This window comes from Gymnoscopelus braueri (assembly GCF_963280865.1).
Source record: "Gymnoscopelus braueri genome assembly, chromosome: 10".
In the NCBI taxonomy this organism is placed as follows: domain Eukaryota; kingdom Metazoa; phylum Chordata; class Actinopteri; order Myctophiformes; family Myctophidae; genus Gymnoscopelus; species Gymnoscopelus braueri.
Genome location: NC_137611.1, coordinates 6,130,247 through 6,202,335, shown reverse-complemented (window position 1 = coordinate 6,202,335; position 72,089 = coordinate 6,130,247). Strand labels below are relative to the sequence as shown.

The 72,089-nt window shown below is 41.5% G+C and overlaps 2 protein-coding genes across 5 annotated transcripts; one reads left to right on the top strand and one right to left on the bottom strand.

The window, feature by feature from the left end:
• The first annotated feature begins 29,957 nt into the window (after positions 1–29,957).
• Positions 29,958–52,922, top strand: acot11a (acyl-CoA thioesterase 11a). Of its 4 annotated transcripts, none has more exons than XM_080439212.1 (18): positions 29,958–30,096; positions 33,819–34,022; positions 37,172–37,241; positions 37,817–37,877; positions 38,603–38,707; positions 39,538–39,676; positions 40,266–40,373; positions 40,867–40,958; positions 41,245–41,306; positions 41,826–41,945; positions 42,802–42,940; positions 44,600–44,655; positions 44,888–44,954; positions 46,552–46,635; positions 47,149–47,282; positions 47,617–47,784; positions 50,676–50,802; positions 51,228–52,922. In XM_080439212.1, the coding sequence occupies exons 2-18, from the start codon at positions 33,827–33,829 to the stop codon at positions 51,483–51,485; spliced, it is 1,986 nt and encodes a 661-aa protein (XP_080295338.1). In that variant the 5' UTR covers positions 29,958–30,096; positions 33,819–33,826; the 3' UTR covers positions 51,486–52,922. The 4 variants fall into 4 exon arrangements, with proteins under 4 accessions (XP_080295338.1, XP_080295337.1, XP_080295340.1 ...); XM_080439211.1 differs by having other exon boundaries at positions 41,242–41,306; XM_080439214.1 differs by lacking the exon at positions 40,266–40,373.
• An 837-nt stretch (positions 52,923–53,759) lies between these two features.
• Positions 53,760–66,876, bottom strand: fam151a (family with sequence similarity 151 member A; the record flags this gene model as incomplete). The annotated part of the gene is made up of 11 exons (XM_080438942.1): positions 66,753–66,876; positions 65,910–66,059; positions 61,576–61,738; positions 60,788–60,845; positions 60,020–60,106; positions 58,687–58,763; positions 58,137–58,276; positions 57,542–57,706; positions 56,121–56,236; positions 55,193–55,369; positions 53,760–54,152 (listed from the first exon to the last, which is right to left on the bottom strand). Exons 1-11 carry the CDS (start codon positions 66,859–66,861, stop codon positions 53,760–53,762), a joined length of 1,635 nt encoding a protein of 544 aa, XP_080295068.1. The 5' UTR covers positions 66,862–66,876.
• Positions 66,877–72,089: the final 5,213 nt, after the last annotated feature.

Here is a 72,089-nt window from a genome sequence, read left to right as displayed (position 1 = left end):
TCAAACAAAGGTCATAGCAACACGAAACCACCAAACTTTGGACCATTGGTCTCCTTACGGTTTTCGTAGCGTAATCAATGATTTAGTTCATTACAAATTGCACGTACATGGTCTATTGTTTCTTAAATGTGGAAATAGGTAAGTAGACATTTTATAGATATTACTCTACAAGGCAAAGAGTTTATACCAGGAGTGGGGTTTGAACCCACGAGGACATACATCCATTGCAGCTTAAATGCAACGCCTTAACCACTCGGCCATCCTGGTGGCAAATGCACTTGTTCCCAGGCTTTTTGCTGAACAAAGGAGAAAGCCTCGAATAAGGTCTATGACTAAAGGACAGCGATTGCATTTCTTGACACCAGTTGCCGCCCTGGAGAAGGGCCAAGAATAAGGTGATCACAACTCCATTTGGATGCTTCGAGGACACGTCCACAGCCAGTAGGCCAAGGAAATTGCCCTTACGGTGGTGTTGTAAGAGCTCTGTATGTAGCTATTGCTTCTTTGCTTTGGACACACTTTACAATGTAAGATGTTGATACCAGGAGTGGGATTTGAACCCACGAGGACATCAGTCCATTGCAACTTGAGTGCAACGCCTTAACCACTCGGCCATCCTGGTGTTGTTTTTACTCAAACCCTGATCATAGAACATACTGATATCAAACAAAGGTCATAGCAACACGAAACCACCAAACTTTGGACCATTGGTGTCCTTACGGTTTTCGTAGCGTAATCAATGATTTAGTTCATTACAAATTGCACGTACATGGTCTATTGTTTCTTAAATGTGGAAATAGGTAAGTAGACATTTTATATAGATATTACTCTACAAGGCAAAGAGTTTATACCAGGAGTGGGGTTTGAACCCACGAGGACATACATCCATTGCAGCTTAAATGCAACGCCTTAACCACTCGGCCATCCTGGTGGCAAATGCACTTGTTCCCAGGCTTTTTGCTGAACAAAGGAGAAAGCCTCGAATAAGGTCTATGACTAAAGGACAGCGAGTGCATTTCTTGACACCAGTTTCCGCCCTGGAGAAGAGCCAAGAATAAAGTGATCACAACTCCACTTGGATGCTTCGAGGACACGTCCACAGCCAGTAGGCTAAGGAAATTGCCCTTATGGTGGTGTTGTAAGAGCTCTGTATGTAGTTATTGCTTCTTCGCTTTGGACACACTTTACAATGTAAGATGTTGATACCAGGAGTGGGATTTGAACCCACGAGGACATCAGTCCATTGCAACTTGAGTGCAACGCCTTAACCACTCGGCCATCCTGGTGCTGTTTTTACTCAAACCCTGATCATAGAACATACTGATATCAAACAAAGGTCATAGCAACACGAAACCACCAAACTTTGGACCATTGGTCTCCTTACGGTTTTCGTAGCGTAATCAATGATTTAGTACATTACAAATTGCACGTACATGGTCTATTGTTTCTTAAATGTGGAAATAGGTAAGTAGACATTTTATAGATATTACTCTACAAGGCAAAGAGTTTATACCAGGAGTGGGGTTTGAACCCAAGAGGACATACATCCATTGCAGCTTAAATGCAACGCCTTAACCACTCGGCCATCCTGGTGGCAAATGCACTTGTTCCCAGGCTTTTTCCTGAACAAAGGAGAAAGCCTCGAATAAGGTCTATGACTAAAGGACAGCGAGTGCATTTCTTGACACCAGTTGCCGCCCTGGAGAAGGGCCAAGAATAAGGTGATCACAACTCCACTTGGATGCTTCGAGGACACGTCCACAGCCAGTAGGCCAAGGAAATTGCCCTTACGGTGGTGTTGTAAGAGCTCTGTATGTAGCTATTGCTTCTTCGCTTTGGACACACTTTACAATGTAAGATGTTGATACCAGGAGTGGGATTTGAACCCACGATGACATCTGTCCATTGCAACTTGAGTGCAACGCCTTAACCACTCGGCCATCCTGGTGCTGTTTTTACTCAAACCCTGATCATAGAACATACTGATATCAAACAAAGGTCATAGCAACACGAAACCACCAAACTTTGGACCATTGGTGTCCTTACGGTTTTCGTAGCGTAATCAATGATTTAGTTCATTACAAATTGCACGTACATGGTCTATTGTTTCTTAAATGTGGAAATAGGTAAGTAGACATTTTATAGATATTACTCTACAAGGCAAAGAGTTTATACCAGGAGTGGGGTTTGAACCCACGAGGACATACATCCATTGCAGCTTAAATGCAACGCCTTAACCACTCGGCCATCCTGGTGGCAAATGCACTTGTTCCCAGGCTTTTTGCTGAACAAAGGAGAAAGCCTCGAATAAGGTCTATGACTAAAGGACAGCGATTGCATTTCTTGACACCAGTTGCCGCCCTGGAGAAGGGCCAAGAATAAGGTGATCACAACTCCATTTGGATGCTTCGAGGACACGTCCACAGCCAGTAGGCCAAGGAAATTGCCCTTACGGTGGTGTTGTAAGAGCTCTGTATGTAGCTATTGCTTCTTTGCTTTGGACACACTTTACAATGTAAGATGTTGATACCAGGAGTGGGATTTGAACCCACGAGGACATCAGTCCATTGCAACTTGAGTGCAACGCCTTAAGCACTCGGCCATCCTGGTGTTGTTTTTACTCAAACCCTGATCATAGAACATACTGATATCAAACAAAGGTCATAGCAACACGAAACCACCAAACTTTGGACCATTGGTGTCCTTACGGTTTTCGTAGCGTAATCAATGATTTAGTTCATTACAAATTGCACGTACATGGTCTATTGTTTCTTAAATGTGGAAATAGGTAAGTAGACATTTTATATAGATATTACTCTACAAGGCAAAGAGTTTATACCAGGAGTGGGGTTTGAACCCACAAGGACATACATCCATTGCAGCTTAAATGCAACGCCTTAACCACTCGGCCATCCTGGTGGCAAATGCACTTGTTCCCAGGCTTTTTGCTGAACAAAGGAGAAAGCCTCGAATAAGGTCTATGACTAAAGGACAGCGAGTGCATTTCTTGACACCAGTTTCCGCCCTGGAGAAGGGCCAAGAATAAAGTGATCACAATTCCACTTGGATGCTTCGAGGACACGTCCACAGCCAGTAGGCTAAGGAAATTGCCCTTATGGTGGTGTTGTAAGAGCTCTGTATGTAGTTATTGCTTCTTCGCTTTGGACACACTTTACAATGTAAGATGTTGATACCAGGAGTGGGATTTGAACCCACGAGGACATCAGTCCATTGCAACTTGAGTGCAACGCCTTAACCACTCGGCCATCCTGGTGCTGTTTTTACTCAAACCCTGATCATAGAACATACTGATATCAAACAAAGGTCATAGCAACACGAAACCACCAAACTTTGGACCATTGGTCTCCTTACGGTTTTCGTAGCGTAATCAATGATTTAGTACATTACAAATTGCACGTACATGGTCTATTGTTTCTTAAATGTTGAAATAGGTAAGTAGACATTTTATAGATATTACTCTACAAGGCAAAGAGTTTATACCAGGAGTGGGGTTTGAACCCAAGAGGACATACATCCATTGCAGCTTAAATGCAACGCCTTAACCACTCGGCCATCCTGGTGGCAAATGCACTTGTTCCCAGGCTTTTTGCTGAACAAAGGAGAAAGCCTCGAATAAGGTCTATGACTAAAGGACAGCGAGTGCATTTCTTGACACCAGTTTCCGCCCTGGAGAAGGGCCAAGAATAAGGTGATCACAACTCCACTTGGATGCTTCGAGGACACGTCCACAGCCAGTAGGCCAAGGAAATTGCCCTTATGGTGGTGTTGTAAGAGCTCTGTATGTAGCTATTGCTTCTTCGCTTTGGACACACTTTACAATGTAAGATGTTGATACCAGGAGTGGGATTTGAACCCACGAGGACATCTGTCCATTGCAACTTGAGTGCAACGCCTTAACCACTCGGCCATCCTGGTGCTGTTTTTACTCAAACCCTGATCATAGAACATACTGATATCAAACAAAGGTCATAGCAACACGAAACCACCAAACTTTGGACCATTGGTGTCCTTACGGTTTTCGTAGCGTAATCAATGATTTAGTTCATTACAAATTGCACGTACATGGTCTATTGTTTCTTAAATGTGGAAATAGGTAAGTAGACATTTTATATAGATATTACTCTACAAGGCAAAGAGTTTGTACCAGGAGTGGGGTTTGAACCCACGAGGACATACATCCATTGCAGCTTAAATGCAACGCCTTAACCACTCGGCCATCCTGGTGGCAAATGCACTTGTTCCCAGGCTTTTTCCTGAACAAAGGAGAAAGCCTCGAATAAGGTCTATGACTAAAGGACAGCGAGTGCATTTCTTGACACCAGTTGCCGCCCTGGAGAAGGGCCAAGAATAAGGTGATCACAACTCCACTTGGATGCTTCGAGGACACGTCCACAGCCAGTAGGCCAAGGAAATTGCCCTTATGGTGGTGTTGTAAGAGCTCTGTATGTAGGTATTGCTTCTTCGCTTTGGACACACTTTACAATGTAAGATGTTGATACCAGGAGTGGGATTTGAACCCACGAGGACATCGGTCCATTGCAACTTGAGTGCAACGCCTTAACCACTCGGCCATCCTGGTGCTGTTTTTACTCAAACCCTGATCATAGAACATACTGATATCAAACAAAGGTCATAGCAACACGAAACCACCAAACTTTGGACCATTGGTCTCCTTACGGTTTTCGTAGCGTAATCAATGATTTAGTTCATTACAAATTGCACGTACATGGTCTATTGTTTCTTAAATGTGGAAATAGGTAAGTAGACATTTTATAGATATTACTCTACAAGGCAAAGAGTTTATACCAGGAGTGGGGTTTGAACCCAAGAGGACATAGATCCATTGCAGCTTAAATGCAACGCCTTAACCACTCGGCCATCCTGGTGGCAAATGCACTTGTTCCCAGGCTTTTTGCTGAACAAAGGAGAAAGCCTCGAATAAGGTCTATGACTAAAGGACAGCGAGTGCATTTCTTGACACCAGTTTCCGCCCTGGAGAAGGGCCAAGAATAAGGTGATCACAACTCCACTTGGATGCTTCGAGGACACGTCCACAGCCAGTAGGCCAAGGAAATTGCCCTTATGGTGGTGTTGTAAGAGCTCTGTATGTAGCTATTGCTTCTTCGCTTTGGACACACTTTACAATGTAAGATGTTGATACCAGGAGTGGGATTTGAACCCACGAGGACATCTGTCCATTGCAACTTGAGTGCAACGCCTTAACCACTCGGCCATCCTGGTGCTGTTTTTACTCAAACCCTGATCATAGAACATACTGATATCAAACAAAGGTCATAGCAACACGAAACCAACAAACTTTGGACCATTGGTGTCCTTACGGTTTTCGTAGCGTAATCAATGATTTAGTTCATTACAAATTGCACGTACATGGTCTATTGTTTCTTAAATGTGGAAATAGGTAAGTAGACATTTTATAAAGATATTACTGTACAAGGCAAAGAGTTTATACCAGGAGTGGGGTTTGAACCCACGAGGACATACATCCATTGCAGCTTAAATGCAACGCCTTAACCACTCGGCCATCCTGGTGGCAAATGCACTTGTTCCCAGGCTTTTTCCTGAACAAAGGCGAAAGCCTCGAATAAGGTCTATGACTAAAGGACAGCGAGTGCATTTCTTGACACCAGTTGCCGCCCTGGAGAAGGGCCAAGAATAAGGTGATCACAACTCCACTTGGATGCTTCGAGGACACGTCCACAGCCAGTAGGCCAAGGAAATTGCCCTTATGGTGGTGTTGTAAGAGCTCTGTATGTAGGTATTGCTTCTTCGCTTTGGACACACTTTACAATGTAAGATGTTGATACCAGGAGTGGGATTTGAACCCACGAGGACATCGGTCCATTGCAACTTGAGTGCAACGCCTTAACCACTCGGCCATCCTGGTGCTGTTTTTACTCAAACCCTGATCATAGAACATACTGATATCAAACAAAGGTCATAGCAACACGAAACCACCAAACTTTGGACCATTGGTCTCCTTACGGTTTTCGTAGCGTAATCAATGATTTAGTTCATTACAAATTGCACGTACATGGTCTATTGTTTCTTAAATGTGGAAATAGGTAAGTAGACATTTTATAGATATTACTCTACAAGGCAAAGAGTTTATACCAGGAGTGGGGTTTGAACCCACGAGGACATACATCCATTGCAGCTTAAATGCAACGCCTTAACCACTCGGCCATCCTGGTGGCAAATGCACTTGTTCCCAGGCTTTTTGCTGAACAAAGGAGAAAGCCTCGAATAAGGTCTATGACTAAAGGACAGCGAGTGCATTTCTTGACACCAGTTTCCGCCCTGGAGAAGGGCCAAGAATAAAGTGATCACAATTCCACTTGGATGCTTCGAGGACACGTCCACAGCCAGTAGGCTAAGGAAATTGCCCTTATGGTGGTGTTGTAAGAGCTCTGTATGTAGTTATTGCTTCTTCGCTTTGGACACACTTTACAATGTAAGATGTTGATACCAGGAGTGGGATTTGAACCCACGAGGACATCAGTCCATTGCAACTTGAGTGCAACGCCTTAACCACTCGGCCATCCTGGTGCTGTTTTTACTCAAACCCTGATCATAGAACATACTGATATCAAACAAAGGTCATAGCAACACGAAACCACCAAACTTTGGACCATTGGTCTCCTTACGGTTTTCGTAGCGTAATCAATGATTTAGTACATTACAAATTGCACGTACATGGTCTATTGTTTCTTAAATGTTGAAATAGGTAAGTAGACATTTTATAGATATTACTCTACAAGGCAAAGAGTTTATACCAGGAGTGGGGTTTGAACCCAAGAGGACATACATCCATTGCAGCTTAAATGCAACGCCTTAACCACTCGGCCATCCTGGTGGCAAATGCACTTGTTCCCAGGCTTTTTGCTGAACAAAGGAGAAAGCCTCGAATAAGGTCTATGACTAAAGGACAGCGAGTGCATTTCTTGACACCAGTTTCCGCCCTGGAGAAGGGCCAAGAATAAGGTGATCACAACTCCACTTGGATGCTTCGAGGACACGTCCACAGCCAGTAGGCCAAGGAAATTGCCCTTATGGTGGTGTTGTAAGAGCTCTGTATGTAGCTATTGCTTCTTCGCTTTGGACACACTTTACAATGTAAGATGTTGATACCAGGAGTGGGATTTGAACCCACGAGGACATCTGTCCATTGCAACTTGAGTGCAACGCCTTAACCACTCGGCCATCCTGGTGCTGTTTTTACTCAAACCCTGATCATAGAACATACTGATATCAAACAAAGGTCATAGCAACACGAAACCACCAAACTTTGGACCATTGGTGTCCTTACGGTTTTCGTAGCGTAATCAATGATTTAGTTCATTACAAATTGCACGTACATGGTCTATTGTTTCTTAAATGTGGAAATAGGTAAGTAGACATTTTATATAGATATTACTCTACAAGGCAAAGAGTTTATACCAGGAGTGGGGTTTGAACCCACGAGGACATACATCCATTGCAGCTTAAATGCAACGCCTTAACCACTCGGCCATCCTGGTGGCAAATGCACTTGTTCCCAGGCTTTTTCCTGAACAAAGGAGAAAGCCTCGAATAAGGTCTATGACTAAAGGACAGCGAGTGCATTTCTTGACACCAGTTGCCGCCCTGGAGAAGGGCCAAGAATAAGGTGATCACAACTCCACTTGGATGCTTCGAGGACACGTCCACAGCCAGTAGGCCAAGGAAATTGCCCTTATGGTGGTGTTGTAAGAGCTCTGTATGTAGGTATTGCTTCTTCGCTTTGGACACACTTTACAATGTAAGATGTTGATACCAGGAGTGGGATTTGAACCCACGAGGACATCGGTCCATTGCAACTTGAGTGCAACGCCTTAACCACTCGGCCATCCTGGTGCTGTTTTTACTCAAACCCTGATCATAGAACATACTGATATCAAACAAAGGTCATAGCAACACGAAACCACCAAACTTTGGACCATTGGTCTCCTTACGGTTTTCGTAGCGTAATCAATGATTTAGTTCATTACAAATTGCACGTACATGGTCTATTGTTTCTTAAATGTGGAAATAGGTAAGTAGACATTTTATAGATATTACTCTACAAGGCAAAGAGTTTATACCAGGAGTGGGGTTTGAACCCAAGAGGACATAGATCCATTGCAGCTTAAATGCAACGCCTTAACCACTCGGCCATCCTGGTGGCAAATGCACTTGTTCCCAGGCTTTTTGCTGAACAAAGGAGAAAGCCTCGAATAAGGTCTATGACTAAAGGACAGCGAGTGCATTTCTTGACACCAGTTTCCGCCCTGGAGAAGGGCCAAGAATAAGGTGATCACAACTCCACTTGGATGCTTCGAGGACACGTCCACAGCCAGTAGGCCAAGGAAATTGCCCTTATGGTGGTGTTGTAAGAGCTCTGTATGTAGCTATTGCTTCTTCGCTTTGGACACACTTTACAATGTAAGATGTTGATACCAGGAGTGGGATTTGAACCCACGAGGACATCTGTCCATTGCAACTTGAGTGCAACGCCTTAACCACTCGGCCATCCTGGTGCTGTTTTTACTCAAACCCTGATCATAGAACATACTGATATCAAACAAAGGTCATAGCAACACGAAACCAACAAACTTTGGACCATTGGTGTCCTTACGGTTTTCGTAGCGTAATCAATGATTTAGTTCATTACAAATTGCACGTACATGGTCTATTGTTTCTTAAATGTGGAAATAGGTAAGTAGACATTTTATAAAGATATTACTGTACAAGGCAAAGAGTTTATACCAGGAGTGGGGTTTGAACCCACGAGGACATACATCCATTGCAGCTTAAATGCAACGCCTTAACCACTCGGCCATCCTGGTGGCAAATGCACTTGTTCCCAGGCTTTTTCCTGAACAAAGGCGAAAGCCTCGAATAAGGTCTATGACTAAAGGACAGCGAGTGCATTTCTTGACACCAGTTGCCGCCCTGGAGAAGGGCCAAGAATAAGGTGATCACAACTCCACTTGGATGCTTCGAGGACACGTCCACAGCCAGTAGGCCAAGGAAATTGCCCTTATGGTGGTGTTGTAAGAGCTCTGTATGTAGCTATTGCTTCTTCGCTTTGGACACACTTTACAATGTAAGATGTTGATACCAGGAGTGGGATTTGAACCCACGAGGACATCAGTCCATTGCAACTTGAGTGCAACGCCTTAACCACTCGGCCATCCTGGTGCTGTTTTTACTCAAACCCTGATCATAGAACATACTGATATCAAACAAAGGTCATAGCAACACGAAACCACCAAACTTTGGACCATTGGTCTCCTTACGGTTTTCGTAGCGTAATCAATGATTTAGTTCATTACAAATTGCACGTACATGGTCTATTGTTTCTTAAATGTGGAAATAGGTAAGTAGACATTTTATAGATATTACTCTACAAGGCAAAGAGTTTATACCAGGAGTGGGGTTTGAACCTACAAGGACATACATCCATTGCAGCTTAAATGCAACGCCTTAACCACTCAGCCATCCTGGTGGCAAATGCACTTGTTCCCAGGCTTTTTCCTGAACAAAGGAGAAAGCCTCGAATAAGGTATATGACTAAAGGACAGCGAGTGCATTTCTTGACACCAGTTGCCGCCCTGGAGAAGGGCCAAGAATAAGGTGATCACAACTCCACTTGGATGCTTCGAGGACACGTCCACAGCCAGTAGGCCAAGGAAATTGCCCTTACGGTGGTGTTGTAAGAGCTCTGTATGTAGCTATTGCTTCTTCGCTTTGGACACACTTTACAATGTAAGATGTTGATACCAGGAGTGGGATTTGAACCCACAAGGACATCAGTCCATTGCAACTTGAGTGCAACGCCTTAACCACTCGGCCATCCTGGTGCTGTTTTTACTCAAACCCTGATCATAGAACATACTGATATCAAACAAAGGTCATAGCAACACGAAACCACCAAACTTTGGACCATTGGTGTCCTTACGGTTTTCGTAGCGTAATCAATGATTTAGTTCATTACAAATTGCACGTACATGGTCTATTGTTTCTTAAATGTGGAAATAGGTAAGTAGACATTTTATAGATATTACTCTACAAGGCAAAGAGTTTATACCAGGAGTGGGGTTTGAACCTACGAGGACATACATCCATTGCAGCTTAAATGCAACGCCTTAACCACTCAGCCATCCTGGTGGCAAATGCACTTGTTCCCAGGCTTTTTCCTGAACAAAGGAGAAAGCCTCGAATAAGGTATATGACTAAAGGACAGCGAGTGCATTTCTTGACACCAGTTGCCGCCCTAGAGAAGGGCCAAGAATAAGGTGATCACAACTCCGCTTGGATGCTTCGAGGACACGTCCACAGCCAGTAGGCCAAGGAAATTGCCCTTATGGTGGTGTTGTAAGAGCTCTGTATGTAGCTATTGCTTCTTCGCTTTGGACACACTTTACAATGTAAGCTGTTGATACCAGGAGTGGGATTTGAACCCACGAGGACATCAGTCCATTGCAACTTGAGTGCAACGTCCTTAACCACTCGGCCATCCTGGTGCTGTTTTTACTCAAACCCTGATCATAGAACATACTGATATCAAACAAAGGTCATAGCAACACGAAACCACCAAACTTTGGACCATTGGTCTCCTTACGGTTTTCGTAGCGTAATCAATGATTTAGTTCATTAGAAATTGCACGTACATGGTCTATTGTTTCTTAAATGTGTAAATAGGTAAGTAGACATTTTTTAGATATTACTCTACAAGGCAAAGAGTTTATACCAGGAGTGGGGTTTGAACCCACGAGGACATACATCCATTGCAGCTTAAATGCAACGCCTTAACCACTCGGCCATCCTGGTTGCAAATGCACTTGTTCCCAGGCTTTTTGCTGAACAAAGGAGAAAGCCTCGAATAAGGTCTATGACTAAAGGACAGCGAGTGCATTTCTTGACACCAGTTGCCGCCCTGGAGAAGGGCCAAGAATAAGGTGATCACAACTCCACTTGGATGCTTCGAGGACACGTCCACAGCCAGTAGGCCAAGGAAATTGCCCTTACGGTGGTGTTGTAAGAGCTCTGTATGTAGCTATTGCTTCTTTGGTTTGGACACACTTTACAATGTAAGATGTTGATACCAGGAGTGGGATTTGAACCCACGAGGACATCAGTCCATTGCAACTTGAGTGCAACGCCTTAACCACTCGGCCATCCTGGTGCTGTTTTTACTCAAACCCTGATCATAGAACATACTGATATCAAACAAAGGTCATAGCAACACGAAACCACCAAACTTTGGACCATTGGTGTCCTTACGGTTTTCGTAGCGTAATCAATGATTTAGTTCATTACAAATTGCACGTACATGGTCTATTGTTTCTTAAATGTGGAAATAGGTAAGTAGACATTTTATAGATATTACTCTACAAGGCAAAGAGTTTATACCAGGAGTGGGGTTTGAACCTACGAGGACATACATCCATTGCAGCTTAAATGCAACGCCTTAACCACTCGGCCATCCTGGTGGCAAATGCACTTGTTCCCAGGCTTTTTCCTGAACAAAGGAGAAAGCCTCGAATAAGGTCTATGACTAAAGGACAGCGAGTGCATTTCTTGACACCAGTTGCCGCCCTGGAGAAGGGCCAAGAATAAGGTGATCACAACTCCACTTGGATGCTTCGAGGACACGTCCACAGCCAGTAGGCCAAGGAAATTGCCCTTATGGTGGTGTTGTAAGAGCTCTGTATGTAGCTATTGCTTCTTCGCTTTGGACACACTTTACAATGTAAGCTGTTGATACCAGGAGTGGGATTTGAACCCACGAGGACATCTGTCCATTGCAACTTGAGTGCAACGCCTTAACCACTCGGCCATCCTGGTGCTGTGTTTACTCAAACCCTGTTCATAGAACATACTGATATCAAACAAAGGTCATAGCAACACGAAACCACCAAACTTTGGACCATTGGTGTCCTTACGGTTTTCGTAGCGTAATCAATGATTTAGTTCATTACAAATTGCACGTACATGGTCTATTGTTTCTTAAATGTGGAAATAGGTAAGTAGACATTTTATATAGATATTACTCTACAAGGCAAAGAGTTTATACCAGGAGTGGGGTTTGAACCCACGAGGACATACATCCATTGCAGCTTAAATGCAACGCCTTAACCACTCGGCCATCCTGGTGGCAAAGGCACTTGTTCCCAGGCTTTTTCCTGAACAAAGGAGAAAGCCTCAAATAAGGTCTATGACTAAAGGACAGCGAGTGCATTTCTTGACACCAGTTGCCGCCCTGGAGAAGGGCCAAGAATAAGGTGATCACAACTCCACTTGGATGCTTCGAGGACACGTCCACAGCCAGTAGGCCAAGGAAATTGCCCTTATGGTGGTGTTGTAAGAGCTCTGTATGTAGCTATTGCTTCTTCGCTTTGGACACACTTTACAATGTAAGATGTTGATACCAGGAGTGGGATTTGAACCCACGAGGACATCAGTCCATTGCAACTTGAGTGCAACGCCTTAACCACTCGGCCATCCTGGTGCTGTTTTTACTCAAACCCTGATCATAGAACATACTGATATCAAACAAAGGTCATAGCAACACGAAACCACCAAACTTTGGACCATTGGTGTCCTTACGGTTTTCGTAGCGTAATCAATGATTTAGTTCATTACAAATTGCACGTACATGGTCTATTGTTTCTTAAATGTGGAAATAGGTAAGTAGACATTTTATAGATATTACTCTACAAGGCAAAGAGTTTATACCAGGAGTGGGGTTTGAACCTACGAGGACATACATCCATTGCAGCTAAATGCAACGCCTTAACCACTCAGCCATCCTGGTGGCAAATGCACTTGTTCCCAGGCTTTTTCCTGAACAAAGGAGAAAGCCTCGAATAAGGTATATGACTAAAGGACAGCGAGTGCATTTCTTGACACCAGTTGCCGCCCTGGAGAAGGGCCAAGAATAAGGTGATCACAACTCCACTTGGATGCTTCGAGGACACGTCCACAGCCAGTAGGCCAAGGAAATTGCCCTTACGGTGGTGTTGTAAGAGCTCTGTATGTAGCTATTGCTTCTTCGCTTTGGACACACTTTACAATGTAAGATGTTGATACCAGGAGTGGGATTTGAACCCACGAGGACATCAGTCCATTGCAACTTGAGTGCAACGCCTTAACCACTCGGCCATCCTGGTGCTGTTTTTACTCAAACCCTGATCATAGAACATACTGATATCAAACAAAGGTCATAGCAACACGAAACCACCAAACTTTGGACCATTGGTGTCCTTACGGTTTTCGTAGCGTAATCAATGATTTAGTTCATTACAAATTGCACGTACATGGTCTATTGTTTCTTAAATGTGGAAATAGGTAAGTAGACATTTTATATAGATATTACTCTACAAGGCAAAGAGTTTATACCAGGAGTGGGGTTTGAACCCACGAGGACATACATCCATTGCAGCTTAAATGCAATGCCTTAACCACTCGGCCATCCTGGTGGCAAAGGCACTTGTTCCCAGGCTTTTTCCTGAACAAAGGAGAAAGCCTCGAATAAGGTCTATGACTAAAGGACAGCGAGTGCATTTTCGGGTAGCGGCAGCTGCCGCACTTGACACCAGTTGCCGCCCTGGAGAAGGGCCAAGAATAAGGTGATCACAGCTCCACTTGGATGCTTCGAGGACACGTCCACAGCCAGTAGGCCAAGGAAGTTCATTCTCAAATACGCTTGAAATTGCCCTTACGTTGGCAGAGCTCTGTATTTAGCTATTGCTTCTTCGCTTTGGACACACTTTACAATGTAAGATGTTGATACCAGGAGTGGGATTTGAACCCACGAGGACATCAGTCCATTGCAACTTGAGTGCAACGCCTTAACCACTCGGCCATCCTGGTGCTGTTTTTACTCAAACCCTGATCATAGAACATACTGATTTCAAACAAAGGTCATAGCAACACGAAACCACCAAACTTTGGACCATTGGTCTCCTTACGGTTTTCGTAGCGTAATCAATGATTTAGTTCATTACAAATTGCACGTATATGGTCTATTGTTTCTTAAATGTGGAAATAGGTAAGTAGACATTTTATAGATATTACTCTACAAGGCAAAGAGTTTATACCAGGAGTGGGGTTTGAACCCACGAGGACATAAATCCTTTGCAGCTTAAATGCAACGCCTTAACCACTCGGCCATCCTGGTGGCAGATGCACTTGTTCCCAGGCTTTTTCCTGAACAAAGGAGAAAGCCTCGAATAAGGTCTATGACTAAAGGACAGCGAGTGCATTTTCGGGTAGCGGCAGCTGCCGCACTTGACACCAGTTGCCGCCCTGGGGAAGGGCCAAGAATAAGGTGATCACAGCTCCACTTGGATGCTTCGAGGACACGTCCACAGCCAGTAGGCCAAGGAAGTTCATTCTCAAATACGCTTGAAATTGCCCTTACGTTGGTGTTGTATGAGCTCTGTATGTAGCTACTGCTTCTTCGCTTTGGACACACTGTACAATGTAAGATGTTGATACCAGGAGTGGGATTTGAACCCCCGCGGACATCAGTCCATTGCAACTTGAGTGCAACGCCTTAACCACTCGGCCATCCTGGTGCTGTTTTTACTCAAACCCTGATCATAGAATATACTGATATCAAACAAAGGTCATAGCAAGACGAAACCACCAAACTTTGGACCATTGGTCTCCTTACGGTTTTCGTAGCGTAATCAATGATTTAGTTCATTAGAAATTGCACGTACATGGTCTATTGTTTCTTAAATGTGGAAATAGGTAAGTAGACATTGCTCTACAAGGCAAAGAGTTTATACCAGGAGTGGGGTTTGAACCCACGAGGACATACATCCATTGCAGCTTAAATGCAACGCCTTAACCACTCTGCCATCCTGGTGGCAAATGCACTTGTTCCCTGGCTTTTTCCTGAACAAAGGAGAAAGCCTCGAATAAGGTCTATGACTAAAGGACAGCGAGTGCATTTTCGGGTAGCGGCAGCTGCCGCACTTGACACCAGTTGCCGCCCTGGAGAAGGGCCAAGAATAAGGTGATCACAGCTCCACTTGGATGCTTTGAGGACACGTCCACATTGTTGTTGCAAGTGTGCATACAGCCAGTAGGCCAAGAAAGTTCATTCTCAAATATGCTTGAAATTGCCCTTACGGTGGTGTTGTAAGAGCTCTGTATCTAGCTACTGCTTGATTGATTGATTGATTTACTTTATTTAGTAAGACATGAGAACATCAGTACATGGAAGTACAAATTTACAATACAAGGTCTACTAAACTGGGAGACTCATTAAGCACTGAGCTTGTTTAAGATTAGATCCCCATGCACACAAATCATGATGACATATAAGAGACAGATATGCGCACTACTATACAGAATGTCATACAATCAGCTTACAGGTTACTGGTATGAAGAGTGAAAAAAATAATACAAGAGAAGAAAAATAAATAGGGGGGGGGGGGTCGGTTAAGACTTAGACAGGGGCCATTTTCGAATCGCAGCCTCCTGAAGGTGTATCTTTAGGGCAGTTTTGAAAGTGAGTAGGGTTTTACATTCCTTTAGGTAGGGCATTCCACATTTTTGATGAATAGCATGAGAACGAGTTCATTCCTTTTGTTGAGCCAAATCTGGGTTGAACATGATTTGTGGAGCTGCCTCTGGTGTTATGATCGTGGACTCCATTAACATTTAGGAAGTATTTAGACAAATACAGGGGGATCCCAATGGTGTGGTGTATCTTGAAGACCAGGCCCATAGCAAGTTGCTGTACTCTGTCTTCAACCCTCCTAGCAAAATGAGCAGGGGTTAGATGGGTTTTGTGATTGAGGCCAAGAAGTAGCCTTACTAGTTTGTTTTGGGATGTTTGGAGCCTTGTTTTTAAGGCCTTGGAGGTGTTCTGATACCATGAAGTGCATGCATAATCATAATAACCTTGTATGAGGGCCCCTGCAAGAATCTTCCGAGTATTCTTACTGACTAGATAAGGTTAAAGGTTAACCTTTTTGATTACTCTTTCACTTTCACTTTGGACACACTTTACAATGTAAGATGTTCATACCTGGAGTGGGATTTGAACCCACGAGGACATCAGTCCATTGCATCTTGGCTTAACCACCGCTGACTACCGGTCCACTGGTTATCAAAGTATTGGCTCAGGAATGCGACAAAAACTAAAAGATATCCATGAATTCAAGTCTCCATGGGGTGACTAATCGATAGAAAAATATATATATATTGTTTGGGGTGAGCTATCCCTTTAAGACCTTATGTTCTCAACCATTTCAGGCTGTGACCCCCCTTTGAGCCCATGTGTTGTAGATCTGCTATTCTTTTTTTTTAAATAGTGAAAAATTGTGCAAATCTTTGAATATATATATATTAGGGGTGGGACGATATATCGATATCGCGATATATCGCGATACTTTTTCCTGCGATAACTAATCAATATACTGCCGAAACATATCGATATTAAAAAAAAAGTTTGTGATACGTTGTTTTTCCTACTCTGTATTTCTGTAATGATGATTTTGAACTGTTTGGTGCTATTTTAAGTGTTTATGAATTGAATACAAGGACTATCGTGATATATCGTTGATGAAATTCCATATATAGCAATATATCGTGATATCGCAATATATCGATATTTTCAGATATCGTGATATATCGTTGGTGAAATTTCTTGCAATATATATTGAATATCGTGATATCGCAATATATCGAATATCGTCGAATATCGTGATATTGTTATCGTGGGCCTAATATCGTGATATATATCGTATCGTGAGGTACCCATATCGTCCCACCCCTAATATATATATATATATATGTATATATATATATATATATATACATATATATATATATATATATATATACATATATATATATATATATATATATACATATATATATATATATATATATATACATATATATATATATATATATATATACATTTTTAATTCAAATCTTTGCTTCTGGGGGTCCCTGGAACTAATTATTTTGAGTTGGGGGTATACATAAATACATACAATTGTGGGGGTCCTTGACATGAAAACGTTTTGAGCACACCACTGATATTATAGCAACATGAGTTTTTCAAAGACCTGTTAGGATTTAGAAGACATTTGTAGATGTGTTCCTGGATTGAATGGGTTAAGTGGTCAGACGGGGGCGGGGCGGGAAAGCTTTCAATATCTTTAAGTGGGTCCCTGATCCGGAAAAGGACCACTGCTCTAGTACAAGTGAGTCTGAAGCTTGATGATGCGTTCCAGATGATGCTGTAAGGAGCGTAGCGTCGTGTATAGAAACCCAATATGTGTGACCAGAGCCTGGAGCAGCTGATTAGTTCTTCTGTTTTTGAAACGGATCTGCCATTGACTGATTTGATTGGCTGTCTGGCACGCCGGGTTGACCTTTCGGGCCATGGAACTGTCGTCTTACTTTAGTTTTGAGTGCCTGGTTAAGGCTGTGGATGTACAACTGTTACACAACATTGTTGCAGAATAGCAATAGTGTGTGTGTGTGTGTGTGTGTGTGTGTGTGTGTGTGTGTGTGTGTGTGTGTGTGTGTGTGTGTGCGTGCGTGCGTGCGTGCGTGCGTGCGTGCGTGCGTGCGTGCGTGCGTGCGTGCGTGTACGTGCGCGTGCGTGTAAGTGCGCGTGTGTGCGCGTGTGCACGCGTGTGTGTGTAATCGTGCATCAGACAAAGACCAGTAGAGGTCAAACTGGTGTAGAAATATGTCTTGCCTTTGTCTCGCCTTTTTGTTTATATGGCACACTTGTACACAGTAAACTCCTCAGTGTTTGTTGTATCCACTTTCTGTGGATGTAGCCAAATGGACCTTTACGGGTCCATGTGGTTACATTTGTCCAGGTACTGTAGTTTCAAGATTGTACTTTCTTCTTACATCTTGTATACAGGTACATAAGAGTCAAACTTATGTTAGTTTGGCTTCCTTCAGACAATGCAGCAGCATATGTGATAACAACAGAATAATGATAGAAATCGTAAAAAGATTTAAAGAAAAGAAAGAGAATAAAAAGAGCATCATCAAATGTACATGTGCATTGAAAAAAATGTATCTTGTATACGTCATCAGCATTTCTTCTTCAGTATAGCTGCCACCTAACTTTGTGTAAACAACTTCACAGTACATTCTATATACAGCAGAGTAGGTACAGTAGGTGCAGTTCAAGCATAACAGTGCAAGGTACTTCAGGTACTGTGTAAATATGTAGATTATGTGTTCTCCCCCCTCCCCCTTCTTCTTCTTCCCTTTGTCTTTTTATGGAAATCACAAAAACGAAAGAGCTTGCACAAAAAAAAAAAAAACGAATTTCACCCACTTGTTTTACACCTGTAAACCTGTGATGTAACAGTAAATTTGAGTGTAGAATTGCAACAACTGTAGAAGTTCCAAATGAAGTGCTCGGTAGTATTGGGAGGTATACCACAGATGGATCATCAATACAGTGTGTGGGATTTGATTGTGTTTCATCTTTTTGGGGGGTTTGTAAACACAATGTTTCCTTGTAGTAGAATAACAACAGGCATGGTAGTATATAGCAACCATATACGCCTGGTGGAGGCCATGATGAAGTCAAAACAACACTGCATAAATCAGTGACGGAGCCATGAGCACGCTGTATGGCCGTCTGTTTTCGCAATGCCCCCATAGTGTCACCTTTTGTATCAAGCATCTGGTGGTGGGGGGGGTGTTGCTTTGCGTGCGGTACTGTACTGTACACATCTTCCTTGTAGAATAACAATAGGCTCATTTCTCACAATGGCCCAGTTATAAAGTGTGTTTGTGTTTTCTGTATCATCGCTCATGCAGCAATAAGGGGGGGGGTGGACAGATATTAGTTTGCCCTTAACCCATTAAGACCTGAGGCCGGTTCAAAAAATGTCTTCTAAATCCTAACAGTTTTCAGAAAAACGTATGTTGCTATATCAGTGGTTCTCAAACTTTTTCATGTCAAGGACCCCCAAAATTGTATTGCAGGGGTCTTCAACAGGGGGTCCGGGACCCCGGGTCCTCAGAGTTACTACAGGGGGTCCGCCAAATCCTTGTGTGATAGGATTATTTTTTTTACCTTAACCACTTGAACCCTAGCATCCCTTTTCTGAGGAGAACTTTAGCCAAAAATAGCAGATCTACAAGCTCACAACGCCTCACGCTGCGAGGTGTTGTGGGCTTGTAGATCGGCTATTTTCGGCAAAGAGGGGGAAAAAGAGCAGACAGAGTACAGAGTGAAAGTTTACTAAGTATTGACGGTTTAAGTCGTTAAATGTCTGAAAATACACATTAACATGAATCCAACATCTATGAAAAGCTTTAATCTTTTTGTAATTTTATGTAATATATAGTGGGGGTCCCTGCTTCATCTCTCTCTCAGCTAGGGGGTCCTTGGCCTGAAAAGGTTGAAGACCCCTGTTGTATTGTAATGTATTTGGCCGTTGACACCCCCATCTCAAAATAGTTTGTTCCAGAGACCCCCGAAAGCAAAGATTTGAGTTAAAAATGTTCGCTTAAAAAAAGTATATGAAAATATATGTAACGCCCTGGATTTGGCCCCGGGTCTCCTGCGTGGAAAGCCAACATCTTAACCACCAAGCCAAAGGGAATTCCCTATAGCTCGGGTGAGATATTAGACTTTCAGGCCATCAGGCTGAGGTTGTGAGCCACACATATATATAAAAATATTTGCACATATTTTCACGATTTTTGAAAAATAGTAGATCTACAAGCTCATACCGCGGCATGAAGTGACGCGCCATGAGCTTGTAGATCTGCTATTTTTGAATAGTCAAAGTATAAAATAATGGACCCCACATTGAGAACCAATGTTGCTATAAAAAAAAAATCTAAAATGACACAGATGCTTTCCCGGTTTTAATGGGTTAACCTCATATCCCAGGCGTTGCTTTCAGAGTGGAGAGAGATTGAAGGGCCGCTGGTCACGCCACGCGAGACGTACCTGCCCTCATCAGCAGCCAGGAGAATGCACGAGGGGATGGGGACTGGATCAGAGCTATAGCGGACGTCCCATAGGCGAACACCAGTGATCCTATACCGACTGATGAAGGGGCCCCGATTTGGGGCCTATAGGTAGGCCGCTGAAAGGACAGTCTCTCTGTAGGGGATCATTCATGGCCAACAATAAGAACAAACATCTGTGTAACATGTGTGATAAATTAATGTGCAGTGTGAAGTTGGCCGAAATAGTATTTCTGTGCACATTTTGTTTTCTATATAAGGATACTGTTGTACACTCAAAAGGGTAAATAGTGACACCGTGTGGTCGTAGGAAGTTGACATCTTGATGTGGCTGGGTGTGTCTCTTCAATCTGTTTTGTGCTTTGAAGAGACAAGCTTCTAGTAGTTTAGCTGGAGTGAGACCGTTGACTCGACAACATCTTGACTATTGTGTGTCTTTGAAGGCCTATTTATATACCCTGATGCAACGTGTTGCCAATTCTTGCTTTTATCTCTTTTGTGGAGCTGCCATCTTCACATAACTCGGGTCCTTTGTGAGTGAAGTACTGTGGCCAGTATTTGGAAAAGTAACACCATCAGCTTTCCAGTGAAGGTCAGACTTTACATAAGTCACTTGTACTCTCCACCTTTACTCTATGGCTGTGAGAGCTGGACACTCACAGCGGACACTGAGCGCAGGCCAGGGTACAGGCCTTTGAAAGCAAGTGCTACAGAAGAATGCTAAATATATCATATAAAGAACACCGCACAAATGATTATGTTAGACAGTTAGTTACCACCCATGCTGGAGAACAGGAGCCTCTACTCTCAACAGTAAAACACCATAAACTGGCCTGGAATCAGGGTTGCCAGATCTGCTTATTATAATTTCCCCGCAATATTCTATTTGAAAATAGCCGATCTACAAGCTCACAACGCGTCGCATCGCGACGCGTTGTGAGCTTCTAGATCTGCTATTTTCAAATTGCTGATGCATATGTTAAAGTGCTCATGTGGCCCATTGTCGCTTCTTTTGGGCTGGTTTTCCTAGACCTGGTTGCTTGTTTCTCTCACAGAATCTGGCAACACTGCCTGGTATGGTCATCCCTAGGCCATGGGATGACACCCCTACGGCCCCCTGGGCCATGGGATGACACCCCTACTGCCCCCTAGGCCATGGGATGACACCCCTACTGCCCCCTAGGCCATGGGATGACACCCCTACTGCCCCCTAGCCTAGGCCATGGGATGACACCCCTACTGCCCCCTAGCCTAGGCCATGGGATGACACCCCTACGGCCCCCTAGGCCATGGGATGAGTGAGTGAGTGAGTGAGTGAGTGCAACGCGTTGTGGGCTTTAAGATCTGCTATGGGCGGTATGTGACACTGTCATACGACGAAGCTATCGCTTCCTAATTTTGGAGATGAGGGAGAAGCCTTTATTATTGATTCATAGGCTATACTCTATAGGCCAAAGCTTTAATACCAGGCGTGGAGTTTGAACCCACGAGGACATCAGTCCATTGCAGTTCAAAAAGAATGCCTTAACCACTCAGCCATCGTGGTGACAGTCAGTTATTCCAAGGCTATTTTGATCTACAAAGGAGAAAGCCTCGACAGGCTGGAACGAACGTCATACCGCCAAATTAATATTAATATGGCCATTTTGTAGTTCCACAGATAGAAAGCCCATACATTTTTTCCCATAGAGAATTCCGAAAATATTTATATAAATTGTTTAAAAAATATATATTTCAAAACCGTAAAAAAATATGTATTCATTAAATATAGTATATAATATGATTAAATATTCCGATATTTTTGGTCCAAATGGACCCTGGTCCATTTGGGACCCCCTCAAGGGAGAGTCCCTGAACCCCACTTTGAGAACCACTGTCCACTGTCCATCGTCTGTCCTGATGAAGGTCTAACGACCGAAACGTTGAATAAAGAGCTACTTTTTTGTTGTTGCAAGATCCAGACGGTGTGCACACATTCTTTTGGTTTAACCATCAGAGATCTCCTCCTAAATTGTGCATTTTTTACTTACGCACCTGTGGCCAACCCTTGAGGTTGGCGACAGGTGTGGTCGGCCTCCTTCACAAAAGAACCACTGTCCTAAAATGTGCTTAAGGTACACACAACAAATTACATTACTTAAAGTTAAAGTACGATCGATACGTGAGTTGTGGGTATATCGGAATTGGTATCGGGAAGAAAAAGTATGGTATCGGTACATCTCTAGTTAAAGAAGTGTGCCTGCAATGCCAATGGCAAAACACCTATTGTAATCCGCCATACTTAATAATAATATTTATTTATTCTTCCTGTGAAATTCGTCCCGGGGTGCATTGACACAACCCCCGCAATATATACATCAAAACGTGCGGCCTTCTTCAAGGCATGACCAGCCATGAAAGCAGCGTTATAGCAAATGTAAAAACTAGAAAGAATGCCTTCCTTAATCCCATCCAAGCACACGTCTTGATGCATAAATCCAACATTGAAATGTGACTTCTTTGTACCTGGCCTCATTATATCCCAATTAGGGAATAAGACTCTCTCTCACACACACACACACACACACACACACACACACACACACACACACACACACACACACACACACACACACACACACACACACACACACACACACACACACACACACACACACACACACACACACACACACACACACACACACACACACACACACACTCTCACACACACACACACACACACACACACACACACACACACACACACACAGTCACACACACGTATAGATTATTCCTTATGTACATGGCTGCTCTTCTGCCTGACATTTAGAGCAGCGTTCCAGTGGTCCGCCTGGTCAGACCTGGCTGTCTCATTATATGCAGATCAGGTGCGGTATCAGCCCCCCTCCCCTGCCCCCCCCCCCCCCCGAGGAGCAGGGCTGCTTGAAGTTTAATAGGTACCTCAGTGTAAATATTGTATCAGGTCTTCTCTCTTTGTGTGTGTGTGTGTGTGTGTGTGTGTGTGTGTGTGTGTGTGTGTGTGTGTGTGTGTGTGTGTGTGTGTGTGTGTGTGTGTGCGTGCATGCGCGTGCGTGCGTGCGTGCGTGTGTGTGCGCACATGCTGAAACACACACTGAACAGAGCTGAATTAATCATCTAATTTCATTTATGAATGACACCACCACCAACAGGCTTGTTCTCAGTGAGTGGTGGACAAGTAAAGCACATTTACTTGATATTAATAAGGGTAATAATAATAACAATAATAATAATAATAATAATAATAATAATAATAATAATAATAATAATAATAATAATAATAATAACTAGAAAATGTGCTCCTCGGAGCACAAGTCTCCGCCAGCAGACCCGTGCTATTTTAATCAAATGAAATCACCTACCCTATCTTTAACCATAGTTGTCTAGGAAAGTTCTAATTCTTGCATAATGGGAGTTAGTTACATTGTGTGATCTCAGCCTCCTATTTATATATTTTATATTACATATTGTGATGTCACGTAAAACTGACCAATGTTAGGTGTTCTCAGAGGAACACACACACGCACGGACGGGTGATTTGTACTGCAAGGTACTGTTGGTAGAATGTGCGTGGTTTTTGGTGTTCTGCAGGGGCGACTGAATATGTAGTGTTTGCATCTAAAGAATGTTCTTCTTGAAGCAATGTGTCATATGGGAGTGGTCGTAATTGACTGGTTTGTTCAAATACTTGTCTGTCTTCTTCATCTTCATTGTCTTGAACAGTTTCAGCAGTTGATTGGTGTGTTTGATCTATGTCAGTTTTCCTCTAGTGCTACATAATGTATTTGATCAAGGTGGCCAATTGTTACAGTATTAAGACTTCGGCCTTGTTGTGGGATCAATTCAACTCTATAGTCCTCTTCTGTGTTACTGTTGTAGATGAGTATGCTTTCTTAGCTTTGGCCTTCTGCGCCTTTGCTTGACCAATGTTAGGTGTTCTCAGAGGGACACACACACGCACGGACGGGTGATTTGGACTGGAAGGTACTGTTCCAATCAAGACTGATTGATCCTGTCTTACCTCACTTCAAAAACGTAAACGGCTTTTCGAAGTGACACACCTATTTATAGGATTTTATTTCGTCATGCGTCCCTCTAGCCAATCAAAGGCATTGGTGTCAACATATTGACACGTGTCACGTGGAGCTTGACCAATGTTAGCTTGGCTAGGGGCCATGCTCACACACGGCGGGACGAAGCGAAAACATACTCTCCACCTACGGCGGAGACAATAAAGAATTTTATTTGTATAGCACCTTTCATGACATTCAAATGCAGCTCAAAGTGCTTTACAGATCATTTATACGATAACAGAAAAAGAACAACTAATTTAACAATAAAGCAAAGAAAAGGAAAAGCATAAAACAACATTAAAATAATAGCAAAAGGCAGTGAATCAGGCAAAACAGTGAGGAGGACATGAATAACAACACAGAGATTTAAAAATCAACAATTTTGAGTACCTACCCCGCTATTATTGTGCACATAGATAAAATACTATGAAAAGACTATAATTCAGCAGCTCATACTGATTGTTTTTGAAACATTGCAAACCATGAGCTGCATGCACGAGAATTTCACAATTACATCAAAGCAATCAAAACAATAACAACCAACTATCAAGTCTGGCCTCATTTCCCCAGAGTGGTTTGAGGAATAAATCAGTGTTTGATCATTTTTTTCTAAAATTCACAATCATTTTAACCACTACCATATTTTGGCTATTGAAAAATAGCAGATCTTCCAGCTCATAGCACGGCACCTATGAGCTTGTAGATCTGCTTTTTTTTTTCGCTCAAAAAGTGGCACGAAGCGACACGTTTTGAGCTTGTAGAACTGCTACTTTTGCTTTTCCTCTTCTACCCCGGATTTGAACCATGGTTTCCTGTGTAATTGCTGATATTTTTTACCATAGACCCCTTAACAGACCACGTCACACTGATAAGAACCAGTATGCGTGCAACCAGTATGCGTGCAACCAGTATGCGCGCAATGAAACCCATTCTGTCAGGTCTCGCTAGGACGCGCCTCACTAGCCAACACACAAGAGGGGGTCGGGGTGCACCCAAACAACAACAGGTTGGGAATTGATTGTGTGAAACAATCACCTGTGTATTCTATTAGGCTAGAAGAGAAATAGCATGAATCTTGACCATCAGGTCAAAATTCGTGTCAGATCCTGTGTCTAGGTGAGACATGACCTTTGATATAATAACAAATAAAGAGCAGGGAGACAAAATACAACCACCCCGATTGTATAAGTTATATTGTATTAACAAACTCTATACCAAACACTAACAGATTGGACAAAATTATTCATTCATTCATTAAAAAAAAGTTACATAGTGAAGCTTTAAGAGTTTATCTGACACGGCCTATGAGAGGAGAATCAGAGAATGAGGAAGACAGGAAAAATAAGAGAGAAAAAAAAAGAAAGAAAGTATTAGAGCGCTCTGATAGGCCCAGCCTTTCTCCTCTGTTCTGGTGATAGGTCCCGGCAGGGTAAAGGCCTTTCTCCTCTGTTCTGGTGATAGGTCCCGGTAGGGGAAAAGGCCAGGCCAGGTGAGATAGATAGTTTTCTCCCTGCAGAGACCACAGACACATCAGGCCATTGAGGAGCAGCCTTTAGTGGCTTGGCTGGCTGCCAGCCCAGGGGCCTTTGTTCTCTTCTCCAAACCTCTTTATTTCAGACTGAGGAACAACATTTTTACAACATGACTCCATTCCGCTTAGACTAGAGCAAAGCTGCTACTAAACCTGCCGTATACCCAGAGTCACCAGAGGAAGCCTTTCTGTCTCAATGCCTGGCTCAAAAGATTGTGTGTAAACTGGGTGATAGGTATGAAAAAAAGAGGTCAGCATTGCAATGTTTATTTTTATTTTTTGAAAATTAAATACATTTTATCTAAAGCGCTTTTATCTAAAGCAGGGGTCTTCAACAGGGGGTCCGGGATCCCTAGGGGGTCCTCAGAGTTACTACAGGGGGTCCGCCAAATCATTGTGTGATATGATTTTTTTTTTTACCTTAACCACTTGAACCCTAGAGCATCCCTTTTCTGAGGAGAACTTAAGCCAAAAATAGCAGATCTACAAGCTGCTTGTAGATCTGCTATTTTTGGCAAAGAGTTCTAGGTGTAGAGGGAAAAAAAAGAGCAGCTAAAGTTTATCTGAAACACAATTTTATACAATATAGAGTAGGGGGTCCCTGCTTCATCTCGCTCTCAGCTAGGGGGTCCTTGGCCTGAAAACGTTGAAGAACCCTGATCATGGATTGCGCATTACATTCCCACACGGCAGAGGAAACTATGTAAGGCACCCACCTGCTCATTGGGCACAATTAGGGGTTCAGCTCATCAGTATGGGGGAGCCCGGGATTGAACCGGGAACCTCTGGGTTGCCCTCCAGCTGCTGCACCGGCCACTCTACCCCTGATCCACTGCCACCAAAACAAAAAACAGGAGGGTGAGGAGAATGGAGATGTGGGAGCAAACAGATGTGGGGGCCTTGAAGAAACCCAGGAGCCAGCTAGCAGAAACAAAAATAAATCAAGTTGTACTCTTTATGTACCTGTACACAAGATGCAACAATAAAACACAACCTTGAACCATAGGAGCTGGGAATCGAACAGGGAGACTTCAGACTCCTCCTGAGCCAGTGCTGTTTTCTGGCAGTGAGCAAGTTTATATGTAAAAAAAAAAACAGGAAACCAGACCAAAGCATTGTATAAATCTTATGTAATTCATATATATAAATCCTACAATATATTTTCACCAAACCTTTTTAAAAATGAGCGTATTAATAAATAATAATTTGAAATGTTTTGGTAGGACATGATTTGTCCCAATTCTCAAGAATGGGTGCATAGTGCATACTTTACTTTTTTTTACATTTTGGACAAAATAGCCAATTTTACATCGAGGTGCCCAGATGTCCCTAGTGCCCACCTATCCTGTACCCCACCAGACTGGAGGGACCATTCTTTAGTTCTCTCATTTAGTTTAGTAGTTTTTTTTTTTCTTTTTTAGGAGTGCCAATGTTCCAGTGAGCGGAATATTTCATCACCGCCTAAAGATAGTATTTTATTTACTTATTTTACTGATCCTGTCGTATGCCTGTCTTTATAGTCAGGGGATATTAGCAGAAAGATTTCCAATCTTGGAATAAATTCCTTACCAAAAAAAATCTTCACCAATGTGTTTGTAAAGGTGTCTAGTAACTCATCTCACAAAGACTGAAATTCAGTTTCCCTGGAGAATTTTTGACAGCTGCTGAAAGTTGGGGTACCCACCATTTCCCTGCATTTCCATGCAGGGGAAAAATAAATCAAAATTTAATTCTGTTTTAAGTAGCATGTGAGGGGTCAAACTAGGGTGTTTTTATGATTCTGAATCCATTGCAAGCATTTGTTTTGCACCAAAACCACTCCTCGGGCTAAAAACAGCCCAATCTCAATGGGCTTTTTACACAAAAAGTATACCTGGAAAAGGATGGCTATGGCCATTTTTAGCCCAAGGAGTGGTTTTGGTGCAAAACAAATGCTTGCAATGGATTCAGAATCATAAAAACACCCTAGTTTGACCCCTCACATGCTACTTAAAACAGAAGTAATTTTTTTTTCTTCCCTGCATGGAAATGCAGGGAAATGGTGGGTACCCCAACTTTCAGCAGCTGTCAAAAATTATCCTAGGGAAACTGCATATCAGTCTTTGTGAGATGTGTTACTAGACACCTTTACAAACACATTGGTGAAGATTTTTATTGGTAAGGAATTTATTCCAAGATTTTTTTAATATCCCCTGACTATTATTTCTGAATTGAAATGAATATAATGCTTCTTTATAGAAAATCAATGACATTCTCCATTGTCATCACACCCTCTCCATCTTATTATCTCACATATGACACAGAGCTCCCCTGCTTTGATGCCTGCTTTCTACCGACAACTACTGGAGCTGGAGGGCAAGTTGGGCAACTATCTATGTAGCTCAGGGGTCATCAATGTGTCCGTACTCAGACAAATGTGTCTGTGGCAAGCGGTGGTGTAAAGTAACTAAGTACATGTACTCAAGTACTGTACTTAAGTGCAATTTGGAGGTATTTTTTATTTTACTGGAGTATTTCCAATTTTCAGTACTTTTACTTCTACTCCACTACATCTCAGAGGCAACTATTGTACTTTTACTCCACTACAATTATTTGAAAACTTTGGTTACTAGTTGCTTTATTTCTACATTACAGTATTGATACTTTTACTTAAGTAAGTGTGTGTGTGTGTGTGTGTGTGTGTGTGTGTGTGTGTGTGTGTGTGTGTGTGTGTGTGTGTGTGTGTGTGTGTGTGTGTGTGTGTGTGTGTGTGTGTGTGTGTGTGCGCGCGCGCGCATGGCGATGATGACCCCTGATGTAGCTATACACATTTAGTTAAGCATTAATTAAATCACATCAAGCATTTTTTCCAAATAAGTATTTTGAGCTGTGAAATTGTGTACATCCTGTCTGTCTGTCTGTCTGTCTGTCTGTCTGTCTGTCTGTCTGTCTGTTGGGCCTATTGTGTTTTAGGAAACGTTATGGAGGGCAAAATGCATCTGAATATCAGTGTTAGAATAAGCACTGACATATTTTACTTAAGTAAAAGTAAAAGGCCTGTGTTAAAAATACTTACTTGAGTAAAATTACAAAAGCGTTGGCATCAAAATATACTTAAGGTATCAAAAGTAAAAGTACGAAAATGTTTGAAAATCGCAGATCTTGTAGATCGGCTATGTTCAAATGGCCTGTGTATACAATAGGGCTGTTAATGTATGTTTTATAATATAATAATTTATATCTGCAAAGTTACTAGTAACTAAAGTGTTCAAATAATTGTAGTGGAGTAAAAGTACAATATAAAATACCTCAAAATTGTACTTAAGTACAGTACTTGAGTAAATGTACTTAGTTACTACACCACTGCTGAATATAAATGTAGATATAGTATTGTAGCTACACTGAATGCTGACATGACAATGCACTGTGTTATTGGTTGATTAGAAATGGGGTTTAAATATAAAACGGATGTGCTTTTCCTCTGCAAATTTTCTAAATAAAGTATTCAATCAATCAATCAATCAATCAAAGACGCACCTCAGACCAGTCAAATGACCAGTAATCTGCTAAAAAAAACTGTCTAAGCGCGCCCTCTGTAGTCACAGACTTCAACAGGTCACCAAAAGCGGTGAAACACGATGAATCCGGAAATAATTAAACCAAAACAAGCGTTGCCATGTCTGCTTATTATAAGCTATTTTGGGCTGGATTTTTCTGTTAAGTTGCTTGTAAATATTGTGTAGTTGCTTATTTGGGCTTGTTTCCTAAATGTTGTTTAAACGAAGTGGTCCACAAATATTTTCATTTCAAGGACCCCCAGATTAATACATATTTGTCCGCGTATCCCCATCTGAAAACATGTTTGAGTTGTTAAAATGTTTCAAACCTATTCAAGGTTTTTCACATAAAAACAAAAACAAAAACAAAAACAAAATATGGTTAGAAAATAGCAGATCTACAAGCGAAATGTTGTTAGCTTGATACTTATATAGGTTTAGAGTGATGATAATAATAATAATAATAATAATAATAATAATAATAATAATAATAACAATAATAATAATACTTTTTATTTGTAACGCACTTTGTATTTGACATAAAGTGCTACATTGCATAAAAGCCAATAAAATAATAATAATAATAAGATATAGATAAAACAATTAAAAAGTGGCCTATGGTTGCTTCTTTTGGGCTTGTTTTCATAGACCTCGTTGCTCATTTCTCTCGCAAACTCTGGCAACAGCGAATCAACCCACGCAACACAAGTGCCCCCCAGCGGTGACACGGAGGAACAACACTGAAAGCACGCCTGTAGAGTGTAGTGAGTGAGGTAATCATGAATGGTGACACAGACACAGACAGTACTGTAGTTCACACGGTCCAGTAGGCTGGAGTTCAACGCTTTACACTTCATAAACACACAGAGAGGACTACAAGAAAACAGCAATAACTACAGAGGTAACTAACTGATCTGTTGGTATTGTACACTTTGGCATTTGTATGTAAACTTAAACTCAGAAACCAATCTGCTGCATCCTAGTCCACTGGTAGCTGTAGAATACAACTCTCGTAGATCGTATTTATGATTCTGACGTTTTCAATCTACGAGAGTTGTAGGGTTCACCCCCCATGGACACAGGGACCTTCAGCACTGTGCCCCGTAGACACTCCAAACATGTACAAATTGAAAATAAAGGTGCTTACCCCCATGCCACAAATGTTAACTCTCGCTACGGGGTGGTAGTGTAATGTAATAATCCATATATTTCAATAAAGAAGTGTTTTAATGACGTCTGTGGCCGAACGCCATTTTTTCACCCTCGTTTACTTCCTGTTTACATTGAGTGTAATTCCGGGTTTCACCGGATGCGCCCCGTCGCTACCGCCCATTGGGAACTTCCGACAGAATCGGCCACAGACGGCATTAAAACACTTCTTTATTGAAATATATGGATTATTACATTAAACTACCACCCCGTAGCGAGAGTTAACATTTGGGGCGTGGGGGTAAGCACCTTTATTTTCAATTTGTACATGTTTGGAGTGTCTACGGGGCATAGTGCAGAAAGTCCCTGTGTCCATGGGGGGGTGAACCCTACAACTCTCGTAGATTGAAAACGTCAGAATCATAAATACGTCTACGAGAGTTGTATTCTACAGCTAATATTTTGTGCACTTTGGCATTTTGTATGTAATGCTTACACTCAGTTAAAAACCAATCTGCTGCATCCTAGTCCACTGGCAACGACCTTAAAAAAATGTCATTGTAGTACAGATTATTATCTATTTATGACCGATTTAATATAGCTGGGCATACTTGAAAGTTGATTTATTGATTGATTGATTGATTGATTGATTGATTGAGTGTCAGTCCCACTAGCCTCGATCTCCAAGCTTTTATAGTCAGATAGACAGGCAGGCAGACAGACAGGTACAGGGGGGCAGGGTGTTAGACATAAAGTAGGTTATTATCTATATAGATAAAGGGGTTTTATCACACTCTCTCTCTCTCTGGGCTATCATTGTTTTCATCTGTTGATCGTCCTCGGTTGAACTACTACACAACTACACAGTGTGTAGTTAAACCACACACAGTGCAGTGGATTGTTTGTTAGCTGTGTTGTTGTTGTTCAAAGGTTCCTCGAAATTCTAGGTTGTTGGGTTTTTGGTGACGAAACATTTTGGGTGAACCCATGGCTGCAGAACCCAGTGTGCTTTCGTTCAGTTTGTTGGCTTGAGATCATTTTTAAAAGAGTCGTGTTTGTAAACTAAAGGAAGGGAAGGAGTTTATGCTACTCTAATTTTCGTGTAAAACATGGACTTTCTAAGCCCTGATCCTCCTGTCAACGTGAACAAACGTGATCTGAAAGTTCTGAAAACAACCAGAGGTAGGTGTTGTGTTGTGTTGTGTTGCAATCACCAGTGGTGGAAAAAGTACTCAAATTCTTTACTTAAGTAAAAGTACCAATACTGCAATATAAAAATACTGTTACAAGTAAAAGTCCAGAATTAAAAATTTACTTGAGTAAAAGTACAAAAGTATTGGCATCAACATGTACTTAAAGTACCAAAAGTAAAAGTACTAAATATTTGAAGATAGCAGATCTACAAGCTCACAACGCGTCGCATCGCGACGCGTTGTGAGCTTGTAGATCTGCTATTTTCAAATAGCCTATGTATAAAATAGGTTTAAAGTGGTTAATGTATGTTTCATTATATCATCATTTACATCTGAAAAGTAACTAGTAAAGTTTTCAAGTAAATGTAGTGGAGTAAAAGTACAATATTTGCCTCTAAGATGTAGTGGAGTAGAAGTAAAAGTATTGGAAATTGGAAATACTCAAGTAAAGTACAAATACCTCAAAATTGTACTTAAGTACAGTACTTAAGTAAATGTACTTACTTTCCAACACTGGCAATCACTGGCTCAGAGTGACTCTTCTTGGCTCATAATCTAAACTAACTGGCATCCAAAAACCTGTTTGGTGATGGTGGGAGAAAATAGATCAAAAGTTATCTCATGATCTTTTACAACAAATAAGAAGGGGGGGGGAAAAATAAGCCTAAATCAATGTTCTAATTTGTGTACAGCCATGAGAGAATGTGGAATGTGGAGCTTAATGCATGTTTTATTAATGCGGATGATCATGAAAGCAAAAAATCTGTGCCAGGTAATTGCATAGACAGTCACACTCTATTTGAATGAGTGCAGCAGCTCCAGAAAGATCCTTCTTAAAGAGTGCCTGAGAGTTTGTTTGGAGATAATTACATACTCTCACAACAGTCCAAACTGTCTGATTGAAACAAAAACATGACAATCCAGTTTAGGATGTCTTTCTTGTCGAGGCTAGTTTTTGTTTGCAGTTTGCAGTCAGTCAATTAATAGTCTGTTAAAGGTCCTCTCCCTCCCTCTCATGAGAAATCAACATGCAGTGATGGAAGAAGTACTCACATTTGTCACTTATTTGTCGCTTTTTTGGGTTAAATTATTTGTACTTTTTTCTGTCAAGCACTTGTGCTTTATTCTTGCTCTGTAGAGCACTTTGAGCTGCATTTCATGTCATGTAGAAATACTTCCATTGCAAGTTAAAGTCTTGCATTCAAGATTTACTTGAGTATAAAAATATTGGCATCAAAATATACTTGAAAGTAATAACTAAAAGTACTCATTATGCAGAATGTCCCATTTCACAAGTTTTCAAAATGGATGGAAATCTTTTGAAAATAGTAGATCTACAAGCTCACAGCACGTTGCGTTGTGAGCTTGTAGATCCGCTATTTTCGAATAGCCAAAGTATATATAGTGTAAGAGCCATTTGAGCCATATACATGATAGTCTCTTAATTGATGTCACCGCAGGTCTTGGTCAAGGCCAAGTTTTCTAGGTATTTAACAGGGCTGTAATCAGCCGCAGGTGTTGCCGGTGGCAGTCAGAGGCAAACCAGTTTTCGACTGTGTCTCATGAGAGCTGGAGGTCTGTGTGCGTTTTGAGTTGTATTAATGGTATTTGTTTATTGTAGGCTAAAGTGATTGGCACGAAGCAACTAAGAATAAATATCATTGTTTATGAACTTCAACGGACACTTGTGGACATCAGTTTGTACGGAGCACACGCCAGAACTCCCTCGGCAACCAGTATAGTGCCAGAAGTATAGGACTCTTGACACTACACACTTAATAGTACACCCAAGTATTGGACTTGGGCGTTACAGGGCTATCACCCCACGGAGACTTGAATTCATGGATATTTTTTTGTTTTTGTCTCATTCCTAAGCCTATAATTTGATGACCGGCAGCGGTGCCGGTAGGAGACACAAAGAGTCTCCTTTGTGTCTCCTACCGGAACCGCTGCCTACCGGTCCACTGGTCATCAAATTATTGTCTTAGGAATGCGACAAAAACAAAAAAAAATCCATGAATTTAAGTCTGCATGGGGTGACTAATCAATAGGAAAAAAGTAAAAATTATAATCGAAATCTACATAGTAAGTAAAGTACTTGAGTACATGTACTTAGTTACTTTACACCACTGGAAATGAAGACCAACAGGCTCCGAGCTTCAGACGAGCCATGATGATGGTGAAAAGCATGGAGGGGGGGGGGGGAAGGAAACGGCATACTTTTAGGTCTAAAATAAACTCACAAAAAAAGAATAAACTTGTTTCTTCTTCCTCTCCTCAGCCTGGGAGATGAGTTTCAGAAGCCAGGGGAGTGGCTGTCAGGACAGAGAGGAGGAAGACGAGGAGGAAGAGGAGGAAGATGGAGTCACCAACCCGTCGGAGGTGAAGATGAGCCAGCTGGTGATGCCGTGTCACAGCAACCACCGCCAGGAGCTCAGCGTGGGACAGCTGCTGAAATGGATCGACTCTACCGCCTGTCTCTCTGGTATTATATGTGTACTTCGGTAGTTCTCAAACTTCTTTTTGATTGATAAACATTTTTCAAACACTTTCAAGATTTTTCAAAAATGTTCCAAAATAGAAGATGTACAAGCTCACAGCGTGGAGCAAGGAGAAAAACAGAGAAGAAAACATGTCAAGGAAAGATGTCTACATAATACAGTATGCATCAAGGGTCTTCAACAGGGGGTCCTCAGAGTTACTACAGGGGGTCCTCCAAAATCTTAGTGTGATAGGATAAACAACATGAATTTATACAACATTGATGACAGTGCTGTCAAACTAGTCTATGAAGCTATCTATGAAAACGTTGAAGACCCCAGGTAAACACGGTACACGTAGCATAAGAAAGCAGCAGGTATGAACATGAGGTAAAGACATAAGGTGCAGAAAGGTAGCAGCACATAAGGCAGGTCTACATAAAGGCAAAACCTGAGAGGTGAAATTCCACAGAGGAAAGTATAGTCCCCATATAGCCCAGGCAAACTAGCTCATTTTGGACCTCAAAATCAAAGTCGTTGTAACAGAATTTGAAGTCACCAGAACAACATACTAAAAGTGCCAAGTAATTGCTAGTTGCGGAAATATGTTTAATTGGCATCCATCCAAAATGGCCGCCAATTATTGTCAAAAAGCCATATAAACATAAATGTTTTTGGAAGTCAAATGAAATCTCAGACATCTCAGAAAATTGGACTCGCCATGATTTTATAAGGCTTTTGAGAATAATTGGTGGCCATTTTGGATTGATGCCAATTAAACACATTTCCGCAACTAGGATTTCTTAGGACTTTTAGTATGGTGTTCTGGACACCTCATAGAAATGATGTATGCCTGGTGAAAAAAAAAATCTGTTACAATTACTTTGATTTGAAAACGCTAGTTTGACTGGACTAATGGGGGAACAAATCCACACCAAGGGAGGTAATCCAACAGAGTGAGTGAGAGTGAGTGTGGATGCATGTCAAAACACTTCCCTGTGGTGAGAGTGTCAAGGCTAATAGTCCATGAGCCAGACAAGATTTCATTATCGAAAGAGTGGGCAAAACCAAACCTATATTAAATTGTTCATAGGGTCAATACGAGTAAATAAATATATGATAACCTCTCCACAGGAGCAGCTTTTTCATGGTTATCACACATTTTGTTATTTTCCCCATACGTACATGACAGGTGAAAAAATGTCAAAATTTTAAAAAGAGTTATCATAATGAAACTTCCTGAGTTGATTACTTACATGAAGACAATGATATATCGTATTACAAGTTTTCTGAAATTGTATATTTAAATATGCAAATTACGCATTTAGTCCATGAGCCAGAGCCTCAAAATTGAGCCAGATATTGAATATTCCCTCGTTAAAACCTTTGACTCCAACATCTTAACAAAATGAAATAAGTATGTTGACTCTGGCTTTGTCCAATGTTCCAATGTTGATTCTGGAAAGTTATGCAAATGTGGGCATATTTTCCTAATGCCTAATTTGCATATTTAAATATACAATTTCAGAAAACTTGTAATACGATAAATCATTGTCTTCATGTAAGTAATCAACTCAGGAAGTTTCATTATGATAACTTTTTTTCAAAATGTGTGATAACCATGAAAAAGCTGCTCCTGTGGAAAGGTTATCATATATTTATTTACTCGTATTGACCCTATGAACAATTTAATATAGGTTTGGTTTTGCCCACTCTTTCGATAATCATTGCTCAATTTTGGGGCTCTGGCTCATGGACTATAGGTTCATTAGGTTCGGCATATTTGTAGTGGGCGGTGCCAGTTACACTGGCCCCGGGGTGCAGACCGAAGAAAGAGAAAAACATAGAGGGGTCCAGTAAGGGTCCATCTGGATTCTGGTTACATTTGTACACTTGCAGAGTTAAATGAATCCATTAAGGCCCGGAAAGCATTTTTAGATTTCTTTGGCTCTTCAAAAAAATAGCAGATATACAAGCTCATAGCGCGGCGCTATGAGCTTGTATATCTGCTATTTTTGGAAAATGTGTGGAAATGTGTGCAAATTTTTGAATATATATATTTTTTTAAAGTGAACGTTTGTATCTCAAATCTTTGCTTCTGGGGGGTCCCTGGAACAAAACAGTGTGTTGCTATACCAGTGGTGCTCCAACTTTTCCATGTCAAGGACCCCCATAATTATATGTATTTGGCCGCGTTACACTGGCCCGGGGCTCAGACCGAAGAAGGACAAGACAAAGAACGCTAGACTAGGACAACAAGAACTCAAGTCACACTGTCACAACAGGAGGATGGCCTCCCACCCTAGAGCCTGGGTCTGCCTGACGTTTCTTCCAGTTAAGCAGGAGTTTTTCGTTGCCACTGTCGCAAAATTGCCTGCTCAGGATGGGACTGTGGGGTCTCTGCTCTACATGTAAAGTGTCTTGAGACAACTTGTTGTGATTTGACACTTTAATAAAATGTTATTGAATACCAGGAGGGAGGTGGTCTTTAACACATCCACCGCCAGAGGTTAATCTCATAATGTACTCACCAGTGCCAAGGTGTTTTTGTTGTTTTTTTGTTTTTTTCATGTCGCCATAGATCTTGTTAAAATCCTTAAGATTGAGCCGTGAACGGTCTGTTTACATCCGCGAGATCTCCCTGTATCTCCCAGTGAAGACCGCATGTCAAACGGACTTCCATGACTGTAGTTAGAGCGGATTACGTTAAACAGTGAAATGCGAGGAGAAAAAACTACAGGAAGAGAATTGAGTTTCAGTTTCGTCTGTAGAATGGGAGCGGGCGTGATCGTCGAAACCGGATCCCAAATAATTCTATTTCCTGTCATCAAACCGGAAACGGAAGTGGATCAAAAAAATTCCGAAAGTGCACCCGGACCGCGCATGCGCGAAAAGACCGCAGCCCGTAGGACTACGGGCTCGGCGCTTAACCGTTGGATTTAACGGCCCGTAGAACTACGGGCCCGGCGGTAAAGGTGTTAATGTTAGATCTCGTGTGCAGCCAGGTACATGAGTCCAACAACGGTTCTGTTTTTATTTTTTGTTCTGTCTTTATGTGTCTCGTCCTTGTTTGTGTGTGTCCGTCCACACTACAGTGCATTTTTGTTACCAAAAATGCCAATAATGTGTGTTTGTTTGTGTGTCCTCTTGGCAGCTGAAAGGCATGCTGGGTGTCCCTGTGTGACGGCCTCTATGGATGACATCTGCTTTCAACACACCATCGGGTCAGTTTGTGTGTGTTTGTAGACCTGTCACACGTGTTACATATTTCGCCTACTCGCAATTATTTGATACTATTGTGGATAATTGTCAGAATCTATTTCATTGATCTGTGTGAATTGATGTGTTCAATTTTTTTTGATAAATACTCCAAACATTTAAAAAAAAGAAGCTCAAGCTCACAAACGTGCTGTGAGCTTGTAGATTGGCTATTGTCGCTATTTTCTAAAACATTTGAAGGTATAAAATGACTAGATATATGGTCTGTGGTGGTTGTTTGTTATATCTGCCCCGTGCAATGTTTGTTTACAAACAAAGCCTAAAAAAGCCACGCCAAAATGTTATCTTACTGTTCAATGTTCAATGTCAAATAAAATGTCATGATCAGCCCTGATCACAGCCCTGCGTGTGAGAGAGCTGTGTGACTCATGAAGACAATGTGACTCATTTTTCCTTAATGCGTCTGAATGTGACTCAGTTTCCTGAATGTACTGAGTCTGTACTTTCTGTCTGTCTGTGTCTCTCTCTCTTTCTTTCTTTCTTTATCTCTCTCTGTCTCTCTCTCTCTCTCTCATTCCAGGGTTGGTCAGGTGGTGAATATCAAGGCAAAGGTCAACAGAGCCTTCAACACCAGCATGGAGGTCAGATACATTTTTGATTTGATTTGAAATGCAATAAAACCACAGGGTTACAGCAGTTCCAGGACACACACAATAAAGTCCTTTATTATGGACGTATTTCCATTGTGGTTCCTCTCACAAGCAACAGTTGATAAATAAAAAAAACGCATTACAATACAAAACAAATGACAGTAACATATACACACATGAAAACAAGTGCTCCACTATCTATCCCTAGACATTAGAGGGAACCTTTTCTAATAGATATGCTTTAGGCTTAAACATAATAACACAATAATACATATTGTCCATGATACATTATGATGATTCCATCGACCGGTAGCCTTTTTGTAATTGGCTGTGAGACAGGTTTAATGATTACAATTTACAACGTAGGCATTTAGCAGACTCTCTTATCCAGAGAGACTTACAGTAAGCAAGTTAAACTACATGCAGTACATACAGAGACAGTGTAGTGTCTCAGTAAACTAGGATCACAGGTCAACCAAGAAACTAGCATCAGTCTTAACAATATACTATCAAAATATTAATCTGTATATTGAAACCAAAGGATACCAGGTAAACAAACAATGAACCTAGCATCTGTCTAAATAACATGCTATCTAAATTACATTTGAACCTTGTGGTCAAAAAACAAGCCTAAGTAAGCTTGTTTACTACAAACTTGGATACAATACAACAGTAAACTAACTACTGGACTGTGTTTAACAACATGTCACACACAGGTTGGCATCGTGGTGAGCTGTGAGGACCTGTTCACTGACCGACACTGGAGAGTTTGTCACGCCTACGCTACCTTTGTCACCCACCGCACTAACACTGGGAAAAAGGTAGGTGTGTGTGTGCGTGCGTGCGTGCGCATGGCCGAATGCATTGTGTGAAGAATGTGTGCATGCATTGTTACACAGTGGAAATGCCTCCCTGTTTTGGCCTTGTCATTATACTGTAGGGGAAAATATTCGAAATGTCCCCAAATCTCCCACCCCCCCCCATGCATTGTGATGTGTTGTGAGCTTGTAGATCATCTATTTTTTGTTTTTTTTTGTCATACAACTAAAGTATATAGAGCACCGAAGTCTGACGTAATTTACTCATCCTACCTGCGTTGCGGTTTATTTCCCCCATTCAGAATTCCCATCGACTTGTTTAATATCGCGTCAAATAAGAACTGTGTTCCAAAAATAAACAAATGACCCCGGCGGTTTGACTCTTATGGATATGAAGCATCAACTGACGGTGAGAAAACGCTAATATTACTGCGGCCAAATTAGTTACATTTTCGCCAGAAATAGACTTTATCAAATATAAGTGACTGACTATCATAAACGATACAGCGACACCTCCCTGACAATATCGCCGGGACAGTTTGTTTATTTTTGGACCACAATTCTTATATGAGACGATTCTAAGATGACCCAATGTTATTCTCCATAGAGACATTACTTCTGCAACCCAGGGGATGAACGAGTGACTATAGACCATATTCACACGGCGGCCATATTGGAATTTAACATTGAAAGTGCCACCCCGTTGCCGTGGAAACGGGGTGGCACTTCATTGACTTAATAGCAACATGGCCGCCGTGTGAATATGGTCTATGGGGCTCAAGTGATTAAGTAGTCATTGAGGTGTGTGTGTGTGTGTGTGTGTGTGTGTCCAGGTCCAGCTGAAGCCCATCAGCCCTCACACTCAGCAGGAACAGGTGGAATACTGCGTGTCGGCCGAGAGACGGAGGATGCGGTTGGTGCACAATGACATCATCAAGGACCTGCTCTCTGATAGGACGGCCGTCCTGCAGGGTAAGGAAGGAAGGGACCGTTTTACTAAAACCTTTCACCAGAGCCATTCAAGGAGAGTTGCGTCACCTTCGGGGCCAGGTCTTCTACAGAGCCTTCTATTGGCCAATAGTGACAAAGCCCTAAACCCGGAAGTTTACGGAATGCATTGGAGTCTATGGGCGTTTGTCACTATTTCCAGTTTACATGAACCACGTGCTGTTTCTGCCCCCTCATTGGCGCAACTCTCTAATATAAGGCTCTGCCTTTCACTTAATCCATTAAGACCGGGAACGCATCTGTGTCATTTTAAGATTTCTTTGGGCTAAAGCAAAAATGTTTAACTCAAATCTTTGCTTCTGGGGAATTCTACCAACGTCTTCTAAATCCTAACCGTTTTCTAAAGAAAATATATCTGTGGTTCTCAAACTTTTCCATGTCAAGGACCACCCAAAATGATATGTGTTTGGCCCGCGGCACTCGGTGCCGCGCTATGAACTTGTAGATCTGCTATTTTTCAACAGCCAAAGAAATCTAAAATGACACGGATGCGTTTCCCGGCTTGAATGGGTTAAGAAATGTGTGGTGTTCATTATGATGAAATCACCACCAGGAAACGGGTGCATGGCAGCAGAAGGCGACGGATTGAGCAACGCTCTCTCTGTGGTCAACATGACTCAACGTGTGGAGGGTGAAGGTGACGCCCCGGCTGTGGACAGAGGTTGTGGCAGAGCACATTAAAATCACTGTTGCCATGTCTGCTTATTATGAGCGAATTTGTGCTTATTTTTTCCTGTAAAGTTGCTTGTAAATATTGGTGGTCGCTTTCTAAAGTGCAGTTGATTATTTGGGACATGCTTCCTAAATGTTGTTTAAACCAGTGGTTCGCAAACATTTTCATGACAAGGACCCCCAAATTAAAGATCTGCAGAGACGGGGAGACCCCTCTTACCGAACAAACACTCCACAGCAACGATTTGTATCACATTCTAGAGCTTGAACCTTTTTAACAAAATGTTTTGCTTTAACCAAAAAAATATATCACTTACCCTACCTTTTAATTTGTAACTCTGCAAGTGCACAAATGTAACCAGTAAGGGTCCATCTGGTTACATTTGTACACTTGCAGAGTTACATTAATGGGCTGGTCACTTGAAGTCTGAGATCTACGTTGCATTCACTCCTCTGTGTGTGTGCGTGTGTGTGCCCACTAGCCACCAGCCCTGTGTCAGAGAATGCGGTGGCAGCATTGAAGACTAAAGTAGAGAGTGTTGAACTGGTGCTGCCCCCCCACGCCAACCACCAGGTAATCTGTCTGTCTGTCTGTTTCTCTCTCTGTCTGGCCCTCTTTACCTACTGCAGTGCTTCTCAAACGTTGTCATGTCAAGGACCCCCAAATGGAATATGTAATTGGCCACGGACCCCCGCATCTGAAAATATGTTGTTGTGCCGGGACCCACTTTATTAACAAGATTTATGTTGTTAAAATGATTCAGAAATATTTAAAAAAAAAACACATTTGTTCAAGATTTTTTGATAATGGCTTGCTATTTCAGCTGTGTCTCTCTCTCTGTGTCCCCTACAAAAAGCAGAAGAATACATTTGGAGGACAGATCATGGCCTGGATGGTGAATGTGGCTACTATCGCTGCTAGGTATAGCATACAATTCACACACACACACACACACACAGTGGATACCATTCATACACACTATCGACGTTGTACATAAAACTGTTTTTTTGTGTAGAGGCCCACAGGTCACTGCCATAGGAAAACAATGGTTTTGCTGCTGAAGCATTTGTCTTGTATCAATGTATTCGCCCCTTAAAGGAGTAGTTAACCCCCAAAAAATCGTGTTTTCTATCAATTACACACCCCATGAAGCCTTGATTTCATGGAGATCTTTTAGTTTTCGTCGCATTCCTAAGCCAATAATTTGATTACAGTCTCCTACCGGCTAATTTATTCGGTAGGAGACACAAAGGAGACTCTGTGTCTCCTACCGGATATACACACAGCCATCAAATGATTGGCTTAGGAATGCAACGAAAACAAAAAGATCTCTATGAATTCAATGCTTCATGGGGTGTGTAATTGATAGAAAATAAATAATTATTTGGGTGAACTACTAAGACTGTGTGTGTGTGTGTGTGTGTGTGTGTGTGTGTGTAGTCGTCTCTGTCAGGCCCACCCCACCCTGAGGTCCATAGACATGTTCACGTTCAGAGGACCCTCTCTGGTGGGAGACAGGCTGGTGCTGAGGGCCATCGTCAACAATGCCTTCAAGAACAGGTTCATATGGACACACAGACTAAAGTACCATTCACACTGAGCACTATAAGGTTATCGTTCACCATTGTATATATTTTTTGTATAGTTGGTGTGAACTCTGCCATCCACTTTGACTTTTTAAAACTATATTTTTATATTTGTAGTGCTCAGTGTGAATGGCCCTTAACACATTCTCTGCCAGGTATTAATTAACCTTAGTTAACCTTAGTTTTACCTTATTTTGGTGATCCATGTAGAGCCAGGGAAGTCACGTTGTGGACACGGATGTAAACAAAGGCTGTCTGGGGGGAGGGTCTCGCCTATCCACCGGAACACGATCATCCATTCTGTTGTTATCGGCAGTTGAATATGGCTCGTTTTCACACAAAAAAACATTCTGGGAGAAGAAATCCAAGCTAGATGTGTTTTTCTGAATCTCATAACATGGGAGTAGATTTTTTTTATTTATTTTTTTGGGATGATTTCATTTCTTGCTCTAGCCTTCTCTCGCAGTCAAAGGATCATTCATAGTAGGGCTGGTAAATTAATATTCCAATTTAGAATATGGGGGAAATATGTATATTCGAATATGAAAATTAATATTTGAATAAAAAAGTTTTTTTCATGTTTATTTGACAGGAACAATACAAAAAACAATGTATTATTGGATCCGAGCACTTGATACATTGTTTTTTGAGCACTTGATACATTGTTTTTTGAGCACTTGATACATTGTTTTTTAGCACTTGCGTTGCTCCTGAAAGTATGATGGAAGCATTTGAAAATCCAACTTTGTTATTCAACTTTGTTACATTGAAGTATATCTTAATGTGTGTGTGTGTGTGTGTGTGTGTGTGTGTGTGTGTGTGTGTTACAGTATGGAGGTGGGCGTGCGCACAGAGGCCTACCAGGGGGAGGGGCCCAACAGACACATAAACTCCGCCTTCATGACTTTCGAGGTGCTCGACGTGCACGGGAAGCCGTGCACGTTACCACGGATACGACCTGAACCCCTAGTGAGTCAAACGTTGTGAATGTTATGTAACAGTGTTGCGAACTTATGACACCAATGTCAACGTCATGGACTGTATTTACCGCCACTTTGGCAAAGACATGCCTCATTGACTGTATTTACTGTACATGCACCCTATCGGTTATACAGATACATATTGTGTTGCAAGGCGTTGTAAGCTTGTAGATCGGCCATTTCACAGGTTTCGCCTCTTTTTTTTGGGGTAATATTTAACAATTTGGCCAATGTTTGGAATGTACAGTATTGTGAGACCAATGCGTCACTGACCGTATTCACCGCCACTTCTGCAAGAAGAAAATGCGTCATTGACTATTTACTGTACAAGTACATGCACACACTACCTTAAATTAATCTTAAAAAGCTGTCATCTGTAAAATGTACACAGCATGTCCTTCCTGGGTTTAAGTACCAACAACAGAGCTGCATGCTAGGCTACTACAGTGGTAGTATCATTGTTGATTTCGTCGACTAAAACTAAATATATTTACAATTTCGTCAACAAATGTTAGTGAGGGATCTAGTGGAGAAGAGATCCAGTGGAGCTAAAAGACAAGTCATTTTATGTTTGGTTGCGCTCGGGTGTTGCGCTCTGAAAATAGCAGATCTACAAGCTCACAACGCATTGCGCTGCGACGCATTGTGAGCTTGTTATTATTGCTATTTTCATCACGCAACCAAGTGTAAAATCAGCCACTACGACGCCATCAAGGCACCGCCAAAATACATTTTAGTCGACTAAATCAACTGTAGATTTAGTCGACTATTATCTTATGATATTTAGTCGAGTAAAACTAGACTAAAACATTTCAGATGACTAAAATATGACTAAAACTAAATGGAATTGTATTCAAAAGACTGTGACTAAAACTAAATCAAAATTTGCTGTCAAAATCAACACTTGAGTAGTGAGCACGCAGTCTTGCAGGTGTTGGTCAAAAAAGGTGGTCATATACACCCCAGTCAAAACAAAAGGTTTTTGTTAACAATAAGTGAACATTCTGTTTTTAAAGTGAGTTTCTGTCCTCACTGCCAAGTTCATAATATTCTGCAATGAATGAGTGTGTTTGTGAAGTAGTGCACAATTGCAGGAATGTTCACCGTTAATACGGCTATTAAAACTGATAAGCCTATTCAGCCTTTGTCATTAACCACTCGCATTCTTAGATCATAATCCATTGCTTTGTATTGAAAATTGCCGTCATGATAAAACCTGTGCTCCAGGGGGCGTTTTCATAAAACAAGGCTGGTAGTAGCTCCTCCTAACAGGCTGAATTAGATGGTGATTAAGCCATTAAGACCGGGAACGCATCTGTGCATCGGCGTCTCCGTGTAAACATGGAATACGGGGGAAACGACAAAACGTGTGATGTCATGGTTCACGTCGGCTCTGGTGCAGAGCCGTAGAACCACTGTTGCCAGATTTTGTGAGAGAAATAAGAAGCCAGTTCTATGACAACAAGGCCCAAAGAAGTGACTAGGCTGCATGAGCACTTTAAACCTATACACTTTAAACCGCTTCAATGCAACCTCTGGGTTCTATGCATGCGTGACTGGTCTATCTAGCAGCGCGTCACCGCCACCTAGCGCCTCCATCTAAATGCAGAATAAAAAGTGAGAATCTCTCTCTCTTTGTGTGTTGTAGGAAGGCAGCAGGAGATTTCACGAGGCCATAGCCAGGAAGAAGATCAGATTGGACAGGTACACAGACACATACTCTCTCCTGATGTCAACCTTGTATGTCCAGAACTGTTACTTTTCAGGAAATGAAAAAAAAAACATGAGACTTTATTGGTTAGATATGTATAAAATAAATACCCACAGACACACTTGACCACTTTCACTTCAAAATAGCAACAACAACAAAAATAGCCCATAAAAACAGTCTATCCAAAAGGCCTTATATTGAACATGATCCGTTTTGTTGTTTCAGGAAGTACATCATTTCCCGCAAACAGGCAGAGGTTCCACTGTCTGTGCCGTGGGATCTTGGAAACCAGGTGGGGTTCAGATCTATGCGTTATTTAAGGTAATGATAAAATATGTTCCTGGCAGTGGTCTAGTGAAGACCAAAATAACGTATGGACTGTTAGTCATCATCTGTGTACAAGAGGCTTGACTAGTTTAGCCTGTGTTCATAAGTCTAATCAACAGAGACATTAGAATATAACACTAACAAACGTAGTATATTTTAAGTCCTTACTTATTGGTATTTCACTTTAAAACACTTTTGGGGTCATTTTATAGTTGATATTCATTTTATCCTATATAAACCCAGTGTAACTTCAAACTCTGTTTTAACCATGTTAGACTCATTGTAAACGCATGTCCCTCCCTGGTTCTGGTGACTGATATTTTCCTAAGGCTTTCTTTCTTTCTTTTGAAAATGAAAACAATAAAATAAAATAAAATTAAGTACAAAAAACGCAGCTCCCTCACCCATTAGTTGGATAGTATCAGTCACCGGAACCAGGGACATGTTTACAATGAGTCTTAATACGGTTAAAATTAAGTTTGAAGTTCAATGGGTTAATATACTGTAGAAGTGCAGTGTGTCTGATTCAAATTAATATAAAATATCTAAATATTAAATCAAGCAACGTAGAAGCACACAAAAGTCAGAGTAGACGTTAAAATGACCTTCAAGTCCTCCTCCACACGCTAACATGATAATTAAAGCCTTATAACCATTAACCAACCTTCATATGCTGTCATTCACACCTACTGTACCAAGTACTATTAGCCAACATTGTTTATGACTGCAATGTTAGTGACTTGAGGACAAACGGGGCACTAAACCTCAGACTGAACCATCGACACATAAAGTAGTCATTATGTGTTGTGAAATACAGTGTTTATGTTATTATATCCAATGGTTAGAGCAGTGTTTCCCTTATAGCTGAAGACCCAAAAGAGGACGTTTGCCCGGGACCCAAACTAGTGAAAATAGCAGATCCACAAGCTCACAGTTGCGAGCTTGTGGCTCTGCTATTTTCACTGATTCTTATTTTTTCTTTCTTTTTCTTTATGGAAATTATTGGATTTTCGTATTTTATTTATGACACAAAAATTTGGAATTGTTTTTAATTGATGAAAAACGTTTAAAATATCTTTAAATAATTATGAAAAAATATGTAATGTAGGAAACCCAAACATGGGTCCCGATCCACATTTTGGGAACCGCTGGGTTAGAGTACAGGGTAGAAATGAAGTCCTATTATAACCTTACAAATTTGCCCCGATTACCCTGATCTCCATTATCTTTTTTTATTTTATTTTATGGGACATAAGACAGGACTGAACGTATTTAAAAACATTTTTAAAGCAGAAACAAACACAAAGAAAGTATATTAATAAATAAGGAAGATGCAATGGGGAGAAGTTTACATCAGAGTATCTGAGGTGCTCACCTCGGAGAAGGAGTATTTCTTTAGGATCAGTCTTGGTCGAGGGATGTGAGGGTGTTTATGAATGTGATAAGCGGTTGCCATCTATCGTAAAAATTGGCAATTGAGCCTCTTTCCTTTGACTCTGCTGGGTGTATTATGGTTTGTTTTGATAATGTATGTCCATTGTGTTTGCTTGCATGTGATCTAGGTGTTTCACAGCTACAACAACGTCTCGGCACTGACCATGCTGGCTGCCAGAAATAACTGGATCCTCAGCTCTGAGAAAGACAAGGTATCGGCTGTCCTTAGTCTTTTCTACTAACGGTATAATAATCCAGTCTATTCAACTGGGATGGCCTATTTTAACCAAGGATAATGCTGCGTTCACACAGGAAGATATAAAGATTACAGTCTACCATTCATTTTCAATGGAAGCCAGCGACATGAACATACAAAGCAACATCCGACGATTGTAGATCTGCTACAAAAGATACAAAGATACAAATTGAAGTTGAGCTGCAGGTTCAACTTCCAGATACAAAGATACAAAACTACAGCTGTAGCTCCGATGACGGACACACGCTTGATGACGTCAACGACCGTGTTGAGCGACACAGATACAAAGATACAGAGCGACAATTATGCTGTGTGTCTTTGTATCTTTGTATCTTTGTATCTGCCCGTGTGAACGCAGTATAAGTAACCATTGTCCCGTTCTGCTGTATTCTGTTTTATTCCGCTGTAGGTGTGGTGTGTGACTGTGGAGTGGTGTGTGACTGATAATGTGGTTCCCTTTGTGTTACAGGTTCATCTTTACACCATGGAGCAGAAGTCAGTCCTGAGCTTCAAAGTGCAGGCGGAGGTGGATGTTCCTGCCAAGACGGCCTTCAGACTGCTGGCCGAGCAGCAGAACAGACCCACCTGGGACAAACACTATCTGTAAGGCCCTGTTTAGGCTGTTTAGTCAAATCCCATTCATTTCTCAAATCCGATCTTATAGGACCGACTGTTCACACTGCTATTTGCAAGTGATCAGATCAGATCTGTGTGTTCAGACTGATTTAAACGTCAGGCGGCTCTGGGTTGACGTCTACGGTGGATTTTTATGAAACAAAGACTTTGCAGATAGAAAGAGGTTTTCAAGAAAAATACGTGACGTCAGTGGTGCTTTCACTCTGTCTCACAAATAAAACATTAGGGGCCCTATCTTGCCTTATGCCTTATGTTTTAATACAGTCTTTACTTTAACTGTCCTGTGAATTCCCTGACACAGGAAATGTGAGCTGATTCGCCGGGTGGACGATGACAACTTCCTGTATCGCATAGTGACGCCGTCGGTGACGTGTGCGGCGAGCGGGTCTCCGGTGTCCGCCAATCAGGGACCAGGGATTCTCCAAGACTTCATCTTATTGGCTTCCAAGAGGCGACCGTGTGGTGCTGGGTCAGTGCAACAATGTTATCTTGTCTACAGTAAATATTGCAATCTAGTGTGCAAATAATATAATGTAATTTCTGTGAGCTTTTTACAAACCATTCCCCTTGCTGATAGCAACACTGTAGGTTGTATTCATGGTCATAACGTGAACCAAGAGCAGATATACTATCACATCACAGGTTTACAGGTATAAAACAGTGGGTGAAATTAGTTTTTGTAGGGAGATCAATAAAAAGGGAAGAGAGATCAATAGAAAATTATCTACATATTTACACATGGTACCGGATATCTATCCGGTATGATAAGTGCTTGAGGTAAGACATAAGGTGCCGTAAGTACCTGAGTAGCCCCCCATTTGGAGCCGCTCCCTCCGGAAAGTAAACTTTTTAGGACTGGGTGGAAAAAAAAGTTTATTTAGTCAGCCTGTGCCATGATTTCCCATTGTAGCCAAATCGGGAGCAGTACTGGCACCCGCAACAGTAGGACCTCATCTCGGAGCTATATAGCGGAGGGAGAGGTTCCAAATGGGGCTATAGAGAGTAGGGGTGGAAAATATAATCGATTCAGCAATTAATCACGATTCCGATATGGACGATTATGAATCGATTGTTAAAATAAAAAAATCGATATTATTTTACAAAAAAGGACTCGTTTATTTTCTTGTTGGTTTTCTGCAATTGTTGATGTTGGCAAATATAACCTTCAAGCTGACAGTGACACATCTCTTCCATTAGTTTTTATTATCAATAAAAGATAATGGAAGTAAATTAATCGCTAATCGCAATAATCGCAATTGAATCGCAGCCCTCGGAATCGAATTGAATCGTCAGGTACCTACAAGTAAGACGCGCGAACGCGGGAAGCGAACGCAGCTCGAAAATATTGTGTATTTACGGACTTGTAATCTGTGTTATTTCACCGTGATGGGGAGAGAAGTGTGTGTGTGTGTGTGTGTGTGTGTGTCTAAATTCCTGCACTCTGGCGCACTCGGGTGGCTGCTTACAGGCAGTGCACGCATGTGAGTCACATGGGTGCATGCAGCCAATGAGAGCGTGAACACAGAGAGACACACGCACAAGCCGAGCACGGTTTCATAGTAAGCTCCACTTGCGCGGAAGGCGCGCCTCCTTCCGCTGCGTTCGCAACCAATTTCCGCCCCTAATAGAGAGTATGCATGCACATGCGTCTTTTCCACCGGGACACGCCCCCCTCATCTAGACTGCGTGACGAAACATTGAGCAGCATGGAGCGTTGGAGTTTGGAAGAGCTCGTTGGAAACCACTCACCGGTCCTGCGTAACACCTGTTTCTAAATTGCACACATAATGCAGGAGGCAGCGGGACGTTTCGTTGTTGAAAACGAGCGCTTCCAAACTCTGACACTTAGAAATATAATCACCTGCTCGGAATTTATTGACAGAACGCACCTCATAACATGTCTCTATGGTGGATTTTTATGAAACAAAGACTTTGCAGATAGAAAGATGTTTTCAAGCTTTCCGTACAGCTGCCATGTCGGTGAGTTTAACGTCGTTTAATACAGTCAGATAGGACTGGAGGAGGATGTATGGGGCTGTCAAGGCCAGAAAGTATTTTTTTTGCCACTCAGTAGGCGTTCCCGTATAACTTCCGGGTACGATGATGTCACGCACATAGCCTCTGTTGCCTGAGGTAAGACATGAAGGTGTGTGAGCATAGCAGCAGATGTATACTGTACATCAGGGGTCTTCAACGTTTTCAGGCCAAGGACCCCCTAGCTGAGAGAGAGATGAAGCAGGGACCCCCATTTAATATCGTACAAAATTGTTTCAGATTCAAAACATTTTGTTTACATACGTCTGCTCTTTTTTCCCTCTATGCCTCTTTGCCAAAAATAGCCAATCCACAACGCCTCGTTGTGAGCTTGTAGATCTGCTATTTTTGGCTAAAGTTCTCCTCAGAAAGGGGATGCTATAGGGTTCAAGTGGTTAACTCTTTGACTGCGGACGACGCGATAACGCGTCAAGTGCTACTTTGTCCAGTTGGCCGTCGACGCGCTGGACGCGCGTTCATTGTTTAATCTCTGATTGCGCTATGCTGCTTAATATTCAATGTTATTCTCGAGTTCCACTTACTTCACGGACATCTGCATCCGGTTTCATGACCTGGATTCCGTTTCCGGTTTTTGATTCTTTTCCCCAGTCATTTTCGTCCAAAATAGGTAAATAAACGGTCTTTCACACGGTATGACGGACAAACGGACAGTTTCTCTTCTATAATCTATGGTCTGGGTGACGATCAGTCATCGCCGTCGTGTATCACGACGGCATTTTGGCGATCAAAACAATCTGGGACGACGTCACTTCCGTTTTCATGTTTTTCCTTGTCTAATCTATCAAGAAGGCTGAGAGAGACCCAACGACATGATCAAGCAGTCATGTGCTGCACTCTAGTGGCGGATTTGTGCTGGGTCTTTACATTATGTCCCCTTAAATTATTTTCATGAGAAAAATTCAAAATATAAAAATAAAAAAACACGAAAATTGCTGGCACTGGGGGAGTACTTTATGAAAATACTCTGGCAGTCAAAGAGTTAAGGTAAAATAAAAAATCATATCACACAAAGATTTAGCGGACCCCCTGTAGTAACTCTGAGGACCCCCTAGGGGTCCCGGACCCCCTGTTGAAGACCCCTGCTGTACATGATATGCTATGGACGTCACGTTGGCCCACCCAGATAAAGATAACAGATTTCCACACTGTATGAGATCCAATAAAACGTCAGATTCCATGAAGCAAAAAAAACAACAACTCAAGTCTAACCAGATTTTCCCCATGCAGGCCCAGTCATTATTACACATGTTCTGTATCCACTCCACAGCACTGTAGTGACCTGTTGATGTGATTTGTCCTTCACAGGGACCCATACGTCATTGCGCTGCGCTCTGTGACCCTGCCCACCCACCCCCCCACTGACGAGTACAACAGAGGAGAGTGTGTGTGTGCAGGCTTCACTATACTGGAAACCAGTAACAACACTTCACTGGTAAGATTCACTCTTGGTGCATTAGTAGTAGTGGGGCCCTGGAATGAAGGTTAGGCCTGATTTATACTTAGTTGCGCACAAAAATATCAGATCTACAAGCTCACAAGCGTTGTGAGCTTCCAGATCTGCTATTTTTGGTGCGAGACACCGGTGCGTAACTACAGTACGTATACATTAGGCTTTAGAAAGGAAAACTCCTGAAGCAAATGTTTGTTTTAACCACTTTAAACCTGGTGTCCCTATTTAAATCATGTCATTATTGGCAAGAAATAATAAACAATAGATGTACAAGCTGCTTTTTTTCCACTAAATCAAACCAGGGAATTGTATTTAAAGCATTCTAGGCTAAAGCCCAAGATGTTGTATTAATATGGTGTTTATCAGAATCACGTGACCTATACCTAAACGTCCTACTCTGATTCCAGATCAGTTACTACAACCAGGCGTCTCCGGAGGTTCTCCCCTACATCTCCACGGACATCGCCGGTCTCTCCTCCACCTTCTACCACAACTTCTGCGCCTGCAGCCAGTACCTGGCCCAGAGCAGACTGCAGCCCCCGCCCCAAGAACCACCAACAACAACAACAACAGAAGAAGAGGAGGAGTATCTGGATGACGATAGGCTCTCGTCCGGGAACCTGTCTGACTGTCTGGCAGCCGCCCTGCACAGTACGCAGCTGTAGCTTGTTGAGGGTTTTTGTGTGTTTTTTGTATTTTTTTACTCTGTCCCACTGTGGTGCAATGTTCTAAAGCAGTGGTTCTCAACCTGAGGGTCGTCGTGACCCCCAGGGGGGTCCCCATATGATTTTAGGGGGGTCCCCAGATGACAGTAAAGTGACAATTTAAGGAATTTTAATACCTAAATAAAATAAAAAATAAAAATAATTTAAAAAAAAATGAAAAAGAACAGCAACGATAGGTGAGGGAAGCAGTTATTTTTTTCCCAATGATAACTGAAAGAGGGCATTAATGTTTTGGGAGGTAAATTTAGAATGTAATTAACTATCTAGGCCTAGGGTAGCTAGTATAATCATGTTTACATACTGACTGGTGATCTTAACCACATTAAAGGGAAAGAACACTTCGGGAGAGGTTTGGGTTGCGTTAGTTAACTTGCCATGATGTAACTCATGAAAAAGAATTGCTGCATTGATTAGAAATTGATCATTCTTCTTGACTTACATTGTACGGTGAAGCGGGTCTCTTTTAGCACGTAAACAAACACAAACAAAGCTGATGCAGACAATATAGAACATCACAAAATCCAGTACTGTTTGTCAACTTCCTGTCGATTTAGCTATTTTTATTAGGAAGAAAACCTGAACTGGATCTTCAAATGGTAAAGTTGATATTTTTGTTTAAAAAACAAACGGTACCCTGTACTGGGTTTTGTGATGTTCTATTTTGTCTAAATCAGCTTTGTTTGTGTTTGTTTACGGGCTAAAAGAGTGACTGCTTCACCGTACATTTTGAAAGATCAATTTCTAATCAATGGAGCAACCATTGGCGCAACGATTGTTGATGTCCACCTTTTGTTGTTACATCATGGTAAGGTAACTACACAACCCAAACCTCTACCAAAGTGGTCTTGACCTTTAACCCTGGTGTCTTCATTTTGGGCAGGTCATTATGGGCTAATATCTTAAAACATTTTCCAAAATGACAGTATCCACAGGCTCGGGCGTGTGGCTATTTGCGCAGTTGTATTCTACAACAAAGTATAGTGGCTAGGTCTGGTGGTATGTTAAAGAAATCACATCTGACGACCCTAAAAAGAGCATCAAGTATGTAGAGTTCCAAATATCTCATTCCAACTGTTCAGACAACTACAAGAACAGATCTGATTCACATCATGGTCAGAATATCTGCGTTTTTTGTTTACCAGTGTGGGAAATTAATAACGTTTACCATTGAAAGAGGCACTTTATTTCCAGATCTATTTTTATGGATGATGTTTATATAGGATATGGAATCAAAACAATGGTACAAATGAAATGATTCCTTCATGTTATTGTAGTGACAAAATGACAACATTACACTGTTATGGCATTTGAATAATATACTTTAGTACACTGTATAGGTTTGTGAAAATTAAATAGAATAGAACACTCCAATAAAAAATTAAATTGAATGTGTTTAAATTGAGAGTTTAATTTGAATGTGTGTCTGTGACCAGTGGTGGAAGAAGCACTCAAATGTTTTACTTGAGTAAAAGTATAGATACCACCATGTGGAAGTACACTGTTACAAGTAAAAGTACGGTATTAAAAATGTACTTGAGTAAAAGTACAAAAGCATTGGCATCAAAATATACTTAAGAGTACTAAAAGTACGCATTTTATGCAGAATGTTCCAAGTTTCCAAATGTATAAAATCCTTTGAAAATAGCAGATCTACAAGCTCACAACATGTCTCTATACAATGTTTTGTGAGCTTGTAGATCTGCTATTTTCAAATGGTTAAAGTGTATAGGGCTGAAATGGTCAGTCTGTGTTTTGTAATAACAATCTAAATCTACAAAGTAACCAACGTTTTCAAATAATTGTAGTGGAGTAAAAAGTATATTATTTGCCTCTGAGATATAGTGGAGTAAAAGCATTGGAAATACTCCAGTACAGTACTTAAAGAAAATGTACTTGGTTACTTTCCACCACTGCATAATGATCTGTGGTTGTGTAATAGTGCAGAGTTTGTGGATTGGTGTGGTGGTTATAATGGACCAAGGTCCATGCATGTTTAAAAATATACTCTATATATATTCAAAGATTTGCACAAATTTTCACGATAATAAAAAAATAGCAGCTCTACAAGCTCATAGCGCGGCACTCGGTGCCGCGCTATGAGCTTGTAGATCTGTTTTTTTTTTTTAATAGCCAAAGTAGTCTTAACAAATGACACAGATGCGTTTCCGGTCTTAATGGATGAAGGAACCGGAATCGTTAAAAAGAAAAAAATAACTAAAATGTCCGGTCCACGAAGTGGTACAGCCTGGTGTCTCTGCTGCCCCTTCGAGAAGGCTGGACGTCCATCACAGCGTTCAAGACCGCCGGCCGTTCACGTGCGCTCGCTCTGCCTTCTTCCTCATCTCTCTGCGTTATCACTTCCTCCACCAGCAGGTCGTATCTGTCCCTCATGTCCAGCAGAGCGTCCAGCTCCTCTCCCTCCTCCTCCCCGGGCAGGGAGGAGTCGCTCCTCAGCTGTAGAGCCACGCGGGTGCTTCTCCTCCTCATCATCATCGTCATGTTCTCCTGGTGGAGGAGGAGAGACCGCCAGGGCAGGACCAGGGTGACGTAGGGGAACAGTTCCACCACCGTCGACACAAACTTACACGACGATAAGGAGGAGGAGCCCTGCATGGAGGAACAACAGAGCGGTGTCGACTAAAACAATGGTTTTCAACCCTTTTCATATTAAGGCCTATTTATTATTTATTCAGCATTTGAGCCACGGGACCACCGTTTGATGAGATTTAGAAATCATTCCTTGGCAATACCATCAGTAATGACTTTACCTTGATTGTGTAATGTAACAGATTAATGTTTTAGTTTCAGAAGATAGTCGGAATACAGCATTTAGAGGACTGACATGGAGCACAAAATCGGCTCCTTGTATCCTCACACACAGATGGAGGAACTAACTAACTAACACAGGGGTCTTCAACGTTTTTCAGGCCAAGGACCCCTTAAAGGGGAAGACCACTCATTTTCAACATTGAACTATGTCTTTAATACACCTTAGAGCTGTTGTGTGGAAATAAGAAAAACGTCCCCACCCTTCTATGTTGCCTAGAAAAGGATAATTGATTGAGGTCATGTGATCAGTGACATACGCAGGGTGTACTTATGGCTCCGCCCCCTCAGTCAAAAGTACACCCTGCGTATGTCACTGATCACATGACCTCAATCAATTATCCAGTTCTAGGCAACATAGAAGGGGGGGGGGACTTTTTTCTTATTTCCACACAACAGCTCTATTAAAGACAGTTCAATGTTGAAAATGAATGGTCTTCCCCTTTAACAGAGAGAGAGAGAGAGAGAGATGAATCAGGGACTACATATTGTATAAAACTGTGTTGCAGATCAAACGTTTTCATAGATTTCATAGATGGTTGGATTCATGAAAATGAATCCAAATAACCTTTCAATTCCTCTATATTTAGTCAACTTGACGATTGCCTCTGTACTTGGTCGGCTCTTTTTCCCTCCACACCAACTCCGAAAATAGCCGTGAGCTTGTAGATCGGCTATTTTCGGCTATTATGTTCCCTATCACACAAAGATTTGGCGGACCCCCTGTAGTAACTCTGAGGACCCCCTAGGGGTCACGGACCCCCCTGTTGAAGACCCCTGAACCAACCAACAGACAGACGGACAGACAGACAGACGGGTACCTGTGCGTTGAAGCCGTCTGGGTGAACATCCATGTTCACCCAGACGGGTCTAAACAGCTGCTCCATGCTGTAGGCTGCGTCCAGCAGCCTCAGGGAGGCCTGCAGGAGGTCCTGGGTGTGGAGGCGCAGGTAGACGCCCCAGGACCCCCGGGACGTCCCATCAACCAGCTCCACAAACTCCTGCATGTGCATTTAGTTTGGAGACTGTTAAGTGTGTTGTTATTGAAAAGCCAGCTGTGATAGACAGTGAAGGTCTGGAAGTGATCCAAATAAGACTTTTTATGGCCCTATGATTTATAAAAGCCCACCTTAGAGTTATAAAAACCCACCTAAGATTTATAAAAACCCACCTAAGATTTATAAAAACCCACCTTAGAGTTATAAAAACCCACCTAAGATTTATAAAAACCCACCTTAGAGTTATAAAAACCCACCTAAGATTTATAAAAACCCACCTAAGATTTATAAAAGCCCACCTTAGAGTTATAAAAACCCACCTAAGATTTATAAAAACCCACCTAAGATTTATAAAAACCCACCTTAGAGTTATAAAAACCCACCTAAGATTTATAAAAACCCACCTAAGATTTATAAAAACCCACCTTAGAGTTATAAAAACCCACCTAAGATTTATAAAAACCCACCTAAGATTTATAAAAACCCACCTAAGATTTATAAAAACCCACCTAAGATTTATAAAAACCCACCTAAGATTTATAAAAACCCACCGTAGGGTTATAAAAACCCACCTAAGATTTATAAAAACCCACCTTAGAGTTATAAAAACCCACCTAAGATTTATAAAAAAAAAACACCAATTCCCATAAAACAAATGGTGCTGTTCATGTCGTTATTCTTGACAACACAGACTTTTTTTCCGTGATAAGAAACTCTTTCTTCTTTAGGGTGTGATATAGTGACGCCGTACCTGTAGTGTGAGTGGGGGGTCTTTGGTGCTGTCAGGTGATCCTGCTGCTATCACTGGGACCCCCGGCCGCCTGCTGTCAGAACCAACCCTGACCACCAGCATAGCACTGCCGCCATCTGCAGGAACGTGACAACAATGCAGGGAAGAAATCTCATCTTTACTAGTGTATATGACATGAGATCTAGTGAATAAATGTAGTGACGGACTGACGGCCCCCTGGGGACTTCTGCACCACCTCACACTAAGTTCAAACTTAGCCTAGTTATGGCTTAAATGGCTTTTAAAAAGCCATTTAAGCTATAACTAGACTAAGTTTGAACTTAGTGTGAGGTGGTGCAACTGGCCCCCTGCTGTGTAACTGTTCTCTGCTGCAGTGCTGGTTGGAGGGTGGAGTCGGAGGTGATCAGGGGAAGGGGAGACACCTGGCCACTGTCTCTCCACACAGTATAAAACAGGGGGTTCCCAAACAATTTATCCCGAGACCCAAAAGAAAAACTCTTATCTCCCCGCGATCCAACCTAGTGAAAATAGCCAATCTACACACTCACAATGCGTTGTGAGCGTTGTAGATCGGCTATTTTCACAACTTCTTAAACATTTGTTTTCTAATTAATGGAATTTATTTTATTTATTTTGTGTTTGTATGTATTTATCAATTTATTTCTTCTTATTTTTTTGCGTCTATGCAAAGCAAATATTTGCAACATACACTTCCTTCAGATGCAGGTGCGTTGGACAGTGACAACTGAAGTGATCATGAAAAAAGTATTTCATGAACAAAAATCATGAACAAAAATCATGAGCTCTCACTCAGCAGCATCAGCTTTTATTCAAATTAACAGACGTTTCGGTCCCTCTGGACCAGGGGTCTTCAACGTTTTCAGGCCAAGGACCCCTCTAGCTGAGAGAGAGATGAAGCAGGGACCCCCTACTCTATATTGTATAAAATTGCGTTTCAGATGAAAGTTTTTTTTTTTACTTTGTCTGCTCTTTTTTCCCTCTACACCTTCTTAGCCAAAAATAGCTGATCTACAAGCTCTCAACGCCTCGCAGCGCGAGGCGTTGAGAGCTTGTAGATCTGCTATTTTCGGCTAATGTTCCCCTCAGGAAAATAATTCTAGGGTTCAAGTGGTTAATGTAAAAAAAACTAAATCCTATCACACAAAGATTTGGCGGACCCCCTTTAGTAACTATGACGACCCCCTAGGGGTCCCGGACCCCCTGTTGAAGACCCCTGCTCTGGACCTTCAAGAGTGTCTGATTACGAAGCCTAAAAGGCAAACAGAAATGTTTTTTTTTTTATTCAAACGTTCTAATGTTCAATGCCAAAAAACACACACACACACGATTCAATCAGAATCATTTGTATGACAATAAATCTCTAAATGTTGTAACGGTGACGGGGTGACGGCGCCCCCTACCTGCCAGCTGAGATAACAGATCTGCTCGGTCAGTGATGGCGATCCATCGCACGTCCAGGCTGGCCCTGTCCGTCTGCTCAGACAGCACGTCGTTGTGTCGCGTGGGTCGGAAGTAATCCATCGGATCTCCTCCAGGATAGAATCTCCTGACACGGCCCGGCTGCCCTGCAAACACAAGTAATATATATACCTTTTTTACTTGAGTAAAAGTACAAAAGTATTGGTATCAAAAAGTACTTAAAGTACCAAAAGTAAAAGTACTAAAATGTTTGAAAATAGCAGATCTACAATTTTCAAATAGCCTAGGTATAAAATAGGGCTGAAGTGGTTAATGTATGTTTTATAATGTAATCATTTATATCTGCAAAGTAACTAGTAACTAAAGTTTTCAAATAAATGTAGTGGAGTAAAAGTACAATATTTGCCTCTGAGATGTAGTGGAGTAGAAGTAAAAGTACTGAAAATTGGAAATACTCAAGTAAAGTAAAAATTCCTCGAAAGAGTACCTAAGTACAGTACTTGAGTAAATGTACTTAGTTACTTTCCACCACTGTGTGACGTCACATTAAACTCTGACTGGACAAGTGTCTCTTACCGGCTGCTTCTTTGAAGGCTGACAGAGTGGGTTCATAGATGTCGTAGTACACCCTGGCTGGATGGCTGTTGTCCCGTACAAACAGCAGGTCATTGACGGTGGGGTGGTGGGTCTTGCCTTGCCACAGGGTGAGACTAAACCTGGACAGTCAGAACAGGGGAGAAACTGTTTTGGTGGGAAAATGTGTAAAATAAGCAAAAATAATATGAGCGGTTGTTTATCTAGCTTGTTTTAATTGGCAGAATTAAGTGATTCAGAGCCTAAATCCATTAACAATATATCGATGCTGTCGGGCATATTTAAACTTTTATTTTTTTTATCAATACCTATAGTTCATCATACAAGAATGTTACATACAAAGTAGAGAAAATAGCACATCTACAAGCTCAGAACGCATCACGATGTGATGCGTTGCGAGCTTGTAGATCTGCTTTATTAATTTGTTTTAAAGACCCAAAAAAAGTAACGGTTTTGGACTTCTATCCAACAGCAACAATATATATTGTGTTAGCGTGGGACAATAGAGACAGTGTTGTAACACTGTAGTTACCGTGGCGACTGGCTGAGAAGCCAGCTGATGTGTTCCCAGCCGCTGCGAGCCAACAACGCATGAACAGGAAACGTCACCTGAAGAAACAAATCATTATTTGTTGTATATTAAGCTTCCAACCAACTACAGTATATGTTATTCTACATAGCCTTATGGCGATTTAAAGGTAGGGTAAGTGGTAGGGTTAAAACTAAACGTGTTACTTTAAAAGGTTAAAGCACTATATTCTGATAGTAATCATTGAGTGTTTGTTCAGTAACAGGGCGTCTTCATGTCTCTCCAGCTCTTTAATAAACCGAATACATTTTCAGGTTGGGTGGAAAAAGTTCAGCCAATCAGGAAGGAGTACCCATTCATCAGCTTAAATTGTTATAGTGTTTCAGTTCCAATTGTGTCTGCTAATTTATTTCCTATATCACTTGTAATTCTGTATTCTTTGCAAGTTCTCTCTCATGATTGGATCAAACGGGTATCCCGAGATTCCCGACCTGAAAATGCATGTTCTGTTTAAGAGCAGGAGAAACACGGAGACTCCTGTTACTAAACATTAAACAAACACTCTACAGCAATGAGTATACTATCAGAATATAGAGCTGTTTAACACTTATTTTAACAACAACAACAAAAATCACTTACCCTACCTTTAGACGTACTGGGAATTGCTGTATACTGTAGGGTTTGAGTTAGTGTCAAAGTGTCCTTGAGCAAGGCCCTGATGAACCCTCTTGATGAGTACTGTAGGTTGGTGCCCGGCCATGGTTTCCTCCGCCATCGGTGTGTGTGAATGTGTGTGTGAATGTTATGCACATTGTAAAGTGCTTTGGCTAAAGCCATGGCGCAATATAAAGGCACCATTTATCACAGGGGACAATTATTAACCCAAACAATACTCACAAAGAAAGCGGCAGTATCGTGACCAAATTGAAGCATAATTAAATGTGTCTTTTCTAGGCACGTAATGATTTATCGTAAATTGATTAAAATCGATTCAAACTGGTGACAATTTAAATCGATTTAATACAAAGTTTATCGCGATGCAAACAGAGGGCACAATCGAGTCAGGATCTCTGTAAGAGAATTTATTTTAAAAAAAGTTTTCAGTCATTTGCTACTGTATTGAAAAGAGGATATAAAACACAGTATTGTAAAAAAAATAAAAAATAAAAAATACTGGATTTGTGTAAGAAAAATAAATAATAAATAAATAAATAAGACTTTCTGGCCATTTGTCTGGAAAATATTGTGAAAAATCGTATCGTGAACCTAGTATCGTGATTCCAATCGAATCATGAGTTGAGTGAATCGTTACATGCCAAGTCTTTTCTGATCTCACCTTTTGGGAGACGTTCTTGACTATTTCATACATGTCCTCCACCATGGCCCTGGTGTAGGTAGCGGTAAACGGAGGAGAATAGGTCACCTGAATGAAACACATCAACATACACAGTGATGTGAAGACAAGCATAAACACCCCAAGCAGTCCATGTTCTGTTTAATTTGAACAGATCTTAACCAAGCACTTACAGTAGATGTACCGATACCATTGTTTCCCTTCCCGATACCCATAACTTGCGTAAGTTAGTAAAATATTAATGTAAATAGTAGAGTAAGAGTATAAAACAGTAGTGCAACATCAACTGAAGCATTCAAAATATGACTGTAAATTAAACGTCATCATGTGATACATATGTGGTATCGGAATGGCATAGACTGGCGTACTCACCGATACCGACACCAGCATTTTAAGCAGCTTTGGCAGCTTTTCCGATACTGGTATCGGTATCGGAGCAACTCCTCCTTATACAAAACAAATGTCTCTAGTGCCTCTAGTGGTCCCACATGGTGGTTCATGCTTGCATGAAGAACTCAGTAAATAATCAATTAAACAGACAAATGAACAAAAACCAGGACATGGGCACCAAGGACCTTTTAAACTCATTATTTTAGCCAGTAGCACTTCATCATTATATTATTATCATTCTGTTTAGACTGATGATGGTTCTTGGTTTATTTATGATCCTAGGTGACTATTTCTATGCATTTGATGTATTACCAAAAAAAGGTTGCTGTATGGTTTAAGTGGTGAAGAGAAATGCTATACCTTCCATCCAGGGGACACGGTCACATCTGGAAAGGTCTGCTCGATCAACAGGAGAAATCTACAGGAGGTGAGGAAAGGAAGGAAGGAAGGAAGGAAGGAAGGAAGGATACAAGAGCAATGAATAGAGGACGGAGAGAAGGAAGGAATAAGTTAACAAGATGCAAGGTAGGGAAATAGGAAGGTAGGATATGGAAGGGAAGGTAACAAGAAAGAGTGGAGAAACGTTGGAGGGAGGGAAGAAAGCAAGAGTCACAAATACAGTACAGGAAGCAGTGGTGGAGAGTAACTAAGTACATTTACTTAAGTACAATTCCAAGGTATTTGTACTTTACTGGAGTATTTCCAATTTTCAATACTTTTACTTCTACTCCACCACATCTCAGAGGCACATATTGTACTTTTACTCCACTACAATTTTTTGAAAACTTTAGTTACTTTTTTGTTTTTGATTATCATTACAAAACATACATTACCCACTTCCTATATACATTTCGGCCATTTGAAAATAGCAGATCTACAAGCTCGTTTGTAGATCTGCTATAGATTTTTATACATTAGAAAACTTGTGTGATGGGACATTCTGCATAATGAGTACTTTCTACTTTTGTAATTTAAGCATATTTTGATACCAATACTTTTGTACTTTTACTCAAGTACATTTTTAAATAAAAAAAAAGAAAAAAAAAAAGAAGAGTACTTTTTCCACCACAATAAGAATTGCTACTGACAGCAGGTTGTCTTATGTGTAATGATCAGTAGAAATGAAGGGACAGGATGGATGTTCTGACCCGGTTCCATTGACCACAGGCATGAATTCAGGAACGTTGGGTCCCAGCAGGATGTCAGCGTTGAGCCACACGGGTCTGTTGATCCTCACGCTCTCGTTCTTTTTCTTCAACAGTTCCAGAGATGGACCCACTGCTCTCAGAGACTTGAAGTCCAGCTTGATTCCTGTAGAGGAGGTAGAGAGAGAGAGAGAGAGAGAGAGAGAGAGAGAGAGAGAGAGAGGGGATGTGAGCAGAGAGAGAGGATGTGAGCAGAGAGAGAGAGGATGTGAGTACCAACAGTAAACATATAGTGAATGACACATCAGTTAGGCCTATACAATACATCACTAACAACGTAGGCATTTATCAGACGCTCTTTAAGTAAAACAAGACCAGGAGACCTGGTTCTGCCAGACCCAGACTAAGTACTTTATAAGATCAGAGCACTACGTCACGGCTAAGCCGGACTCCACATGACGTGTCAGCCTGTGTCTATGCCCATGTATGGACGAAAGGGGGACAGACTTTTTTTGGCTGGGGCCGGAGGACAAAGTGACCATGCCCATGTATGGACGAAACAGCCAGGTACAAAGCCTCATGTAAGCCCGACCCCCTTGGGTCTGGCAACAAGGTAAACGCGTGCATTCTATGTATGTGTTTTTATTCTCTTGAATGTCAGCGTGCATACTTGCGTAATTATGACACCACATTGACATTATGTGTATCTCAAAGAGATTTTGATTGTCCAAATGTTGGACCGATCGGCGTGAAACTTTTCAGGAACTACCACACCCATTCTTCTTCTTTTTTTCTTTTTTTTTCTTTTTTGACATCATGGTGGTGTGATAACTGTCCACTTCAAGTTCTGGCCTTTCAACTCATGAACCGTAGGTCGTGATATCATTTATTAATTTATTTGTTGTTGTTTTTGTTTTGAATATGCATACATATATATATATATATATATTCTGGATTCCATGACGCAACTCCCCAGTCCCCATATAGGCCCTGGCCATTTGTGCCAGACTATATTTAGTTTTTTCTTCATAACAAACTATTTTTTAATAATAATTATAACTAGAGGTTTCTAGTCCCAACCTCCCAACCTCACGACCCACCTGCTGTCAAATAGAAAGCCTTTCTTCTCAGTGGTGGGACCGTCATTGGGCCGCTTGTACTGTGGGTAACCATGGCCATCATGAGGCAGTCGAGTGTTGTCACTGGGCTGCTGTCCTTGAAATATGTTCATTAGTACACCGTCACTCTTTGAGTTTGCTGTAATTGTGATTAAGAGGTCAAACTTCCTGTATCTGGTTGCTATGGCAACCTGCCAGATCAGGCTGAGGGTCTGATAGCCGAGAGTCTGATCACTGATGGAGGTGGGGTAAGATGCCTAAATAATAGCCAGAGCTCTGATCAACAGTCTGTGACAGGTCTTGGAGGCATGTGGAGTGATCCTGTGCTTGCGAATCCCGGACGAACTTCAGAGCTTTTGTCAATTATAGTAGTAAGATAAGATAATTTGGACACTTCAACACATATTACTCAGGTCGGGAAATCAAACCTGGGACCTTTGGCTTCCCAGGCGGGCTCTCTTTTTTATTTTTATTTTATATATTTTTTACTCCCACAATTTTGTAACCCCATTTCTTTGGGTTGCGCTGGGTAGGCAACCCGGCCTGGCGGACACCTGCGCTTTTGTTGTTGGCTGTCATGGCTGCCAGTTCCCACCTGATGTTGTGTGGCAGTTCAGACTGCTCCAGATCGTACTGAATAACTGCTAGCTTGCATAGTGTCTTCAAATGAGGACTAAAGTCTAATATGGTAGTGTTATTATCTCGTTTGTCTCTTCCAAGGAGGATGACACGATCTCCCATCATGCAACAGCACATGTTACGTATTTGACATGGTCCTTTCCCCCTGAGCTCAACCTTCTTCCAGGAGAAGGTCTTTGGATTCAATTTCCACAGATCGAAGGTCCGGCTAATACCACCAAATATGTACAGCTCTCCATTGTAGGTAAATGATGGATGATGCCAGTGTCTTTCTGAAAGAGGCTGTGCAGAAGGTGTGTTCAGCCAGCAGCTGGTCTCTGTGTCAAACACTCTGAGGAAGTTGTTGTTGTACACCTCGAAGCCCTCATAGTCATCGCCCCCAAATACAAACATCTTTGACCCGATGATGGTGGCAGAGTGATGCGATGAAACACGTGGTGGAGTTCCTCTGGTGTGAATTAAAGACCAGACCATTGTGCTGGTATCTAACTTGTAGATAAACTGTAACATGGACCTTCCTCCATAGATAAACATGACCTTCTCCAGGACACAGGCTGAGTGGTTGAACCTCCCCTGTGGAACAGTCCCGGAAACCCTGGGTTTTAACCATCTGTGGTTGTCGACATCAAATGCATAAAGCACATTGCAGTGCTCCTCTCTCATGTTGCCTCCCCAGATGTAGACTGTATCTTCTATCAGCACAACTGTTTGTCCCCCACGCACGGAGGGAACTCTTGCAGGTGCCACTGGGGTCAACTTCCTCCAGCATAAAGAGACTGTGTTGAAGATGTGAACATCACGGTCTCCTCCAAAGCAGTACAGCTTGTCCCCCACCACCACAGCAGAGAGGAAGAGTGTATGTGGCGCTTCTTTCAGATGTACGGTCCAGTGAATCATTTCACACAGCAGCTCCGCCCTGAATCAGAGTTCACAACTAATGTTCTGCTGATGTTACTAGAAAGCTAGTTGATCTGTTGTTAAAAGCAGCTAAATTGATATTTTGTGTTCGACAATTCATTTAAAAAGAAAATGACATGGGTGTGATGATGACATTGTGATGTCATTGCATGATGATGTTCAGTGGTGGAAAAGGTACTGGAGGAAATGTTTTACTTAAGTAAAAGTATCAACACTGCAATGTAGAAGTACTCTGTTACAAGTAAAAGTCCGGAATTCAAAATTTACTTGAGTAAAAGTACAATAGTATTGGTATCAAAATGCACTTAAAGTACCAAAAGTTAAAGTACTAAAATGTTTAAAAATAGCCGATCTACAAGCTCATCGTGACGCGTTGTGAGCTTGTAGATCTGCTATTTTCAAATAGCCTAGGTATAAAATAGGGCTAAAGTGGTTAATGTAAATGTTTCATAATGTAATAATTAATATATACAAATAATTGTAGTGGAGTAAAAGCACAATATTTGCCTAGTAAAAGTATAGACAATTGGAAATACTCCAGTAAAGTAAAAGTACCTCAAAATTGTACTTAAGTACAGTACTTGAGTAAATGTACTTACTTTATACCACTGATTACACCACTTTTACAGTACTTTACACCACTTTACACCACTGACACCACTGATTGTCTCCAATCTGCACCCCTCCCACCCCCCATGATTTTATGATTTTAGTTAGTAAGTAAAGTCAGTTTTAGTTAGTTTTGTGAACACAATTTCAGGTTTCAGCTACAGCTAGTTTGCTTTTTTTCTCTTCTTGTAAGCCTACTCCCTCGCAGGCTTGCATTGAAAATGGTAGACTGTAGCTTTGTATCTTCATGTCTACCGTTGGACCGATCAGCGTGAAACTGTGCAGGAGGCCATGGAGGAACCCCCACACCCATTCTTCTTCTATCTTTATTTTTATTGGCCTCAAGGTGGTGTGATAACTGCCCACTTCAAGTTGTGGCCTTTAGCTCTTGAACCGTAGGCTTTGAAGAACCGTAGATTTGTACTTTGTCAGTAAACTCAAATAATGATTTTGTCTGTAAACTCAAATAATTGTTTTTTGATGTACTGTAGTGGAGTAGAAAAGTTTGGATTCAAACTTTTAATCGTTCCTGTATTGTTTATCCCTCAGACTGCTTGATATTATTCTTGCGCTGGTTCCTAATCTTCTTCGCCTCAAGCATGACATTCAACAGCATTTCGTCAATTAGACCTTTAAGACCTTTAGTGTGCCAGACCTTTAATGTACACTCTCAGAGTTATGGGGGTCCTTGGCCGAATTATTAAAGGGTCCACTATAGGGATGTGCCGATACACTAATTTCATGATACGATATTGGGCTCACGACATCGATACGATATCGATACGATACTATATGATATAGCCTATGGCACTTTTTTATTATGAAAATATATGGGGGGGGGGGAAAAAGCTTATGAAAATATATGGGGGGGAAGCAAATGCAAACAAATGCTTCTGTTTTTGCATTATTATTATTGCAAAAATAAAAAATGAAGCAAATATATACATATTTTTTTTAAACGATATTTCTTTTCCCCAAAACGATTCATATCGTCACGAAAACGTATCGCAATATATCGCGGGACGATATATCGGCACACCCCTAGTCCACTACCTTTTCTAGAGGCTAACACGGCGTCCAGCCATTGGTTCAGAGTGTTGTCACTGGTGATGGAAGGGGGGTGTGCCATGATAGGGATGGGCGGGATGGGCTTCGGCATGTTGGGGTCCGTGTTGACGTCTGCCTCCAGGATCATTACATCACCTGAGGAGAAATTCATCATTAGATCATTACATCATCATTAGATCATTACATCATCATTAGATCATTACATCACCTGAGGAGAGAATAGATGAAGATGATGATGAAGGTTATAGCTGTGTGTATATGATGTGGAATTCCTAGGTGATATAACAGTGTGTGAGTGCGTGTGAGCGTGCGTGCGTGCGTGTCTCAATGCTTTGCAAAAAGGAGGCAAAAAGGCTGGCAAAGTGCTGTGCTGTCTCTGCTATAATATGGCGTCTCTCGCCCCATACTGAGGAGATCGGAGACACTGTTACTTATACCCATAGAGTACTACTACTGAGTGATATACTTATTGTATCAATCAATCAATCAATCAATCAATCAATCGATCAATCAACTTTATTTGTGACTCAGGGGTCCATTAAAAACAAACAACATTAATCAAACAAAAAAAAACACTATACATACAGAAAAAACATAAAAACCTCAGCTATAACAAGAGACAATAATACCAGAGTTTCCAAAAAGTAGACCGATTGTAACTTGTAATACTGAGGCTGGGGTTATCGTGAAGACATATGCCATGATTACCTTAACTGTACCTTTCCTATTTGTGTCCTTGACTCCTTGTATGCTCTCTTTTTGTAGGAAATCGGAAAGAAATAGTTAGAATGTGCGTGCGTGCGTGCGTGCGTGCGTGCGTGCGTTTACTTTCTAGAGCTTTCCTCATCTCAGACTTGTTGTTGGCTCGGTGATACCAGGTTGCCAGGAGGCCGTCACTGTGGCTGATCTCGCCCGTTTGAACCAGGAAGTCCAGCATGTCTCCATCAGTAGGAAAAGAGATGATGACATCACTGGGGGAATCTGATTGAATCAAAGACAGGCAGACACATGTAGCGTTTAGAACGTTTAGAAACACTTGTATAACATGTCAATGCTGTCGAAAACAGAAATCTCTTTGTTTTCATGTTTTATTTAATAAATTAATGCCCTATTTTTATACTATATACATTGTATGACAGTCAGTGTCACACAAAAGTAAGTGGTGCTACATGTTGTGAGCTTAGATCAGCTGTTTATGCTACTTATACGTTTTTGAAAAGTGTGTCTGTGTTTTTTATTTTTTATATAATATTGAACAATTGAAAAGTATTCACAAGAGCTTGTGACTAAATAATAACTACATTGGATCCATTGGAACACAGGTTATTTTTTCCATTTCCTGAAAAGTAATGGTTTTGGCCATAAAATGTTTGTGCCCCGACAGGACAGCGACAATGTGTTATTTATAGGACTGGGACTCCATTCAAATAATTAATCTCATTAATTAGAGGCTTTGTAATTAATTAATCGGAATGAATTGCACGTCTAATCGCATATTAATATTTGACCTGAGAAGCTATTTCTTTTCAGTTAAAACAGATTTTGGTATATGAGTGAATCAATTAGTTTGAGCAACAAAATATAGTTTTTTTATCAAGGTGGTACTAAACAGACTAACAGATCAGTGAAAGTTTTACCATAAAGTTAGCCCCATTTAGAACCTCTCCCTCCGCTATGTAGCTCCGAGATGAGGTCCTACGTGGGTCGGTGCCGTTTGAGCGGGACATTTTCGAATATTTTCCACTTTACATGATTCGTACCCCTTTCTGCACTGCGTATCCAAAAACTAAAGATTTTCTAAAATGCTCTCAGATGTTTTAACTTTTAGCGCACAATAAAATCTATCCATCGGGTTGAAAAAAGCGTTTAAATCGCTTATTTACTAAGCTGGTTCCATAATATTTCTACTCTTATTCGTTACACCCGAAGTATCATCCCTTTTGGCAGTGGTGCTGCCACCCCTGGTCGGATAATGAATAACATCTGGTTTCATCAGGTGGAAGATGCAATTCAACATTTGACCAGGATCCGTAATGTCGCCTCTGCGGGCACAACTTCCGGAATGTCTTAAAAACATGGAACCGGCTGAGTAGATAAGCGATTTAAACACTTTTTTCAACTCGTTGGATAGATTTTATTGTGCGCTAAAAGTTAAAACATCTGAGAGCATTGTAGAAAACATTTACTTTTTGGATACGATGTGCAGAAAGGGGTAAGAAACATGTAAAGTGGAAAATATTCGAAAATGTCCTGCTCAAACGGCACCGACAAACGTGGAACCTCATCTCGGAGCTATACAGCGGAGGGAAAGGTTCCGATTGGAACTACCATAAAGTCTGAGTCTGATCGGCTTCTTCTCCCATTGCGTGCACTGGGGTTTGTTGTCTGTTGGTTGGTGCACTGATCGGTATGCCTGAAACTCAGGTTCCGTAGTGCAAAAACGCTTGAAACTCGGCCAGGTTCCTTAGTGCAAAAACTAAGCTCGATTACAATGCGATACATTTTTTTAATCACGTTATTTTTCTGTAATTAATTAATCTAAATTAATCAGTTAAAGTCCCAGCCCTAGTTATTTATCAGATGATATAAGTAGTGATGGTGCAGCACTTGAACACTTTTCAATTATTGCTCACTGGAACCTGTGTCTTTAGTTAGCTATTAGATACAATGTGTTATTTAGCTAACTGGAGTGATTTTATTTCCGTGGCACATCAGGTGGCATCAAGGCATAAAAGAACAAAGTTCATTTTAAAGGCTATTACATGCAGGATATTTCATTAATAATCTAATGGATTACCAGTCACTGCCACCATTTAGTGCAGATACAGCATTTGTATGCGCTGGGATATTTTAATAGACATTCTAAGGCATTTTTATTTACAGTATAATTAATTCATACTGGCTTTGACATACTACATTATGTATTTAAAACCAGCCAGTGGCATCAGTTCAGCAAAAATATAAGGTATGGCAAGGTTAGGGTTGCCAACTCCCAGAGATTAAAATAAGGGACACGTGTTTTGGGGCGAGCGTTCTTGTATTCGTCGTATAAAGCCCTGCGGGACTCCGGTCGGTCAACCATATGGGGTTTTAAGTGCTTAAAGGTTTCATGACGTTCAGTTTTACCACACATTAAAAGTCTTTGTCATGGTCCTTCAAACGTGTATAGAAAGTTTTAACAAAAAATTCCACTCCATTGATCCATGGCAGGTGTTTTTCTCTCACATTTCTAAAGCCTTTTCAACTGCAATGAAAAAAGAAATCTTTGCCTGCGGGTGTCGCTGGTGAGGGATTTTGCCTGTCAATCATCGCCTCTGCTCCGCCCCCCCCAAAGGAAAGGATAGGGGAGGGGAGGGGCGAGGAGGAGAGTGGGCGGGATTAATCGACTGTGACCTCACTGCCGAAGGGCCAAGCTCAGATTACTTTTCAGCTAAATTATTCAGAAAACCCCAGACCACAGAAAATCCACTGAATGTTCAAAGTTCAGATTTTTTAGGTGTAATTGAGGTCATAAAACCCCCAAAAAAACATAAAAAATAAAAAAAAGTGAAAATGAATGTCATAGAACCTTTAAAGCCAGATTGTCCTACCATTGTTGGAGAGGAGCACAGCAGGGATAGTGATGAAAATGAGGAGGGCCACCAGTCCAGCTGCCACACACAACATCAGCTGTCCTTTGGTCAGACAGCCCAGGTACACTCTCTGCTCTCCGTCGCTTTCTGAATCTCTGGTCAATCAATCAATCAAACAATCAATCAAACAAACAAACAAACACAAATATGTCAAGGTCTCAATCACTCTCTCTATTTCTTTGCGCAAGTATAGGAATTCCAAAGTTGAACACGTGAGGGGAATGTATTTACAATACACCTACAGTACCAACTCTCGCTTGTTTAATTTGAACAGATCACCCATTATTATGATTATAATGCAAGTCTATTAATGTGAATTTACAGGTGCTATTTAAGCTATTTGTTATTACATTATGATAGGTGTTCGTAAACTATGCCACCAACCTGTCCCCCATGTTTCTCTGTGTCTTCCCTGTGTTGTTTCTGTCCAGAGAGAGAGAGAGAAAGAAAGAGAGAGAGTGAGAGAAGGAGGGGGGAGAGAGGGAGGGTGGAGAGAGAGAGAGAGAACAAAGAGGGATTTTTACTTTCCTTTAATCTGAGCATTATCTAAGGAGCAGAGATCACAGTGATTTCTCAAGGCCGATAACGTGTGTGTGTGTGTGTGTGTGTGTGTGTGTGTGTGTGTGTGTGTGTGTGTGTGTGTGTGTGTGTGAGAGAGAGAGTGTGTGTGTGTGTGTGTGTGTGTGTGTGTGTGTGTGTGTGTGTGTGTGTGTGTGTGTGTGTGTGTGTGTGTGTGTGTGTGTGTGTGTGTGTGTGTGTGTGTGTGTGTGTGTGTGTGTGTGTGTGTGTGTGTGTTGCTATCTGTCCTCTCATCACACAGCCTTGAAAACATCGGCGAATGATTTTCCACTGCCCTTTGACACTGACGCACGCGCACACACACACACACACACACACACACACACACACACACACACACACACACACACACACACACACACACACACACACACACACACACACACACACACACACACACACACACACACACACACACACACACACACTCTGTGAAGTAAAGGTAGGGTAAGTGATATTGTTTTGTTAAAATACGTGTTAAATAGCTCTATATTCTACTCATTGCTATATAGTGTTTTTTCAGTAACAGGAGTCTCCATGCAGTGGTGGCTTATCCAACAGGCTTGAGGTGCTGAAGCACAGGGCACCAACCTTTGGGGGGGCACCAAACGACGTGAAAAAAAAAAAAAAAAAAAAAAACGCCGAAATGTAGAGCGTCCTCTTTTTTCCGCGCTAAAGATATGGAGACGGGGAGACACTGAACAAACACTCTACAACGATTGCTATCGCAAGTAATATCTATAGTGCTTTAACCTTTTAACAAAAACACTTTTCATTTTAACCCAAAAATATCACTATATACCCTACATTTAACTAATCTAAATATCAGCATTGTTTTGCTGTGGAATCATCTACAGAAAGACTGCATATTTAGTGCCTTTCTCCACAGCAAGACACCAACTGTTAGGGAGTAGCCCTCTACACACTGACCCATGTTTGTGTTGTGGAACAATGTTTATGGGTCTTGAGTATGCTAAATGTCCCCCCCCTTTTTGTTGTTTCCTACATAAAAAACATAAATACATATGTTTTAAAGATTTAAATTAAAAACAACTTTTCATCAATTCAAAAATTCCAACATTTTTCAAAAGTCTTTAATAAATAAAATGAAAAATCTAATAATAAAATGTGATCTTGTAGATCTGCTATTTTCTGCTAATCTTTCTTTTGCTGCTTATATTTCTTTATTTTTCTTCTCAATTTGACCTGCTAATTTCTCTTTTGGGTCCTGAGCTAAAAAGGTCTGCAGGAACTACTGCTCTACACCGTGTAGATGCTGCGATGCTTGTAGATCTGCTATTTCCGAATAGCCAACTATGAATCAGGTTAAAGTGGTTAAAAGGATTGTGATGCTATATTTATACAAATGTATTTAGCTGGGGACCCCTCTGGAACCCCCCTTCAACTCAAGGACCCCTGGCTGGGGGGGTCCCCGGACCCCACTTTGAGAAGCACTGGTTATAAATAAACAATGGGCAGCAGTACCTAACACCAAACAATAGGAGGCAGCAATGCGCCGACGGGCGTCTACTAGTAGAAAGAAGAAGAAAGAAGAAGAACTTCCGGTGTGTAACATTAAAACATTCCCCATATCTGTGTTCCAGAATAACTATTTATTTATGCTTGTTGTCTCTGCTGCTCATATTGAACTATAAAGCATCAGGTAAGATATGAGACAACAATACTAATCCAGTTACTACATTAACTCAGTCACGCCAGAGAGCCGTCGTGAGGAGGTCTCAGCGCCCCGCAGAGCGCAGCGTCAGACCGTCAGACCGTCAGACCGTCGTCTAGCCGGCGCAGCGCCAGCGGCTACAGGGCGGACAGAGGACGGTCCACTGATGGCGGTGGAGCAGCCGTTTTAGTAAACATAGACGCTGTGTTAACGCCAGCACGGCGGGTTCTGTTCTCTGAACCTGTTGTTCTGTTCTCTAGAAGTGGATCGTAGAAGGAG

Coding starts and splice junctions, on each gene's coding strand:
- acot11a (XM_080439211.1), top strand. CDS start 33,827: ATGAGTTTCAGAAGCCAGGGGAGTGGCTGTCAGGACAGAGAGGAGGAA. Junction 38,708..39,537: donor GCACTAACACTGGGAAAAAG/GTAGGTGTGTGT, acceptor GTGTGTGTCCAG/GTCCAGCTGAAGCCCATCAG. Junction 40,959..41,241: donor CCCCCCACGCCAACCACCAG/GTAATCTGTCTG, acceptor CCCTACAAAAAG/CAGAAGAATACATTTGGAGG.